This window comes from Pelophylax lessonae, assembly GCF_965119305.1.
Source record: "Pelophylax lessonae genome assembly, chromosome: 1".
Taxonomy (NCBI): domain Eukaryota; kingdom Metazoa; phylum Chordata; class Amphibia; order Anura; family Ranidae; genus Pelophylax; species Pelophylax lessonae.
The window spans coordinates 423,083,994-423,156,082 of NC_138768.1; positions in this window are offsets into that span (position 1 = coordinate 423,083,994).

Sequence of the window (72,089 nt, forward strand, 5' to 3'; positions counted from 1 at the left end):
TTAACATTAGGAGCATATACTGCCACCAACGTTAAAGGAACATTGTCAATTACACATATCAATATGACATATCTACCCTCCGGATCAAGGTGAGACGATTTGAGGGTGAACACCACTGAGTCTCTGATGGCGATCAGAATGCCGTTCTTCTTCACAGGAGCCGAGGCGAAGAAGGTGTGGGGAAAGTTCTTATGTTGACAGTAGGGAGCTGCGTCCACCTGGAAGTGCGTTTCCTGCACTACTAGAATGTCCACCTTTTGCGAGATGGCGTCTTTCCATAGGGTCCTCCGTTTGGCTGGATGGTTAAGGCCATTGGAGTTAATAGACAGTATTTTCAGACCCATGGGGAAGACACCTGAAGAGATGGGCAAGATGCTCTGTATTTCTTGAGCTCGGAGATTGGATCGTTTGGTCCATGGCGCACCACCGTGAATCTTGGCGATCTTTCGGGTCGGCAAATAATAAGGAATATGTGAAAAAGTCCAGAGTTAACAGTAGACATTGGATCATGAGAGCTAGGGCTTCGGGTGTTGCTGACGTATTCATCAAAGCAGTAAGTTGAATGCTGTTGGACGGTATCAACTAACTCCAACGGGAGTAACAGAGAAGCCCGTTGCCAGGCGTAAAAAAGGGAATTCCTCGGAAGGGATTCGGGCAGGCAAGCCTGCAACATTTAGCAGGGTGAAGGTACGGTGGCTTGTACCAGGGCACTGGACCAGGGAAGTCCGTAAAGCAGGATAGAGTCTGAGGAGTGCCTTTAATATTTAGAGCGGTGTTTGTGAGCAGACTTGGACCATCCAAGGGACGAGTTCGTCTTCTGAGGTGGCGTATGGGTTGGGGGTTGGGGGGGAATGATATTCCAGGTGTGGAGAAGTGCTAATCCAGCTTCCAATGAGTGTATTGTTTTGGTGGAACCTTCTTTGGTAATTATCAGACTCGCCGGATATTTCCATTTATAAGGGATATCATGGTTGCGCAGGGCCTTGGTGATAGTTAGCAGATTGTTGCGGCGTTGCATCGTGTATCGGGAGAAGTCGGGAAAAACTTGTAGATTTTTTGCACGCTCAGGCAGTTGATCCTTTTGCTTAAAGGCTAGGAGTATACCTTCTTTAGCCTGGTAGTAGTGCATTTTAAGTAGCACGTCTCTTGGCACTTCCGCAGGGAGATGTGGTGGCTTGGGGATGCGGTGTATACGGTCAATTGTCACATCTGTGGGAGAAAACCCAGGAACCGCAGCCAAAAAAAGATCTCTTGCAAAGTGCGGGAGTTGGTTAGAGGAGACTGTTTCAGGGATGCCGCGTATCTTGAGATTGCTCCTTCTAGATCTGTCCTCCAGATCCGCTAGTTTAGATTTAATCCATGATATGTCATCTGCCTGGGACGCGTGGGCGTCCACCATGGTATTAAATGAGGTTGCAAAGTCTGTCATTTGGTCCTCCATATGATCAACCCTGGATTCCACAACTTGTACACTTCTCTTACAGTCCTTTAGGCCAGAATATAAATCAGCTTGCAAAGAAGAACGCAGCAGCATCACAATATCTTTAAGGGCTGTATCAGATATGGGCTGCCCTGTAGTTGGGAAGGCTGCAATAGGGTCCAGGATAGAGGTTTCCATGTCTGGTGTTTCCCCCGCCATGTTCCCCCCATACATAGGGCTAGCTAGGTCCGATAAAGAAGAGCGCCTCTGCTTGCTTTTAGCAGGGCTGTGAGTGGAGGGAGTCGACTGACCTGAGGCTGGGTCCGGATCATTATCCGCCGAGAGCTGTGCATCTCGCAGGAGAGTTGCTGCTGCCAGGGCGCTGGCTGCGTCCTTGTTCAGTGTGGTCCGGGCGCCATTTTGGCTCGAGCGGCCCGCTGCTGGTGGGAAGTACAGGGTCAGTTTTCGCGGCTGTGGCGGGTCCCGCTGTCTTCTAGACATCTCCGCTACTTGCTCGGGTGCACTACCGTTCAGGGGGTGCGAGTAGAGAGAGGGATTCGGCAACGTAGAGGTAGATTCCCTGGTCCTGTGCCGGAGCTCCTAACTCATGCGGCCATACACGTCCGCGGTCGCTCCGCCCCTCCAGATAAGTTTGATTTTGAAGGGGAGACAATGTGTCAGGGCTCCAGTGGTAGAAGAGGGTCTCTAGGACCCAGCATCAGTCAGGACACCAATGGCAGGAGAAGGGCTCTAGGACCCAGCATCTCAGCCAGCACATCACATGGGCCTTTATAAGGAAGTGTGCCAGTGATTGAAGTTGCTGATTGATCTTCAGCTTGTACCGTGTTCCTGTGATCCTTGTTCCTGAAAGTTCTCTGTTGCCGACCCGGCTTGTCCTTACTATTCTGCTTGTCTCCTGAACCAAACTCGGCTTGCCTTTGCATATTCTCTCCTGTTACCTGTGTCTGATATCGGCTTCCCTATTTGACCTTGCATGCTCTGGTAAACGCATGTATTAATATCTGCAATTTCCAAGCTGTGGGAATTCTGCCCGCAACTGAGCCAGAGGCCTAATAGCAGGGCCGCACAGCTGGGGAAATTTTTAACCCCCGGCTCTGATCCACCCAGGGAAGGTACCCAACCTAGCTACTTCTCCGTATAAATGATTGTTCCACAGAGGGGTGCGAGCAAAGAAGCCGGAGAGACCCAGATTCTGCTTCACCGCCTTCCACAGTCGGACAAGAAGCTGTGAGGTAGGGCAATGGGGTTGCAACCCAGGGAACCCCATTTACAGCAGAGAGAAGGAGGTATATCCCGAGTCAGTCAATGTAAGCAAAGCCCAGGAGGGGTCCACATGTAATGTTCCGGTACCTTTGGTACCCTAAATTACTGTTTTTACAAGTGTATGCGCCCCACCATTCTCTTTTGGAAAGGTGCGCATACACCTTTAAGACTGAAGCTGTCATCACTCAGCGCCGGACTAGATGGCTATTTAAATCGCCGGTTCTCACTCACATGTGTTCGTTCAAACACCCTTACCTGGATGCTAACTTGGCTTGAAGCTTTCGTGCTTGCAAGCATACCTCGCTGACGGAACCTCGCTGCGCTGATCCCTGTATCCCGCTTCCGGATCATCCGCTCCTCCTGAACCAACCTTCGGCTGTATTGCTATTAGTGCTAAGTACCCCGCAGGGGAACCCTCTATAAACTTATACTAAGCTTACACTATCTAGCTCTGCATAGTAAAGACTATTTATCACATCTGCATATCTAGATTGCTAGCTCTTAAGACTACTGCTACTTATTCCTGCACTGGGTTGATCTCTCTTGTATGTCCACCTACTACTCTGTCATCTGCTACCATACATGATTGCTAAACCTACCTGCATCCATCTGCTACTGTCTTACCTTCAAGTGTCTGTCACCTACCACCTCCACTCAACCTGTCTCTTAAATCTTCATCACTGTGTTACTACATACATAAAGCCACTCTAGGAACCAGCTTGTTGAGTGTGTGTATTTACTAGCTGAATTAAGACCTTCCACACATGATGAGTCATTGAGGTTGGGAATGGTATCTCAGCATCTCTCTTACATGACTACTGAAGTGGAATATTTCTGCAGCTGAAAATCCACACCATACATGAAACGCAGGAGCGTTACAGATTGAACAAACCCACAAATGGATTCAGCAGAAATAACCACTCAGGTGACACAATTAAAACAGCAAGTAACTGCGTTAATACACGCACTTGCTGAATTAAAAGAAGACAATCAGGCTCTGTCGCAGCAGGTAATTAGACTGACACAACTTACCTCTGCTCAGTCCCCTGAACCCAAGATAAATCCCCCTTTGGTATTTACAGGCGATCGCAAAAAATTTTGCGAATTTAAAAACGCATGTGAGTTACTTTTTTTGCTAAAACCTCATAGATAGAAGACTACGAGAAAGAAAGACTGAGAAAATGGGAATGCCATTATCCGTTTCCTCTCGGATTCCGGCCGTTAACCCCGTTCCTATGGAGGTAGGAACCATACGCCCACCGCTATCAACTATGGAAAAAACCAAAAGACGATATGAAAATCTCTGCTTGTACTGTGCATCCCCGGATCACAAGATAAACGTCTGTCCCCTAGTCAACAAAAAGAAGGGTGAGTGTTCACATGTCCTCCTAGGGGGATTGACAACTTCATTCACTAACCCTTACATTTTTGTTTGTTTGACATTACAGTGGGACCAGAACAGGATTACTACTAAGGCCATGATTGACACAGGATCTTGTGGAAATTATATTGATATATGTTTTGCTGCTTCAAATAAAATTCCTATTATTTCTAAACTTAAACCTGTCTCAGTAAGTCTTATTACCGGTGTTCCGTTATCCTCTGGTCCGATCACCGATCAGACACAAGCACTTCTAGTCACTATTAACGAGTCTCATAGGGAGACTACTACCTTCGATTTAATACCTTCACCCCACTTTCCCATTGTGTTGGGACTTCCCTGGTTACACACACACCAACCAACCATAGATTGGAAGGAACGGTCCTTGGCCTTCCTCTCTTGCTATTGCGAGGATACGTGTAACCTCCCGTCTTCCGGGAAGATTCTGTCTATGGTGACAGATGAGATTGCACCACTATGTTATCAGGATCTTTCTGAGGTTTTTCTTGAGAAAAATGCTCAAGCATTACCTCCTCATCGAGACTATGATTGTAGCATTGATCTACTCCCAAATAGCAAATTGCCGTTCGGTCATGTTTATCCTCTTTCACAGGATGAACTTTCCCATTTCAAAACCTATTTGGATGAGAATTTGGAAAAAGGTTTTATTAGACCTTCCACTTCTTCCACAGCAGCAGGACTCTTTTTTGTTCGCAATAAGGACTCAAGTCTCAGACCTATCATCGACTACAGGAAATTGAATGCTATCACAATAAAAGATCGCTATCCTCTACCGCTTATCCCTGAGCTCATTGAGCAGGTGCGTGGAGCTACCTATTTTTCAAAATTGGACCTGAAAGGAGCATACAATCTCATTCGAATCCGTGATGGACACGAGTGGAAGACTGCATTCAGAACCAGATACGGATTGTTCGAATATCTTGTGACGCCCCTGCAGTTTTCCAACGATTTATAAACGATATTTTTAAAGACTTACTAGATGTCTGTGTTGTGGTATATCTGGACGATGTACTTATATATTCACGATCCCTGTCTGAACACATAAGACATGTAAGACTTGTATTATCGAGATTGCTTGCACATAACCTTTATGTGAAACTGAAGAAATGCTTGTTTCATAAAGACAAGGTACTCTTTCTAGGCTACATCATATCCAAAACAGGAATCGAGATGGACATGAGTAAAATATCCTGCATTCAGGATTGGCCTACACCAACCACACGCAAGGCGCTACAGCGATTCCTGGGATTTTCAAATTTCTACAGGAAGTTCATTAAAAACTTTTCTGCTATTGTGAGACCCCTCACACAGCTCACTAGCATAAAAAAACCATTCAAATGGTCAGAAGAAGCAAATAAAGCTTTTCACTTGTTAAAGACAAGGTTTACTTCCGCTCCCATATTACGCCATCCAGACCCATCCCTCCAATACATTCTGGAGGTAGATGCGTCAAACATGGCAGTAGGAGCAATACTCTCCCAACGACCAACCCACACTTCACCACTTCATCCAGTCGCCTTTTTTTCTAAATCCCTAAGCAGTCCAGAGATAAATTACCCCGTGGGTGAAAAGGAACTGCTTGCTATAAAATTGGCTCTGGAGAATTGGCGACATTTACTCGAAGGCACCCAATTACCAATAATTATATACACGGACCATAAAAACCTCCAATATCTTCAGACTAGCAAAACTCTCTCGCACCGACAGGTACGATGGTCACTATTCTTTCTAAGGTTTAACTTCCTAGTGACTTACACACCTGCAGATAAGAACAAAAAGGCGGATGCACTATCACGACTAACTGAAGAAAACTACTTTGAAATCCCTTCCGTTCCTATAATACCTCACAAACGCATTATTGGAGTTGTCCGTTCCTTGAAGGAAGAGGTTTTGCATGGTATAAGTTTGGATTCACCCCCACCACAACTAAATACTGATGCAGAAGGCTTCCTCTACTACAACGACAAACTTTACATACCACCTACCCTACGCACCAAGATCTTGGATTTATCTCATGATGTGCCTATGGCAGGACATATGGGTATGACAAAGACTCTTAATTTGATTTCCCGGCAATTCTGGTGGCCTGACATGAAAACATCTATACAAAAATTCGTCTCTTCATGCAATGTCTGTGCCAGGTCCAAAATTGACACTACGAGACCATCCGGTCTACTATGCAGTCTACCAATACCCCAAACTCCATGGGAAGTTTTGTCCTTGGACTTCATAGTAGAATTGCCTCTTTCCAAAGGATTTAATACCATCTTGGTGTCAGTGGACCATCTGACAAAGATGGCACATTTCATTGCTATTCGCAGACTACCTTCGTCCAAACAAACGGCAGAACTCCTGATGAAACATGTCTTTAGATTACATGGTATCCCAAAAACTCTTCTGTCTGACCGTGGATCCCAATTTATTTCTAAGTTCTGGCAAGAACTATGTCACATACTACGGATCGAGCGGAAGCTCACTTCTCCTTACCATCCGCAGACCAACGGACAGACTGAAAGAGTCAACCAATGCATCGAGCAGTATTTACGTTGTTACACTTCTTACCAACAGGATGATTGGGTGGATCTTCTCCCCCTGGCAGAATTTGCCTACAACAACGCAACCCACAGTACAACCAAGCAGAGTCCGTTCTACTTAAACTATGGGTTTCATCCCTCTATTCTTCCACCACGCATCCTTCCTTCAAACAACCCAGTAGCCTCAGACTATCTTACCCAAATAAAGGATTCTCTGGGTTTATTAAATACTACCATCGCACACGCTCACAGTCAACAAAAGAAGTACTATGATCTTCGCAGAAGACCTTCTCCACAGTACACTATCGGGGACCTCGTTTGGCTCTCAACAAAAAATTTAAGACTGAAGATCCCTAGCAAAAAGCTTGGACCTCTGTTCTTGGGACCTTTCCCAATCAAAAAACTTATTGGAAAAGCTGCAGTACAGCTTACATTGCCAATAGACCTAAAAATCCATCCCATTTTCCATGTGTCGCTACTGAAGCCCCATGTTCCGGACCAAGGAATAAGGCCTAATATTCCACCTCCGCCTCCTGTACAAGTTGAAGGTGGAGAAGAATACGAGATAAAAGAGATTCTGGATTCTCGTATCTACAGAAGAAGACTTCAGTACTTGGTTAGATTGAAGAACTATGGGCCCCAAGACGACACCTGGCTAAACACCTCTGAAATACATGCCCCTAGATTAATCCGCAATTTTCATGCGAGATACCCAGACAAACCAGCTCCAGAGGCCTTCAGGAGCCGGCCTTAAGGGGGGTGTATTGTAATGTTCCGGTACCTTTGGTACCCTAAATTACTCTTTTTTCAAGTGTATGCGCCCCACCATTCTCTTTTGACAAGGTGCGCATACATCTTTAAGACTGAAGCTGTCATCACTCAGCGCCGGACTAGATGGCTATTTAAATCGCCGGTTCTCACTCACATGTGTTCGTTCAAACACCCTTACCTGGATGCTAACTTGGCTTGAAGCTTTCGTGCTTGCAAGCATACCTCGCTGACGGAACCTCGCTGCGCTGATCCCTGTATCCCGCTTCCGGATCATCCGCTCCTCCTGAACCAACCTTCGGCTGTATTGCTATTAGTGCTAAGTACCCCGCAGGGGAACCCTCTATAAACTTATACTAAGCTTACACTATCTAGCTCTGCATAGTAAAGACTATTTATCACATCTGCATATCTAGATTGCTAGCTCTTAAGACTACTGCTACGTATTCCTGCACTGGGTTGATCTCTCTTGTATGTCCACCTGCTACTCTGTCATCTGCTACCATACATGATTGCTAAACCTACCTGCATCCATCTGCTACTGTCTTACCTTCAAGTGTCTGTCACCTACCACCTCCACTCAACCTGTCTCTTAAATCTTCATCACTGTGTTACTACATACATAAAGCCACTCTAGGAACCAGCTTGTTGAGTGTGTGTATTTACTAGCTGAATTAAGACCTTCCACACATGATGAGTCATTGAGGTTGGGAATGGTATCTCAGCATCTCTCTTACATGACTACTGAAGTGGAATATTTCTGCAGCTGAAAATCCACACCATACATGAAACGCAGGAGCGTTACACCACACAAGTAGGGAGGTCCCATCCCGTGAAGTGCTGGAGCTGCGATGCAAAAAAATACATCTGGGTATGTGGGAGGACCAGCCCACCCCTATCCTTAGGATATTGCAGGGTTTCAAGTTTTAACTGAACTGCACCACCCTGCCAAATGAGTGCCCGAAACTGGAAGTCTATCCTATCGAACCAGTATCTAGGTATCCATACCGGGGAGTTATGTAGAATATAAAGTAGTTGAGGTGCCCAGATCATTTTAATTAAATTCACCCGTCCTGTAACAGTAAGCGAAAGCTTATTCCAACTAGCACATTTAGCACGAGGGCGAAGAAGGAGGGGTTTGAGATTTAAGCTAATAATCTTTAGGGTTGGCAGAGACCATGACACCCAAATACCTAAAGGTGGAGACCACCTGCAGCTGGGAGGCAGCAGACGGCAGCGCCACTGGAAGGTGATCCAGAGGAAGCAGAACCGATGTGTCCCAATTAATGGCAAAGCCAGAAAATGTGCCAAATCTTGTAATGAGGGACATAACCTCCCGTAGGGACCTCTCAAGGTCCCCCAGATACAGTAGGGCATCATCCGCATAGAGGGAGATCTTATCCCCCCTAACCCACTATAGAGGGGGAGTCTCTAATCCTTATAGCAAGAGGCTCAATTGCTAGAACAAACAGCAAAGGGGAAAGGGGACACCCCGTTCTGGTACCTCGATACAGGAAAAAAGGGTCAGAAAGAGACCCATTAATTCGGATATGTGCCCTAGGTCCAGTATAGAGCAGTTGAACCCATGAGATAAATTCAGTACCCAGTCCGAACCTACGCAGCACAGCCCACAAATAACTCCCCTTAACGCTGTCAAAGGCTTTGGCAGCATCAAGTGAAAAAACGGCTCTACCCCCCAGATTATCAACTGGGAGTTGAAGGTTTAAAAACAACCTGCGAAGGTTTAAGGAAGTTGATCTGGCAGGGATAAAACCCGACTGGTCAACATGCACCAACCCGAAACAACCTTTGCCAATCTGTTAGCCAATACTCTAGCCAACAGCTTGACATCCGTATTAAGTAAGGAGATAGGCCTGTAGGAGTCCGGGTGTATTGGGTCCTTACCACGCTTAGGGATAACCACCACTATTGCTTCAAGCATAGAATTCGGTAATTCATCCACCTTGTTAGCCTCATTCAGGGTAGTCAGTGTGGCTGGGAGGAGAGTGTCTCCGTATGTTTTGTAGAGTTCAACAGGAAAACCATCAGCTCTGGGCGACTTATTATTCGCCATCTGGGGGCAGCCAGAGTCAACTCCTCAAAAGTCAGGGGCCTACCCAGCTACCGCCTCTGAGACCGCGAAATTTGAGGGATCTCACAGTCGATCAGAAAGTCCTCTAGGTCCGCCTCCAAGGGGCAGACCCTAGAGGAGTATAGGTCTCTAAAGTAATCAGCAAATACCAAAGCAACCTGGGCAGGCTCTCGAACCAGTGTCCCATCAAAAGCCTGAACCGCTGCTATATGTGAGATACCCTGTTGCTCCATGGCAATAACAGCTAGCAAATGTCCAGTATTTCCCCCTTCGTTAAAATAACTGTAGCACCACCCCCGCAGGAGCTGCTGATTATATTATTGGGTCTACACCCTGCCTAACAACCCAATCAAATTGGCTCGATCCCTCCTCAGGCACAACTGACCCAGAATAGGACTGGACTATCAAATAGATACACAGGTTGGAATACAATACTTCACTATGCAACAATACCTTGTTACCTTCTTGAATAGTAGTCCTTCTGGGTGACACAATGGAACAACGCACAAGATTGTAATTAACCAAACTTAGTTTACTATGTATCAAATTGAATAGGGGAGATACAATACAATACAATACAAGTCCATAAAAGGTTATTTAAAACAGCTTTAAAAAGGTAAAAGAATACCCCCACACTCCTCCTGCATTAAGGCTAGACACAGTACCAGGTAGGTGGGCCTATCTGAGTCCCTCCCCCAGAGTTCTCTTCTTTCTTGTTGATCTTCGCTAGCAAGGTTATTGAATAGAGCTCATTTGTAATCCAGATTAGGAATAAAGATCAAGAGAGAAAAAACAACGAGCTGTTAGTTGTCACCGCAGGGTGTCTGCGTAACTGAGCAATAACTTCTGCGAGAGAGATAAGCCTCTGGCGACTCCTTTACAGACCTTATTGTTTGTCTATGAGTCTCCTGAGAGAGTATGGTGATAAACCCCGGGGTTTTATCACCTCCTGCTGCGCTACCGCTATCTGTAGATAAAACTGTCTCTTCAGCAGATAAAGTCAGTTATTGGGCATGTGCCCTCTCACCAACAGAAGTTTCTCCTTCGCGCGCTTCCACTGCGGTCTCAGTCCTTTGGCTATATGCCAGCCGCGCGGGGTCCTTCTGGCGGATAACTTCCGGTCTCGGCAAACAGCAGTATGACCTCCAGGAATGTGCCTCGTGCCTGAGATGGGACGGTTCCACGTCGTCCCTCCAGGCTAAAAGGCTCTGGCCCAATATCCAGTGTCAGTCCTTCACTCTCGCTCGCTGGTTCCTCAGAGTCCAGCGCAGAAAGGCCCCCCCCCCCGCGCGCTTCTCTCTTCCTTTAAATAACCTCCCCCATAGTGCCGTGCGGTGCAGCCGTGCACCCTGGATCTTGCAAAGCAGCCTGGGAGATGTAGTTTCTTCATCTTGTGAAAAGGAAGTCACAGCCCGGGAAATTCCATGCAGCTACCACTAGAGGGAGCCTAGTTCCTGGATCTTGCAAAGCAGCCTGGGAGATGTAGTTTCTTCATCTTGTGAAAAGGAAGTCACAGCCCGGGAAATTCCATGCAGCTACCACTAGAGGGAGCCTAGTTCCTGGATCTTGCAAAGCAGCCTGGGAGATGTAGTTTCTTCATCTTGTGAAAAGGAAGTCACAGCCCGGGAAATTCCATGCAGCTACCACTAGAGGGAGCCTAGTTCCTTCCCACATATCAAACAGTGTCTTTAGGCATGTTTAACCCCGCTACACACTCCCCCCACTTGAGAAACTTTGGTCCCCAAAGAGGTCAACAGTATGTACCCTAGTGCATAGGTTGGCATTATACAACAAAAACATTAACATTTTGCTGAAATAAGTCAATCTGAATACATCCAATTTTGTATTCTAATAGCAGTGCAACAGTAAAACAATAAAGTGCAATTAATAAGCAAATAAGTGATTTCTACAGTGTTAATATAGTGCTGATTTCTAGTGCTTTTATATAGTGCTCCTTTAAAAAGCACATGTGCCTTTACAATTTCTTAAACACTTACATCTTAAAGTTTGTGTTGAAAAAAAAAACATCAAAAGGTGAGAAAGAGAAAAAAACATATATTGAGGTCAGAGCAACAAAATGTGCGCAAACATTAACTCACAAAGTAAACCAAATTGTGAACATCAAAAACTGTGCTTATTATAATGGCCAAACCCAATATCCTTATGTACAAACTTAAATGCAAACGTTTTCTACTTCAATACTTTGTTCTCATGATCTCTCACAGACCCCCCAAAACTTGGGTGGCTTGCACAGTTGTGCCTGGGGGTGAGCTAGGGTTGTCCCCCACCAAATCTACAGTGGAGGAACTAGGCTGGTCAGGAGATCTTTTGGAGGTAAAAACAGCTTCTTCCGAACATTCACCCAATTGATCATAGGTCAGTCTCTTAGGTGGGTGAATGACTCTCCTTTCCCTCTGTTCCCGTGGAGGCATGCTCTCAGAGGTGCTAGGATCAGGCACTTCTGAGGATTCTTCAATGTCCCCCTCCTCATGTTCCAACACAGAGGAACCTGATGGTTCAAGAGAGGTCAGTTCTTCTTCAGAGAAGGGTGCAACCTCCTCCTCAGGATCTTCATCCTCAGCTGCTTCTTCTGGAAGCATATGAAAGGGTATGAATTCAGGGGCTCCTGCCCGAAGGGCTCCTCTATCAGCCAAGTCAGATGAAGACAGGGAGGCAGGTGTGGGTTCTGGCAACTGAGATGACCACAACCAGTCGGGTACCTCCTCTTCATCTTCCAAATCTTCAGATGGAGAACTTCCCTCTCCCTCATCTGGGAGCGTCGTCTGAGATCTGGTAACTGGTCTGGACCGGCGAGAAGTCGAAGGGGCCTCTGACAAGTCTTCCACAGGGGGCATACGAACCGCTTCAGAGAGAGGCAGCAAATGGTTCCGATGCCAAGCCTTCAATGGACCCACACTTCCTTCAGGCCGAATTTGGTACACAGGAAGGTTTGGCAGTTGCTTGCAGATAACATAAGGTTGGGACTTCCAGCGGTCTGCCAACTTGTGTTTTCCCGGGACACCCAAGTTTCTCAACAAAACCCTGTCCCCTGGTTGCAGGTCATGGATCCGAACTTTTAGGTCGAAATTTTTTTTATTCCGCAGTCCACGTTGATCAGATGTGGCCTGAGCCTTGTCATAGGCCGCTTTCAGACTCTTCCGCAGTCGGTCCACATATCCTCTATGCGATGCTGAAGAGGTATGATCAGGCGAAATGCCAAAGGCCAAATCCACTGGCAACCGAGCCTCCCTTCCAAACATCAGCCGATAAGGGGAATATCCAGTAGCATCACTGACAGTGCTGTTGTAGGCATGCACAATGGCAGCTACGTGCTTGCCCCAATGCTGTTTCTTCTCTGAGCTCAAAGTCCCCAACATATCCAAAAGAGTCCTGTTAAATCGTTCAGGCTGGGCATCCCCCTGTGGATGGTAGGGAGTGGTTCTAGTCTTTTGAATGCCTAACATATCTAACAGTCTCTTGATCAGTCTGCTTTCAAAGTCCCTTCCCTGATCAGAATGGAGGCGTTGTGGTAACCCATAATGTACAAAGAACTTCTCTACAAGAACTTTGGCTACCGTTGAGGCCTTCTGATCCCTTGTTGGGAATGCTTGAGCATATCTGGTAAAATGGTCTGTTACCACAAGGACATTCCCCTGGCCACTCAGATCAGGCTCTAAGCAAAGGAAATCAATGCACACCAGCTCCATGGGTCCCTGACTTTGTAGATGGCCCATTGGGGCTGCTTGACGTGGCAGAGTCTTCCTCTGTATACACCGGACACAAGAATGACAGTATCCTTCAACTTCGGCCCTCATACAAGGCCAGTAGAACCTGTCCCTGACAAGCTGAAAGGTTCTTTCGGGCCCCAGATGGCCATGATTATCATGAAGAGCGGCCAGAACTCCCTCTCTGTATTTAGCTGGTAAGAACAGTTGCCACTTCTCCTCCAGATCTTCAGATGGACCTCTCCGGTAGGCCACTCCTTCTCTGATCTGTAACCGGGTCCACTCTCTATGCAACAGACGGGCCCCCTGAGGGGAGTCAGTTAGAAGCAACTCAGGGCTCTGGATCTCCAGAGCTTCCAAGAGAAGTTTTCCCAAAGGGTCTTCCAACTGCTCCTTCCGCAAGTCCCTTTTGGACAGCCGGGGCAAACCCTCCCCTTCAACTTGGGTCACCTGGCAGTAGCATTTGGGTACTCCGATAGCCGAAACCCCAATCTCTTCTGCTCTTGACCCTCCTCGGGATCGAAATTCAGTTCCCTGATATAGGGCACGCACCCCTTCTGGAGCCAAATGAGTCCATTCTTCCGCAGGTTCCTGTGGAACATGCAACCTTCTGGATAGGGCATCTGCATCCCTATTTCCGATTCCTGGCCGATACTTCAGGCTAAAATTGAAGCTAGAGAGGGCAGCCAACCATCGATGTCCTGTTGCATCCAGCTTGGCCGTAGTCAACAGATAGGTGAGGGGATTATTATCTGTCTTGACAATGAATTCAGCTCCGTACAGGTAGTCTTTCAATTTGTCAACCACTGCCCACTTCAAGGCCAAGAATTCAAGTTTGTGAGTAGGATAATTCCTTTCAGCAGGCAATAGGCTTCTGCTCACATAGGCAACAGGTCGCAGATGACCCTCATGCTCCTGATAAAGTACCCCCCCCAGCCCATCTCGGCTGGCATCAACATGCAGTTCATATGGTTTTGTGGGGTCCGCATAGGCCAACACAGGGGCAGTGGTTAGGGTTTCCTTCAGCTGGACAAAGGCCCCTTCGCATTCCGGGGTCCACTGATCCTGGATGGATTCCTTAGCCTTCCGGGGGCCTATGGTGGACTTCGCCGGCTTTACCAACTCAGGGACATCATCTTCTTCATTCTTCAGGAGCTCATTTAGGGGTCGGGCAATCTGGGCGAACCCCTCCACAAACCTCCTGTAATAGGAGCAAAAGCCCAAGAATGACCGGAGTTCGGTCACATTTGTGGGTCTCGGCCAGGAAGCAACAGCATCCAGCTTGTCCGGGTCAGTGGCCACCCCTTCTTCAGACACGATATGGCCCAGGTAATGGACCGAGGACTGATAGAATTGGCACTTCTCAGGAGAAAGTTTCAGACCTTCTTCATGTAGCCTCTTCAAGACCTTTTCCAACCTCTCCTCATGTTCTTCTAAAGTTCTGCCAAACACGATAACATCATCCAAGTATACCAGTACCTCTATCAAATTCATATCTCCAACGGTCCTCTCCATCAGCCTTTGGAAGGTAGCAGGGGCCCCGGACAACCCCTGAGGCATGCGATTGAACTCAAAGAACCCCACAGGGGTGATGAAGGCTGTTTTCTCCCGATCTTCAGGGTGCATGGGGATCTGATAATACCCACTCTTTAAGTCCATCACACTGAACCACTTCGCCCCTGACAGACTCTGTAGGGCATCTTCGATTCGAGGAGTGGTATACTGGTCTGGGATGGTTCTTCTGTTCAGCGTTCGGTAGTCGATACAAAGCCTCAAAGATCCATTTTTCTTCCGGACTACCACTATCGGGGAAGCATACGGGCTCCTGGATTCTCGGATAATCCCGATCTTTTTGAGCTCTGCCAGCTGTTGACGTAGATCTTCTAAGTCACCTAAGGGGACTCGCCGGACTCTCTCCCTGAAAGGCTTGTCCTCACTCAGGCGGATCTTATGAGTGGCGCTCCTGGCACATCCCACGTCAAACTCGTCCTTAGAGAATATTTCCCTACATCGAGCAAGTTGTGCCTTGGCCCTCTTCACCCATTCCGGCGGGAGGGCAGCGTTTCCAGAGCAAAGCTCCTCTATAACCGCTTCACCCTGTTCCTTTTCTTTGAAATCAATGGGGGCAACTGGGGTAGCCGGGTTGACTTGGCCCAGGAGCACTCTGGCCGGTACCTTCACTGGTGTAATAGAGGTGTTTCTGACACTCACTAAAACCCTTCCACGGTTTTCCTGTAACACCTTCAAAGGGATCACCTCAGGGATCACTTCTATCCCTCTCTGTCTCTCCTTTTGACCTGATTCAAAGATAATGAAGGGACCCGGCTGTTGCCATGTGAGTTTAACAGAAGCCTTAAAACAGGCCACCTCTCCTGGCTGTAAGACCTTTTCTGCTCTATCCAGCTTCCAGAGTCGTCCAACTCCTTCTGCGGGGGTCTCTTGCTCCAACACTAATCGTTGGTAGGCCTGCCGTAGCATGGGATGGATCCTTGGCGCCTGAGCATCTTGTCCCTGGACCAGTTGTATCAGAAGGCGCCTTACCAGGTCAGTGTTTGTTCCTACGATGAGAGAGCTTTTGTTGGCCCCGGGTGGACGAGGACAGACCACCGCTAAGGTGTCGAAGGTTTCCGCTTCACCAGCCACTGATGGATCAAAGGTCAACTTGATTGGCAGATACCCGTCATAGGGAAAACTTTGGGTCCCAATACCCCATATCTCCAGATCTTCCAACTTCTGCAAAGGTAGATGGGTAAGATATTTATCATAGAAGTCTCTATACAAAAGAGTCACCTGGGCCCCTGTGTCAAGGAGGGCTCTTGTGTAAATTCCTTCCACCTGAACCGAGACCACTGGGGAGGGCCCGACCAAGTTAGTTGGGAATTCTCTTGATGTAGCCTTGTTATCTGATTCAGTTCTCTGTACCCTGGCCCTCTTCTCCTTTTTCTTCCTTGATCTAGGCCCCCGCCGAATCCGGTGTGCATTGACTTTCCTTCCCTCAGTAACCCGGAGTCTAGAACTGGGGGTGTTATATTTGGGTCTGACCCCCTGACTCAGTTTCCCTGATCCTGCACCACTTCTGGAGTCCCTTAAGACTGGCGGACACCCGGTTGACTCCTTCACCGGTGTCCTCTGAAGTTTCCCGCTGGCTCGCGAGGTTTCGCGGCAGCATTTCCTGAGCTGGGACATACCCTTCTAACATGCCCAACTCCCCCGCAGTTGAAACAAGTTAACAATCTTACAGGCCGTGGCTCTGGATCTGTGCTGAGACTAACAGGTTCATCTGGCCTCTCCGATATACTCCCCTTGGGTAGAGTGGATACCTGACCAGTGAGGATGGACACCATTTCTATCAACTGAGACACTTGGGTCTTTAGGAGTTCAACTTGAGAGTCACCCTCTTCCACACTTATCACTCCAACCCGGGCAGTTGAGTCAAACTGCCGACTTTTCTTCTTGTTGTCCAACATGACCTCTTCCTCTCTGACCATTCGAATCAGATCGGGGTATTCTAGAATGCCGCCATCTCGACGAGTTCGTAACAGTATGGCAATGGGATCTAAAGGTTGAGCCCCTTTCAGAACCTGTCGTGCACGAGTCTCATCTATTTTCCGGGGGTCTATTCCTTTCTTTAACAGAATCTGGTGGATAATCCTATCCAGACGTTTAATGAATTCGGACAACTTCTCCCCCTCTTCTTGATAACAGTGGTCCAACTGGTAGAGAAGTTCAGCCGCGTTCTCCGTCCGACCAAACACATCTTGCAGAATGTCCAAATAATCCTGTGCAGTGCAGTTCTTCTTGCTAAGCTTTAGATTACGTACAGCCTCTAATGCAGGTCCCCTTAAACTCTCTGTGATCCTCTGCTTCTTGTGCTGTTCTGGTACCTCCCATTCCTCCAAAGCCTGAGTGGCGGTATCTAGCCACTCCTCGAACCCATCTTCTGCTGAAGGCACAGGCTGTTTCCCAGAGAATGTCCGGAGCTTCCTATATCCAGTCATCAGATAGCTCGAGGAGTCCCTGCTACATTTTGCCACAATCTCCCCAAGAACAGCACACAGTTCTGAGCTAAAAGTCGACAAAGGTGATGACTCAGGATGCCCTTCTTGGACACCTTTTTCTTGGCTGGATACCCCATGGGTGGTGGATGAGGGACCCGCAGTAGGAACTCCTGGATGTATCAGGAAAAGTTCTGTTTGGTCAATAGTTTTTACACTGTTTCCATTGAAATAATCAGGGACCCCTTTCCTCCACTCACACAGTGCATACGTGTGTGGGGCAGTGGTGTCAGTTTTTATGTCAATCACCCAGAATTTCCTGTCTGTGGATAGTGCCCTTAAAACAGGGAGGAGCTTTTCTTCAGTCCAGGCTTCTCCCTTGATTTCAACCACCAGGCCATTTTCCACTATGACATTCTCTTCCTTGCACCACTCAGCAGCAGCGACAGGATCCATTTCTGCGTGGGAGGGGATTCTGGGGCTGAGAGGGTTGTGTTGCAGGACTGTAGAAATCCCGGACGAGCCCCCACGTGTAGCACCACCCCCGCAGGAGCTGCTGATTATATTATTGGGTCTACACCCTGCCTAACAACCCAATCAAATTGGCTCGATCCCTCCTCAGGCACAACTGACCCAGAATAGGACTGGACTATCAAATAGATACACAGGTTGGAATACAATACTTCACTATGCAACAATACCTTGTTACCTTCTTGAATAGTAGTCCTTCTGGGTGACACAATGGAACAACGCACAAGATTGTAATTAACCAAACTTAGTTTACTATGTATCAAATTGAATAGGGGAGATACAATACAATACAATACAAGTCCATAAAAGGTTATTTAAAACAGCTTTAAAAAGGTAAAAGAATACCCCCACACTCCTCCTGCATTAAGGCTAGACACAGTACCAGGTAGGTGGGCCTATCTGAGTCCCTCCCCCAGAGTTCTCTTCTTTCTTGTTGATCTTCGCTAGCAAGGTTATTGAATAGAGCTCATTTGTAATCCAGATTAGGAATAAAGATCAAGAGAGAAAAAACAACGAGCTGTTAGTTGTCACCGCAGGGTGTCTGCGTAACTGAGCAATAACTTCTGCGAGAGAGATAAGCCTCTGGCGACTCCTTTACAGACCTTATTGTTTGTCTATGAGTCTCCTGAGAGAGTATGGTGATAAACCCCGGGGTTTTATCACCTCCTGCTGCGCTACCGCTATCTGTAGATAAAACTGTCTCTTCAGCAGATAAAGTCAGTTATTGGGCATGTGCCCTCTCACCAACAGAAGTTTCTCCTTCGCGCGCTTCCACTGCGGTCTCAGTCCTTTGGCTATATGCCAGCCGCGCGGGGTCCTTCTGGCGGATAACTTCCGGTCTCGGCAAACAGCAGTATGACCTCCAGGAATGTGCCTCGTGCCTGAGATGGGACGGTTCCACGTCGTCCCTCCAGGCTAAAAGGCTCTGGCCCAATATCCAGTGTCAGTCCTTCACTCTCGCTCGCTGGTTCCTCAGAGTCCAGCGCAGAAAGGCCCCCCCCCCGCGCGCTTCTCTCTTCCTTTAAATAACCTCCCCCATAGTGCCGTGCGGTGCAGCCGTGCACCCTGGATCTTGCAAAGCAGCCTGGGAGATGTAGTTTCTTCATCTTGTGAAAAGGAAGTCACAGCCCGGGAAATTCCATGCAGCTACCACTAGAGGGAGCCTAGTTCCTGGATCTTGCAAAGCAGCCTGGGAGATGTAGTTTCTTCATCTTGTGAAAAGGAAGTCACAGCCCGGGAAATTCCATGCAGCTACCACTAGAGGGAGCCTAGTTCCTGGATCTTGCAAAGCAGCCTGGGAGATGTAGTTTCTTCATCTTGTGAAAAGGAAGTCACAGCCCGGGAAATTCCATGCAGCTACCACTAGAGGGAGCCTAGTTCCTTCCCACATATCAAACAGTGTCTTTAGGCATGTTTAACCCCGCTACATAACGTTGTTGCATAAAAAATCTTTTATTTTCTGCCGCAGTAATGGTGATCTGTTTACTTAGCCTTAGCGAGTACCTGATTTTCCCAGTCCTTAGATTTAATAGCCGAAATATGAGTAATAAGAATCCCCCTAAGATGAGCCTTCAAGGTATCCCACACCACCAGAGGCGTTGCTGAGTCCACATTGCGCAACAGGAAATCTCGCAAGGCTGGAAAAACGGGATCACTAGTAGGCAGGAGAGTAAGCCAAAAAGGATTAACCTTCCACACTCGGGCATCGGTGGGCAGCATGCCCCCCAATTTGACTATTACAGGGGAATGATCGAAGATATTTCTAGGGGCATAATACACAGATTGAACCAGAGAACAGGCAAGAGCATTACCGAGGCAAAAGTCAATGTGAGATAGGCCTTTGTAGGAGGCTGAGTAGCAGGAGTAACAACGTACATTGGGGTTCTTGCTCCTCCACACATCCTGCAAGCCCAATTCCGCCAAAAGGCAGGAAAAGGGGGGTGGGACCCGAGGCGCTCAGAGGACTGGCACCTGGGTGAAACCTATCCAGACCCTTGTCCAGCACATTATTGAAATCCCCTAAGACTAAAACGGGTAAAGTGGAGTAGGGACTCATAATTTGAGCCAAGGCCTGGAGCACCACCGGGGAAAAAGGTGGGGGTATGTATATGCAAACCAACAAATATTGGAAATAATGCAATTTACATAATAGAAAAATATGTCTACCCTGGTCATCAATTTTAGAGGACAGCAGCTGAAAGGGTACATTATCAGAAATCAAAATACTGACCCCCCTAGAGTAAGCAGAGTGGGTGGAGTGAAACTGGGTACCGTATTTATGGCAACGCAGCAGAGAGAGGGTGGGGGCCTGCAGGTGAGTCTCCTGCAGGCACACCACAGCTGGAGCATACCTCTTCAAAGTAGAGAACAGCGCCACCCGTTTCACACTGTCACCCAGTCCGCGAACGTTCCAGGAGACCACAGTACAGTGATTAGCCATATTTCCTGTAGACATTAGAGACAAAGGATAAATTCAACACGTCATAATGGAAATCAGAGCAGTAAATAACATCAGAAGGAGCCAGGGCAAAGGGATCAGTGGAAGACAGAATCTCCCCTATATCCCAAGAGCAGGACTGCAGGAACTAAAAAAATAGCAGAGTCAGCATACAGGTATCATTATGAGAGACAATGGCAGTCTCAGTGTCAACAGAAAGGTGAGAGGTGGTTGGCAGCAGCAATAAAAATCTGAAGAAACTGACAGCCAGGTGCTCACAACAGGTGAGACAGCCAGCAAAAAAAACACAGTGCGTAACGGACATGAACATAGTGCAGTCCGTGGGCACAAAAAAACAGCGAGGAAGGGGTCAAACCCCGCAGCAAATGTCCACATAGGACAGAGAAACAAGGGGGGCCCCAACGTCTCAGCAGAAAACTTGATCCGAAGGAACTCACAGAGAACACAGTTCCGAGCAAGGAGATGGATCCACCGTAATCGTCACATACTTCTCTCCGCCAAAAAACAAAACAGTGGTATGTGCAGAGGGTTTACGAACATCAAGGTACAAATGAACTTCCCCCCTCAATGTAGGGAACAGACTAGCTCCCCATTAGGCCGGCAAAGCACAAGCTCGCTCCAGGGTGGGTTCTACTCTGTTTAGCCAGTTAGATGCAGCAATCGGATTGTCAAAGAAATGTGTTTCATGATTCGCAACTACCTGCAGGCGGACTGGTAATAACATGGCATAAATAACCGTGAATCTCCTCAAGCGCTTCTTAACATCAGTGAATTTGGCCCTGCGACGTTGCACTTCAGCAGAGAAATCCAGATAAAAAGAAATGTGAGTGTTATCCAGCTTCATAAGGTCACCTTTAGTGCGGGCAAGGAACAGACAGGCATCTCTATCCTTATAATTAAGAAGTTTAAACAAAAATGGGTGTGGAGGTTCACCAGGGCGCAGTGGTTTAGCAGGGACTCTGTGGGCCCGTTCAATAGCAACATGTGAGAAAATGCATCTCTGCCAAAAGAGTTAAGCAGCCAGGTCTCCATAAAAGTGACAGGGTCTTTCCCTTCTGCCTTCTCAGGGATGCCCACCGCCCTGATATTATTACGGCGGAGTCTGTTTTCCATATCCTCCAGGCGGAAGGAATATCCTGATGTGAGAAGTTGCATATGATGCACATCCCGTTGTAATGGCGCCAGTTCATCCTCCACAGTTCCCAGCCTATCCTCAATGGCAGCAGTGCAGTCCCACAGCTTTTGCATGTCCTGTCTCACTAAATTCACCTCCATTTTCACCCCCTTAAGCTCAGAAGTAAGGACATGTATGCCCTTTTTGCAGGAGGTAATGGCCGCAAAGATATCCCTCAAAGTGGGTTCAGGGGAGTCTTCAGTAATGATACCCCGATCCGGAGCAGGCCCAGGGAGGGGAGTAGTACTCACGGCATCCCAGGAGGTAGTAAAGGCCGCATCCGCGGGCCAGGGGTTCTCCGTCTCTGCAGGCAGGGTGCCGGGATCCTCAGCTACAGGAGGAGGCTTGTGTGGGGTCTCCTTGGCAGAAGATTTACCAAAAAGTTTAATCGCGGCCTCCCTGGCGGAGCGGGACAGTCGGACAGCATCTTGGGTTGCAGGATCCGTAGGCCCCGGTGTCTCTATGCCCCTCCGAGACATCTCTCCAGCACAGGATATGCAGCCGGCAGGTAGGTATGATCGTCAGGATTTCAGTGAGGTAAGTATAATCGACGGATGGCAGCAGATTCTGCAGTTATCAGGATGAATGTCAGGATCAGTGGCGGAGAGAGTGCTCAGCACGTCCGTCTACATCGGCTGCAAGCCATGCCCCCCCAAAAGATATGTTTGATGCAAAAACAACACTGCACATCACCAAAAGAACCCCATACCCACACTGAAGCATGGTGGTTGTAGCATCATGTTTTGGGGCTGTTTTTATTCAGCTGGAACAGGGGCCTTAGTCAAGGTAGAGGGATTTATAAACAGTTCCAAATACTAGTCAAAATTGGCACAAAACCTTCAGGCTTCTGCTATAAAGCTGAACATGAAGATGAACTTCAACTTTCAGCATGACAACGACCCAAAGCATACATCCAAATCAAAAAAGGAATGGCTTTACCAGAAAAAGATTGAAGTTTTGGAATGGCCCAGCCAAAGCCCAGACCTGAATCTGATTAAAAATATGTGGGGTGATATGAAGAGGGCTGTGCACAGGAGATGCTCTCACAATCTGACAGATTTGGAGTGTTTTTGCAAAGAAGAGTGGGCAAATATTGTCAAGTCAAGATGTGCCATGCTGATAGATTCATACCCAAAAAAGACTGAGTGCTGTAAATAAAAAGGTGCTTCAACAAAGTATTAGTTTAAGGCTGTGCACATGTATGCAACTCTATTATTTATTTTTTTATTTTTACTTCCTTCCACCTAAAAGATTTTAGTTTGTTGTTCAACTAAGTTGTACAGTTTATAGTTTACATTAAAACGTTCTGAAATTATTTATCTTTGTCTCATTTTTTTACATTACATAAACCTGACATTTTAACAGGGGTGTGTAGCCACTGTGTTTGAGAGAGGAGCTGTCATGCCTTGGACATGAGTAAAAATAAAATGTTAAATGCTTTCCAATTGAGTTTGTGGATCTTGCAGGAGCAAGTCATTCATCTGTCAAAAAGAGAAGGATTTGGAGGTATAGGAAAGAGTGACCATGAAATAAATAAGAAAATGATCAGACCACAATTGAGACCTTATGTAGGCACAGGGGGTAAATCAATCGTGGTGAGAAGTCAGGAAATAAGCAAGTCTGTTGTAGAGTAAATCCATGAACGACATATGATATTCTAATAAGTAAAATGCAAAATATGCCACAAACCAATCAATTGTAGGTTGTGTTGTTTCCACCTATTAAGTTGGGTCAGGGACATATGGAAAGTGTTGGTTGTAGTGACAAGGGAGGGGTCAAGGACTAAGTTAAAATCATCTCCTAGAATGGTCATTCCTTCGATTAAATCACTAAGCTCCTGATGAAACTTGGTGAATGCAGATGTCTGCCCCTAATTTGGTAGATACACATTTGCTAAACTAAACTGCATATTATATAGTTTACATTCCAGGGCAATGATCCTACTCTCCTCATCCTTACAATCATGAAAATCCAACACGGAAGAGAATGAGTGAAAGCCAAAAACAAAATAACACTAAAAAAAAATAGTGTGAACTCTGCAACATAGCAGGGAGAGGTGGAGAGAATTATCACACACTTCCCACAAAAGGGAGGGGGGCAGTAGGCCTTTTTAGTGTCACACAGCACACTATTAAACAATTTTGGCAATTATAGGATCAGCACCCAAAGCGGGAGCTCGAACAAGGCAGATCAGAGATTGAGAACTCCTAACAGAGCACAGTGGGGGACCATCTCCAAAGGAAGTAGGATAAGCTAGCATTTGGTCAGGGAGCCATCAAAAAGCCACACAATGAAAGAGAAAACTTCTTCCCATTGTGTTAAAATCATCTTGGATACACGTAAACTGTAGATGTCCTCCTCCATGCACACACCCTTTTGCATTTTTGTAGAAATCTTCAATCATTAACCTTCATTTCCATACATTCATTCCCTTTGGCTTTTTTGGGCGAACATCTAGAATAATGAACAGATCCTGTTTTTAAGATTTCACAGCAACAACCGTTGTATTTAGTAGAATAGATGGATTATAGATCCAAAAATAAATCTAGGGTTCCCAAAGGACATTTGTATGCCTCCCACCTGGTCAAAAGATCCCCCCCAAAACTTCCCTCTCAAACTAGGGAGAGATCATTTGAAGAGCCATATGGGGGAATACAATAGGGAACCTGTAGCTTATCATTACTTTCTTTGGCCATCTGCCAGTCCTCTACCCTTGCAGCTGGCTCTTTCTACAGTGAATAAAACCATCTGCAAGGCCTTACTATGAACAATCAGATTTTTACAAATGCACTTTATATATTTAGGAGTTAACCTTCAATGATATAAGAATAAGTTAACATCTTGACTGATTTGAATATAGACTAATACCAAATATATTCTTATTGTACTTACAGTTCACAATGCTGTTTGTATAAAATATGAATTGATATACATAGCATGGAAACTAGTCCTATGGGATATTCATGTTAGGATTGGTATAGCAAAAGAATAAATCCATCTGAAGTTTATGGAAATTCTCAATCTGAACAGACACAATTACAGCTTCTGTTATGCAAGTCTGATTCCGTCATGTTCTTTGGTTTGCTATTTTAGCTTCTGATTTTTCCCGCTATAAATGGGAGACCTCTGAATCTTGACAGTATAGTTTTTTTTCTCTTACACAACCTTCCGCCATGCACCAGTAGCTGCACAAAAAAAGGCCATGACATGTCTGTTATAAATTACTTTAGTCTGCTCTTCCTGCAGATTTTTTGTAGTTATACTTTCTGCAAGCATTCAAAAATGTAATGGTTATTTTGTACATAGCCTGCACAAAATACAGAAAACTCCACTTTGGATAAGATGATTTTGAGTAGTAAATAATGTAATCAAACTAATTAGACTGTTAGAGTTATGCAGACTACAGAATTACAATGGGAAAACAGCTATTCAGATGATATATTTTAGCACTATGATATTTTACAAATGTTGCATAACTACTGTATAAGGAATAAATATTTCTTATAGTAACATTTTCCTGAATACATGACATGGACTTTGACAGCATTGTTCATTTAAGCACACAAGACTCCATTTTGTTTGCAATGTTGAAATGTGTTCTGTAACCTTCACTTAACACACAGACACAACTTCTGCTAGAAGCTCTCTATGTCTCGCTTTCCCCCTTCCTTCTCAAGGTTTTAGTTTTACAACTGTTATGACATTATTTATATTAGCTAGTTTTTATTAACACATTTCTATTTGTTAGTTTTAAATAACATCTCACACCACCCCTTTCCTATCTTCTGTATAAAATAAAAATGTAATAATACATTTTGTCAGAAAGCAAACTTTAAACACAGTGATTGTGCCCTTTGAAAATGTTCCTGCAATTGTAGAGTTAACTTTTACTTTCAGAGTCTCACCCAGATACCAGGAGGGGCAGAGTACCCAGAAGGAACTGCTCTCTGCTCGGGATCTTCAGAAACACAGACCTCTTAATGCCTCTAGGTAAGCTGTCCTTAAGTTTGCTTATATTTTATGCTTTTCCTTTGTGTCCTGTCGGTTCTCAAGGCTACTCTTGGACCTTTATGGTTGGGTAACGTTTGTGAATATGTTTGTATTCCCCTTCATGGGTTGGACTGTGTATGGATAGGGAGAATCCTCTGCATTTCCCTGTGTTGACTTCTTGTGGGTGACCAGGGTCAGAGGCGCATGGTAGGGTCAGATAAAACCCACAAAGAGACGAGGAGGGTCTCTTAGTGAGTGTTTTGTCTATTGTCATAAATCCCAGGTAGCAGGAGAAAGATTCCCTTCATAAAGAGCAGTGGGATATAGAAACTTTAATTAAATTGCAGAACCAGGCGAGAAAGATAAGTTGATCAAATGTAATGCTACCCAAAATGAGCAGGACCTGTGGAGCGCTGAGAACAGGTGGTGTCTACTCAGGAGTTTGTACCCAGTTTTAGCACAACTGGCATCTTGCTAAGGGCGCGATGATGGCACTTACTGACTGCTATTGGATAGCACCCGGATTTAGTGAATTTGCATCCAGATTTTTTGCTTCATGTCTCACTACAATGCAGGTAGGCCTGTCCATGTTCCCAAAAAGCATTCTCCTAAGGCAGATTTCCATTTACAAAGAACTCAAATAGACTACATTCAGATGCCCAGAATATGCACCTATAAGTATGCTCTAGTGTGGGTTGACACTTTCTCTGGTTAGCCTGAGGCTTGGCCAGTAGCTAAAGCAAATGCAAAAACAACATCAAAGAACATTTTGAATTAAATAGATTGCAGATATGGAGTTCTTGAAACTATTGAAAATAACAGAGGAAGCCGAAAAGTAATGAAAGAGGTAATGAAAGCCCTTAACATACAGCAAGCTTTCCATATAACTTGTCGTCCACAGAGTAGTGGTAAAGTTGAGAGACTCACTGGAATGAAAAACAGATTTGCAAAAATTAAAGCAGACACAGGAAAATGATGGGTGGATGCTTTATCAATAGACCTATATTCTGTAGGAACTACCCCTAAACAACCACTTGGGCTGTCCCCCTAGGATTCAGAACAGGACTATATTTTCCCCAACAGTTGCAGGCTTCCCACTCTAGCCTGTTAGAATATGTTCAGATTTTGAAAAGAACATTAAATAAAGTACATGAAGCCCCCATCCCAAATCAACCACCCATGTTGATGGCATGTGGCCTGGTATGGTTCAGGAGGGAGGGGGGCACTAGCTTATCCCCTCCTTTCCTGACCTGCCAGGCTGCATGCTTAAATAAGGGTCTGGTATGGATTTTGGGGGGGGGGGGGGGCACACCAATTTTTTTTTATTTTAACTTGGGGACTTTTGATTTCTAAAATTCAGGTCCCATAGACTTCAATGGGGTTTCTGGTCTGAACCTTTGCGATGTTCGAGAGTTTTGGAGTGAACCAACTGGGGGCATTCAGCCCAACTCTTAATTGGAGGTTTTGGTGCCTTTTTATGGCATTGCAACATGATTAGTGAAGTTAGATGCTTACGTTGTAATGTTTCTGTTTCTCATACTTGTTATTAACTTCCTCATCAGACTATACCTCTGGGTGACTACCCACTGTACCACTGTACCAGCAGATGCTCCTCCAGCCCTGATAAACCCATCACTCTGAGAAAACTAAGAGAGAGCTGAACAGGATACCATCTCTCTACATCAATGTAGCAGAAGCTGCCAGCAACCAGCTAAATGTAACATGTAGACAAATGGTGTTAAATAAACAAATGGCGGGGGGGCGTGACCGGAAGTTGCCTGAGGAGGACGCCAGAAAGAGAGCTCCGGGCCGAGCCTTTTAATCTATAGCCATCCGACCGTTTTGAGCGCTGGAAGACAGCTCAAAACGGTCCATCCCGACTCTCTCTGGTGCCCCCTCCATATATTGGTGCTTTTTGTGTGTGGCAGCGGCCTGATTCCCATCCAGGGACATTGCGGCCTAGTAGCCCCCGGAACCTGCGGCCTCGCCTCCATTGGACACATATCCTCCTGGCAGCAGTAGACGCCTGGGTGCCCCAGTATTGGATTCGGGGCCTACCCAGCAGCCTCAGCCACGGCCTCTCCTCTCCAACAGCGAGACCTGGTAGCCGGATACCCGGTAAAACGACTGTGACCCCCCTTCAGGAACTTTATGCTCCCATCCTTTGCTCCTCGGCCATAACACCCTGCTGCACACCCCACACAAGGACTTATAACTCCCTCCTGCAGCATAATGAGTTATTACCACAGCCCTTCATTCCCACATTAACTACCTGATCTCTACGCAGCTGCTTCCACACTCAGAGACCCATATCCTGCTCAGCTACCAGCTCAATCTTTCCTTTGGTGGCGAATGCGGTATCTTCTAGGCAAAACATGACAGCCTAGAGCTCCGCACCCCTGGGGATAGGACAGCCTTGCCGCATCGAGTCACCATCACCTGCTTTGCACCTAATAACCCCAACTACCCGTCCGATCAGAGATGGTATACGGGGGCGCCAAGTCAAAAATCAAAACTAAATCCATCAGGGACGTGCTAATCAAGTCATCTTCCAAAATGGCGGGCCCGCCATGTTCCAGATCACCCCACACTCCCTCTCGTGTGCATTCCTCGGCCTATCCACAGGAGGGGGAATTTGACCCTGACCTTGGACTGACCACACTTATGCTCCGTGGCGACACCTCACAAACTGACCTCCTCCAGCAATTTGAGCGGATGCTCACCCGGGCCCTGAAAGCGACCTCAGATGCTATCACGGACAGGCTCACACACAAAATCAGGGAAGTGGGCCTCGGCACTACGGTACTGGAACAGCGTACTGAAGAACTAGAGGTAACGACAGGTAACCATGCTGAGGAGCTCGAGACCCTCAGAGAGGAGAACCTGACTCTGCAATCCCGTGTGGAGGACTTCGAGAACAGAGCCAGGAGATCAAATATCCGGATCAGGGGTATCCCAGAATCGGTAGAGGACCTTCAATCCACCATAACAGCACTTTTTCAAGAGTTAGCCCCTTCTATACGAATTGAGCGACTGGAAATGGACAGGATCCATAGATCCCTGGCCCCTCGCTCTGATGATGGACCGCCAAGAGATATCATAGTGAAACTTCATTATTTCCGCTCCAAAAAGCAACTCATGGCAGCTGCCCGCAACCAGGAGGCTTTACACTTTCAGGGTCATCGCTATCAATTCTTTCAAGACCTATCACAAGCCACCCTTGCTAAGCGCAAAGCTATGAAACCTCACTTACTCACCCTGCAACACCATAAGATCATCTACCATTGGATCTTTCCCTTCGCTGTTCGTTTCTCCTACAAAGGTACCTCCTACCAATGTACGTCTTCCGAAGACTTGCAACATGCTCTCCGGGAACTTCACTTAACACCCCCAGAACAATCGTCTGAAGGCTCTAGACGTCGAGCTGCATCCTCCTCACCACAGAAAGCACAAGCCCACGCTGGCCAAGAAGCCCAACCAGGAATCCACAAGAGAGGCCGCTACTCTTCACCGACTCCACGTCCCGTCCACGCTCCAGAAGATTCCATGGACTGATGGCACACCACGCCATACACCAGCTTTCCAATACCTCGGCGAGCTCCTTGTTGCTCTGCCGACCCCTTTGAGTACCACGGTACTGGTGCCTCCTTGATACAGTAACTATGAACCCCCTTTTTTTTTTTATTTACCTTTTTTGCCAGCAGCCTTTTTTGCAGGCACTTGTGGTTGTTTATTAGTCTCCACATTGACCCCCCTAAGCCAATTACAAACTACCCATGGATGGGTTGTAATAGTCCTCACTACACCTTCTGAGCCAGCTTACTAATTGTTAGCCTTGCCGCTTTATCTTCCCCCAACACCATCGCTTCCTGTTCTGAGTGCATTGATATGCGGTAGGCACTCGGGGCTTAATACCCTGATTGCCTACTTCTGTTTATATAGTTAGGTATGACAGTCCACCCTAATAAGTTTTATTGTTCAGAGTTTACAGTATGACTGACTCGTATTGCTTACTTCATTACATTATACTTTTCTAGGCTGTCCTAGACCCGGGGACTGCTCACTGCACCCCATTTTTTGTCCACTAGAGCCAGCCCTGATTGGATTGGCATCTATTGGACCCTTTGATTCCTTCCGGCGGGATGCGCAATTCCTTCCGGAGGACACCTTTAGGTTTTATTAACCTTTAAAGACATTCCCTCAGCTTCCCTTCCCCAGCTTCCCTATCTCCCCTCTCCCTCCGACCTTCCTTCCCATCCCGTCCTCCCTCCCTCCCCCCTCCCGGGGAGAGCCTCCAACCCCTTGCGCCCGACTCCTACCTCCCTCCCCCGACTTCCAATCTTCACCATGTCCACCTTGAATGTGCTTACCTTAAATGTACAAGGCTTCAACTCCCCTTCTAAAAGAGTGAAAGCTTTCCGGTCGTTTTCTTCACTATCCATTCACGTGGCTTGCCTTCAGGAGATGCACTTTTCATCGCAATCGATGCCCAAACACTTTGGCCACCAGTATCCACAGGTCTATACGGCCTCTGCCCCCACGAAGCAATGCGGGGTGCTGATTGCGTTTCATAGAACTACTCCATTTACGCTTCAGAAAGAGATCAAAGACCCTGAGGGTCGGTACCTCCTCCTGATTGGTCGACTTCTTGACTCTGAGGTCACAATCGTGTCCTACTATGCCCCTAACAAAAATCCCCAGGCCTTCCTTTCCCACCTCCTGTCTGTCTCTAACACGCTCCTGCTCTGCGGCGACTCAAACCAAACGCTCTACCCCCTGCTTGACAAATCCCCTGCCCCTACGACTCGACAACGACTCTCTTTTCAACAGCTCCTTAACCAACATTCTCTCTTGGACACGTGGCGTGAGCACAACCCCGCGCGGCGGCAATACACCCACATAAAGTACTTTCCCAGATTGACCACATACTTACCCATGTGGGCACGTCCCCACTTATCTCCGCTTCCACCATTATACCGTGCTCTTGGTCTGACCACGATGCAGTGATCACCTCCTTCTCCTCCATGGTGCCTAAACCTAACCTTCGCTCTTGGCAAATCAATGACAGCATGTTGGCTAACCCTACTCACCAACTTGAACTAGAACGAGCCATCACCGACTACCTGACTACAAACTCTCATCCAGACACGTCCCCCTTGACTTTGTGGGAAGCCCACAAACCCATTATTAGAGGGGTCTGCATTAGCAGGGCCTCTTACATATGCAAAGAAAAGCGTCTACTGTGGGGCGTGGCCGGATGAGGAACATGGCAAACGTCTAGGAGAAGAGCTCCGCCGGCTCCTTGCAATAATCCACCGCAATCCTCTCTCTATCCCCTCTCTAGAGGAGAATCCGCCACTCACATCAACTACCCTAACCCCTGGGGACCAGATAAACCTAAAATTTACAGCGAAAAAGCCGCCGAACACAGCCATCCAGCCGCGGCCTACTCGCAGGAAAAGCCTCGGCCTTTCCTAAAGCAGTATCCGGCCGCATCCACTCTCCATCCCCTCTGCAGAGGACAATCTACCCTCAATACCGCCCACCCTATCACCCAGGGGATCTGATCAGTAAAAATTTGCAGAGTAGGCTGGAAGCGGACTGGAGAGGAGCCTAGCCGATCGCATAGCTAATCCGCGGCAATCCTCTCTAAATACGGACCTGAGCAGTGCATCTTTGCCCCATCCAGCCTCTCAGGACACTGGGGGACACGATCATCCTATTATTTTCAAAATCGAGCCACCGGGAGCGGATTTACAATCGCGGCCTAGTTAGGCCTAAGGCAATCCACCATAATCTTGCTGCCGGACATCATCCTGAGCCCCATCACTCGCCCCAGCTGCCCTATAGGAGCATAGGTATCGGCCGATGCCTGTATTTTGCGGGGTTAATTGGAAAAAAGGGGTTTGAGCAGGATCGGCAAGAGAGGAGCATCGCCTACCTTACTCCCCAATCTGCAGCCATCCGGCTCCCAGGATCACCTGGGTGGAGAGTCGGTGTACCCACAGCTAATCTGATCCTCCCTGGAACCTTCGTCCTGCTTTTTGGTCCGAAATACACGCTGCAGGGAGGCAGACAGGTTTGAGGCCTAGCAGACACTGCATCCAGGACTTTTCCTAAAGGGACGATCCATATATCACGGTGGACTGGGTAGGCACTGAATTCTTCACTTTTTGCCATCCTTCACTTGCTCAAGCCCAGCCTATCCTGCTTTCTGCCTCAGCTACAATCTATCCTAAACAGTGGATCCCTCTCTCCTCAATCCACTTTTACAATTTGCCTTCCTGATCTCATTCAATATCATTTCTGAGCAAGCAGAAATTCTGACAAGCTTCACCCTGAGAGATCATAACGTCCTCACAGACTTACCTATGCCTCTAAATTGCATTCCAAATTAATGAATTACAGTCGATGAAACATATAAGTGATATCTTCTCAGTGCGCATGCGCGGAGCAACGGAGATGGACGCTTAGCTCTGAGGCTCCGTCTCGCCCCAGACCATCTGGCCCCATACAGCCACATTGAGCAGCGCAGCCGACACAGGACCCCACCATCCAACTCGGGCACACCAAGGATCAGTTCTATGGCCTCGGGGACGGTCCGCAGGGATCTCTCCCGCAACCCGGGCTTCGGAGCGGAGGCTCCAGGCCTACACAAGATGGCGCCGCCCGCGCCGGAGGATAGAGATCCCGGGACGGAGGGGATGGAGGACAGCGACGGAGGGGGTCTCCCAACCCCCCATGCACTCCCGAAAGGCGCAGTGAGTACCAGCATCATCGCGGTCCCATCCCCTGCCTCCACAGAGTCGCTCATCAGGCACACCCTAGGGGATTTACTCCACACCCCAGTCCGAGGCCTACAGTGCAGCCCCTCAGTATCCAACCTCTCTGAGCTTACTCCCCCTGCTCACTCTTTGGACTTTCATGCTATGATGTCGGCCTTCTCTAAGATGCTGTCTGATGGCTTAGCGCAGACAGCAAGCCAAATCACACACACCATTCAAGCAGACCTACAAAACCTGGGTTCCAGAATTGAAATCATGGAGTCCAAGATGGACCAAACAGTCTCCAGGACGAACCAAAACACTGACCGCATTCAGGATCTAACAGATCGCCTGGAAACCGCCATTTCCAAAATTGATGACCTTGAAAATCGCTCACGGCGTTACAACTTTCGCATTAGAGGATTGCCTGAAGCAGTTCAGGATGTCCATGACGCTGTCCAAGGAATTATTGCCTCCCTGATTCCCAACATCCCAGCACATAGGCTGGAGTTAGACAGGGCACACAGGGCCCTTCAAGCACCCCGGACGGATAATCTCCCCAGGGACATTGTGGTAAAGCCACACTTTTATAAAGTGAAGGAAGAAGTCATGCGACTGGCCAGGTCCTCTGATCGTCTGGAAATTCAAGGACACCCGGTCCAAATATTCGCGGACTTATCGCCCCTAACGATCCAGAAAAGGCGTTCTCTTAAACCGCTTCTACATGCTTTAACCCAAAAGGCAATCAAGTACCGGTGGTCGTTCCCATTTCGTCTTTCTTTCGCCTACAAGAGTAAGACACTTGGTTTCTCTAGCTTTCAGGAAGGCGAAAAACTCCTTCTACAATTGGGCATCATCTCCCTGGAACTTTCACGTTCTACATCCCCGGCTCCAGCTGGCCCATCCAAAAGGCCTTCTCCAGCCAGCCCCATTGCCCAGGCGTGGGTGAAGAAGCAATCTAAGCGATCCAAGGACTCGCATGTCACCTGAACTGCTTTCCAGCCCCTTTTTTTTGTGTTCCAAATTTTTCTTCCACCTCCTCTCTCTGAGAAATGTTTTCATTTTTTTTTTTTTTCTCAGATAGGGGACTCCTTGGACTCTTTTTTGAACTCTGTTCCCGGTTAATTTCAGGCCTGGGATCAGGCCGGGTGTGTTAAGTTGGTTAAATTCTTGCTATCTGTTGCTATTTTTTTTTTTTTTACAGGTTGGCCGTACATTGAAATCTTGCTGTACGGCTCTTTTCTTGCTCGATATCCCCCATACCTCATCCTTGCGGTGGGAGTCAAATTTTTGCTTTGGGGGGTTGGTGACCGACCTAGGGGTCGCATGGTTTTGTTGGCTGACGCCCGTTGGGTTGGTATAGCCTCTGCCCGGGTCCTTCCACCACCTCCCAGAGGAAGTAGAGGGATTCATCACTCCTTGATTCATCATCCGGAATGACATACATGTTTGGAGGGTGGGGGGTTTGGGTCGGATGGTTGGCCCTGGTTCTCACCACAATGTTGTATTTAAGTTTATGTTCGTTATCATAGCATTTGGGTTGGGGCCGGGTAGGTCTGGGGCGCGAGCTTTGCGCCTCCCTCTGACCCCGTCCAGTGTAATATGCCCTGGGCGGCGTCAGACGTCTGTCTGCAACTTTCGCGGACAGGTAACTTTTGCTTGTCTCATGGTCTGGGCCTAGGCGGGCCTGGCCCGGACCTGGGGGGGGAGGGGGCTCCCCTGGCTTACATGCCTCAGGGGCCTCTGGGTTGGTCTTCCTCTTCCCCGTCTCTTTCTCTTCTTCTTTGCCTTTCTCTCTCTTATCTGTCTGCTTTCTCTTCAGATGCTGGAGTGGACTCTGTCTCCTCTTCAGACGGTGGGTGGACTGCTGTGATGGTGCTCCGGTTCCTCCGACTTCCCGAACTCCTCGGAACTTCAGGTGGGTCCTTCATTGGCGTTATAGCTCCTCTCTGGATTTATGGCGGTTAGTAAACCATCTCTGGCTCCTCTAAAAATTGCATCGCACAATGTTCAGGGGATGAATTCCCCAGTTAAGAGACGGAAATATTTTCAACATGCACACTCCCAAAAATTTGAAGTGCTCCTGCTCCAGGAAACCCACTTCCCTGATACTTATTTGCCTAAATTCATACACTCCAAATTTCCACAGTTCTTCCTGGCTAACGCAGCTAATAAGACAAAAGGGGTTGGCATTTTCTTTTCTAAACACTTGGGCTTCTCCCCCACATCAGAAGTTAGAGACCCGGAAGGGAGATACATTCTGGTGTCAGGGACAATGGAGGGGATTTCCTACACGTTTGTGTCCTACTATGCCCCCAATCAGGGACAGGCTAGGTTTTTCACCAGAATGTGGGCAAAGCTTGAACCGTATTTAACGGGTACCTTGATAGTTGGGGGTGACTCCAATACGTCTTTTGATAAGATGTTGGACAAGTCCAGCCCTAGGCGCCCTAGGGTCTTGGGGCCACCCAAACGTGGTCTCACCATCGCTAAGCAACTTAACTCACTGGGTCTGATAGACATATGGCGGGAACTCAACCCTTCCTCCAGGGAATACACACATTTCTCTGCCCCTCATGGCACATTTGCCAGGATTGACCACATTTTCTTGTCATCCGCTGAGGTCCCTCTGGCCGTTAAAGCGAATATTAGGGAATCGCCTCTTTCGGATCACTCCGTGGTCATCTTGGACCTCCTGTCCCCTAGATCACAGGATGGGGTGTGCAGGTGGCGTCTGAACGAATCTTTGCTCAGTAATCCCTCTCTCTGCAATATGCTGGAAAAAGACATTACTGAATACTTTCATTTGAACGCTCAAAGCGGGGTCTCACCAGAAACCGTGTGGGCTGCTCATAAGGCTGTCATGCGGGGTAAGCTTATCCAGCTGGCGGCGAAACTTAAGCGGGAAAATCAAATTGATATAGCTAAACTGGAGAAGGAATTCCGGGAAGTGTCTAGGGCACATGAGAAAAAACCAACTCTAGCGTCGCGACAGTGTTTGGAAGCGGGTCGTCTGGCCCTGAACATGGCTCTTACCACCCGGGCAGAGAAAAGTTTACGTTGGTCCTCTGCACAGTTCTATTACCAAACCGACAAAATAGGACCCCGGCTAACTGCTAAACTTTCCCCCAGGCCCAGATCCTATGCTTTTCCCAAAATTAAGACTTCGGATGGATCCATGACTCAGAACCCACAAAAAATTATGACCGCTTTTCACAAATTCTACTCTCAGTTGTACACTCCTAGTGAGGGAGCGACCATCCAGGGCAGGACGGCCTTCCTGGATGGCCTGGCATTACCTAGTATTTCCGAGGCTCATATGAAATCCATGGAATCCCCCATCTCGGAGCTAGAAATCTTAGAGGTAATTAAGCATTTGAAAAAAGGTTCAGCCCCCGGGCCTGATGGGTTTTCCTCGGGTTATTATAAAGCCTTTGGTCCAGTGCTTGCCCCGCATTTGGCGCGTTTTTTTAATTCCCTTAGGCAGGGACAGCAATTAGAGGCTTCGGCCAATACCGCATACATTTCGGTTATCCCGAAGCCGGGCAAGGATACTTCTGACGTTAAAAATTATAGACCAATCTCACTGATTAATAACGATTTAAAAATTATGACGAAAATATTGGCCAATAGGTTGGCGGATTTTATAGGCCGCTATATTCACAAAGATCAGGTGAGGTTCATGCCGGGGAGGCAGGGACCTGACCAGATCCGAAGGGCTGTGGACATCATTTCTCTTCTGGGGGCCCCCTGGGATGGAGGGAGACCCCAACAGGGTTTCCTCCTTTCCTTGGACCTCCAGAAGGCCTTTGACACGGTTGAATGGCCGTATGTGTTTGATGTCTTGAGCAGGTGGGGTTTTGGCTCCTCTTTCCTAAACACCTTAAGAGCCCTCTACTCTTCTCCTATTGCGCACGTGAAACTGCAGGGCCACTATTCGGACGCGTTTCCGATACACAGGGGGACCAGACAGGGCTGTCCACTGTCCCCCCTCATTTTTGCGGTGGCCATCGAAACGCTGGCTATAGCAATCAGAAGCCATCCTGATATTAAAGGGATTTCGTGCGGGGGTAGAGAACACAAGTGAGCATTGTTCGCTGATGACCTTCTTCTTTTCCTCTCGAGACCGCTCATTACTAGTCCCAATCTTCTCCGACTGTTGGATGAGTTTGGGAAAATCTCAGGCCTCCAGGTAAATCTCTCTAAGTCAATAGCCTTGAACGTCAGTCTCCCGCAATCAATGTTGCAGACCCTCCGGGAAAATTTTCCATTCTCCTGGGCCACCACCTCTATCCCGTACCTGGGGGTCAATTTGACCGCCTCCATCTCCTCTTTGTACCAAGCCAACTACCCGCCTCTGTTCGCTAAATTGTCTACCGATATGGAACTTTGGGCCAGAGGGAACATTTCCTGGTTGGGAAGAGTTCATTCTGTTAAAATGAACCTTCTCCCCAGGATATTGTACCTTTTTAGATCACTCCCGATACAGATAACTAAAGGGAAATTGCAGAGTCTTCAATCCAAGATGGTTCAGTTTATTTGGGGCACCAGAGGTCAACGACTCCCGCGGAGGGTCCTCTTCAGAAGCCGCTTACAGGGGGGCCTAGGGGTCCCCCTGCTTTGGAGATACTACCAGGCAGCCCAACTGGCACAATTCTCGGTGGTATATGCTATGGGGGGCAGACCGGATTGGGTTGATATGGAACGACAATCGGTCCCTAATCACACCATAGATTACTTGGTTTGGGCTCCTCCAAGTAGGAGACCTCCTGTATTGGCACCTTCCCTCTCTCACTCATTAGCGCTGTGCGATAGACTATATACACATCCTACACTTATCTCGGCTCACAAACCCCTGACACATATTTTTAACAATCCGGACTTTGTTCCGGGACTAAACATAAGGGCTTTTCGATGGTGGACCAACAAGGGACTATTCAGGATAGGACACTTCCTCTCACCTCAGGGCCCCTTGTCAGTCGCACACTGTACGAGTAAGCTTGATATGCCTTCCTCAGAAAAATTTAGGTTGCACCAGATTAGACATTTCCTATCATCTATGGTCGCAGGTTCAGATGTTGAACCCCGGGCCACTTTATATGAATGCTGGTGTGCACAAGCTCAAGTCCAGAGGGGAGGTATTTCGTTGATTTACAGGGCTTTGATCGACTCACCTGACAAGCCCGGTTACGCCCTTTCCTGGGAAAGGGATCTGGAGCTATCGTGGGAACCGGACACCTGGAACTCCATTTTCCGGAGGGCTTTTAAAGGTATCTTGAATATGTCTCTAGTTGAAGCTAATGTTAAGATTATTACGCGTTGGTACCTTGTTCCCACCCGTCTAGCCAGAATGTACTCGGGGACTGATCCTCTTTGCTTTCGCGAGTGCGGACATCAGGGTTCCTTGCTCCATATTTGGTGGGAATGCCCGCGTATCCGTAGTTTTTGGAATAAATTGTTTAGTCTGATCCGCAAAGTTACTGGGCTTCCGGCTCCCAGGACCCCGGAAGTAGCGCTGCTTCTTGGCTCTGGTGTAAAAGGGCCCAGAACCAGTTTGAAGCTCATGCATTTCATGTTGTTGGGGGGGAAGCTTACCTTGGCTCGGGCTTGGAAGTCCCCCTCCGTCTCAATGGGGGCGACCAAACGCAAAATCTCTTGGATCATGACCCAGGAGAAGATGGTCAGCATCTTCCGTGATAAGCAAGCGGAATTTGAAGCAGTATGGGAACCCTGGCGTCTGTACATCTCACCTCCCTCATCCTAATTGTCTGTGTTTTGTATTTTCTCCACCCGATCCCTTCTTGCATCCACTCCAGCATCTCCATCCTTTCTCCTATCCCCTTTCTCTTCTTGTGTTCTTTCCTTCTTTTCCTTTCCTTTTCTTCCTTTCGGATATTCCATACTTCCTCCTTTCTTGTGGCTTATAGGGTATCTACCTCTCTCAGGACCTATATCTTCAGAGGGTGATTATATGCAACCCCAGTTCATAAGATTCAGGGGGGGGGTTCCCCTTCCTGGTTTACAGAGGGCGTTTGTAACTTACATGGAGGTCCACGGTTATATTTTTCTGTGCTTTGCTTGCGGGCTGGGATTCTGTTCTGATCCTCAGACGTTTTAGTAATACTGTTTTAGTAACCATGCCTATCTCGTATTGCATTGTTGCCATTGTTTTCATTACAAAGTCCCTTCCCGAGTGGGCTCTGTATATGACACATTGTATACCTTTGCAATATTTCCTGAGATTGTATGTTATTAATCTACATATGTCTTACAAAATAAAAAACTTTTGCAAGTAAAAAATGACAAATCTTAGAAAAGCGTCTACTGCTCCACAAGCTAGAAGCAGCCTTTTACAAGGCCTCAGCAGACTTTCAGGCGACCCCCATGCCTACCACGAGACAGGCTCTTGACAAAGCACGTCTGGAATTAGACCTCCTCCTGTCGGAATCGGCGGAACAAACGCTCCGAAAATCTAAACACACTCTCTATATGAAAGCAAATAAACCTGATACATTCCTAGCTCTGACACTGCGTAAGGCCGACTACACTCCGAAACCTATACGTCTTAAACTATCCAAAGACACCTACTCCAGCAATCCCCTTAAAATCCTCCGCAAATTTCATGACAAACTCTCTGCACTCTATAAGGACCCCTCTGGATTCGATCAAACACAGCTAGACGCCCTACTATCTTCCGTCCAACTCCCTTCCATGTCATCCACCCATAGGGAAATGCTGGAACAGCACCTCACAGCTGAGGAACTTCAGCAAGCCATAAAGTCTTTGAAACCACGTAAGCGCCCAGGCCCAGACGGCTTTTCCGCTACTTATTATAAACGCTTCGCTCCCATTCTGATCCCCCCTCTGGTTGGGGCGCTCAATTCCCTGCTAGATGGGCACCTCTTCCGGGAGGAGTCACTAACGGCTGCTATTGCTATGATTCCTAAACCCAACTCCGACCACACCTCTTGGTCTAACTTTAGACCCATCTCCATACTGAATATAGACATTAAACTACTAGCCAAAGTCCTCTCCACCCGTCTCAATACCGTCATTGGGTCATTAGTTCACGCAGACCAAACGGGCTTCATCCCGTCTCGCCAAGCAGACGACAATGTCAGACGGGCTACTCTCCTAACCCACATCGCTAGACAACGCCGCATTCCCTCCTGCTTCCTCTCCCTAGACATTTGCAAAGCCTTTGACTCCTTATCTTGGCCTTACCTCACCTCGGTCCTCGGTCGTTGGGGATTCGGCTCGCATTTTATGCAGTGGGTGAAAGCCCTTTATCGGAACCCAAGAGCATATGTACACTACTCCGGCTTCCGGTCGGACTCCTTCCCCATTGAAAGAGGCACACAACAAGGCTGCCCCTTCTCCCCCCTCCTATTTGCCCTAGCTATTGAACCCCTCGCTATTCTTATACATGCTGATCCTAACATTAAGGGAATTGAACTAGGGGGACATCACCATAAACTCTGCCTCTTTGCGGACAATGTCCTAGTTTTTCTTACTGCCCCCCTGGTGTCGGTTTCTAATCTCTTACGTACCCTAGCAATCTTTGGCTCCGTCTCGGGCCTCGTAGTTAATCCTCGAAAATCGCTAGCTCTAAATGTATCTCTCCCAACTGTCCATACCCACCTTAGGTCCTCACTCCCGTTCCCTTGGGCAACCTCGTATATCCCCTATCTGGGGGTGAACCTCACAGCTGACCCTGCTGGGCTCTACTCCACTAATTACCCCCACATGCTGTCTACACTTACGAACCTCATGTCTAAATGGTCCTCCCTGCCCCTATCTTGGATGGGGAAAATCACAGTGATTAAGATGTCCATTTTACCCAAAATCCTGTACCTCTTTCGGGTTCTCCCTATTCAGGTGCCGGCCTACTTCTTACGCATCTTACAAAAACAAGCTTTGGACTTTATTTGGAGCAAATCTAAACCTCGCTTACCGAGACCGACGCTATACCGCACACGAATTTGCGGCGGGCTGAGCGTACCGCATTTCGCTAAATATTATTACGCAGCACAACTAGCTCAGCTCCCTAAATACCACGCCACGAAGGAAATTCTAATGTGGGTTTCCCTAGAAGCAGTGGAATGTGATCAATTATCTGTAGCCAATCTGCTCTGGCTACCACCCGCACAACGGCAGAGCGTCACCAACCCAATCACGAAACATAGCTTGACCATCTGGGATAGACTTAGCCGACGCTTCCACCTGCAATCTCCCCATAACCCCCTACTCTCTTTTCTCCGCAATCCGTCCTTCTACCCGGCTTGGTCCTCGCGGACTTCCTTCTCTGCCTGGACTAGTGCCGGCCTGATACGGGCCCATCAATTCTTCACCCCGCGCACCTTCTGCCCATTCCCTACCCTGCGGGAAACTTATAATCTCCCCTCTGGGGAAATATTCCGCTACCTACAACTCAAGCATTTCTTTACACAAGCTACTCCGATTAGGGAGAACTCCGCCACCTTCTCGACCTTTGAACGCGCATGCAAAACTGACCCTCACAGACGAGGACTCCTCTCTGACCTCTATGCCCACCTCCTGTCGGCTCAGGAGACCACACCGCCCACATACATAGTCAAGTGGGAACGTGACCGCACATCTCACTTGATCATGAGGACTGGATACAAATCTGGCAGGCTACCAAATCGGCATCCCCAAATATTGTTGCACTCGAAAAAAATTACAAGGTCCTCACCAGATGGTATTTGGTTCCTGCTAGGATCTCTAAATATGTGCCTCAGTACTCCCCACATTGCTTCCGGGGATGCGAATCCCCAGGTACCCACGCACATATCTGGTGGGAGTGCCCTGTGGTTCAAGCCTTCTGGTCCAAAGTGCACGAAACTCTGTCTACCATGTTTGGAGTCCCTCTTGTCCCTGACCCGACATCTGCTCTCCTGAATCGCAAGCCACCTAACCTTACACACCGTCAATTCAAACTTTACCTATATGTCACGACGGCTGCAAAGCAAACCATCGCGAAAGCTTGGAAAACCCCCACACTCTGTCATCTGGCTATGCTACACAGGGTTACCCAAGCCATGCTCCATGCTAAAACGGAAGCAATTTTGTTAGACAAACTGGCCCCCTATGGGCGGCTATGGCAACCCTGGATTGACCACTGCCTACCTCCTGGCCTTGACGACAGCCTTGTACTCACCTGATTGGGCATCCTCACTTCCGGCTCATTGCTCCCTCCTGGGCCCCTAGTAGGGTTCGAGGCTCCCTCCGGACACCCGCTGCTACCTCCCCCCCACGACCCTCCCCTACTTACCCTACTTTCTTCCAGACCTGTCAAGCCAGCCCCCCCCCCCCCACTCGGCCCCTGGCGTACCCACTTAAGAGCTATACCTTCGTTTTGGTTGAGACCCCTTCTGTGTGGGGGTCCATCCACGCAGCGTGGCCTCAGCCACACCTACAGTTTGAGCATCCCAGACGGTACGTCGGGTCAATCCCATATATGTATTGCATTTGTTACATGTTGTTTGTATGTTATATACAGCAGTTTTGTATACAGCAGTTTTGTATCTCAATGTGCCTTGTTTTATCTAGGCATGTACCTACTATTTTCACTGCATATTGCTGTACCATGTTTCTTTTGCCTTCAATAAAAAACATTTAAAAAGAAAATAAACAAATGGCAGGAAATTACATGGACTTTCACTGTATTGTATGACATGGACTTTCAGTGTATTGTTCATTTAATCACAAGAGACTTCATCTTGTTTGCAATGTGCTCTGTAACCTTCACTTAACACACAGACACAACTTCTGCTAAAAGCTCTCTCTATCTCAACCCCCCCTTCTTAAGGTTTTAGTTTTGTAGATGTTATGACATTATTTATTTTTGCTAGTTTTTAATAACATATTTCTATTTGTTAGTTTGTAATACCATCTCACACCACCCATTTCCTATCTTCTGTATAAAATAAAATGTAATCATAGATTTTGTCAGAACAGATACTTTAAACACAATGATTGTGTCCTGCAAATCTGTTCCTGCACTTGTAGAGTTCACTTTTATTTTCAGTCTCAGCCAGAAATGTCTGTAACAATACACAAAGATGTATATGTACATACCAGAAAGGATAATGCTAACTGTTTAGATGGTAAATTAAGCAGATACATTTTCTACAATTTCTAAATGTTGGAACATACATAGACAGATTTTCAACATTGTGGAAAACATCATGCATCTGATTTTGACATATTAATAAAATTATCTTCTGATTCATACAGTGCACATTGTGCACTGCAATAAGAAGTTATTAATTGTGACAGTGCTATGTAATAATCTGCCTACGGTCGCCTCCAAGATGTGACCATCAATGGCCAACCTAATTAATTGATGATTTTTACACAAGATACACATTGTACCCACGTTGAATCTGTTTTCTCTGTTCACATAGCTGCAGCAATACTTTGAATTATGTCAGTGTTTCGTGTAGGCTTGTACACTGAAATTTGTATTTTATTATGAATGGGGAAAAAGGAATGGCCTTACAATGGCTTACAACAGGCTGCAATAAATTCCTGGATACCCATTCGTGTTAACATATCTCTGTAATTCTTACTAATATTCCAAAAAATTAAAACATTTCTGCCCAAGAAAGAACATTTTTTAGCTGTAAAAAACAAACAGATTTATTAAACATTTTAATGAAGGACAAAAATACTTTGCAAATGTTGCATATAACTTTTTTAAAGTATACTGTATGTATAAATTTGAACTGAAAAACATTAAAGAGTGGATTTTAAAGGATATAGCACCCAACAAAGGAACTTGTATCTATGTATAGGTACAAAATAATTGATAGAGCTGTAAATGATGAGCAGAAAGGTAACAGTTAACACCTGTAAAAAGGCATGCAGTCTATTCAGACCATTATTTGGTAAAATGTGAGAAGAAAGAAATGTTTCATGTTTTAAAATCAAAATCTTCCAAAAAAAAAAATACATTACTTATATTATTACAAATTGATGCTCTTTACTGCTATAAGAATAGCAATATTTTAATATTGATTATTATGTCATGTATCAAATGTTTTTGCAGAATCTAAATTAAAAAAAAGATTTAAAAATGCAGGGAACTAAGCTTAAAAAATATAATTTTGACAACAAGTTATAAGTCAGAGAGATTTGATTCAGGCAATCATTCTAAAATTCCCCATGTGCATAGAGCTTCCACTGAATTTTTTATTGAGAATATTTATAACAATGTGGATTGCTAATTGAAGTATTAAGCCACATACTTTTTTTAAGTTTTCCCTATCAATATTTTTCTTACTTTCCAGTTTGAGAGATTTCCCTATATTTGTGTGTATTTTAACACTAATTAAAATAAAATCTCTCTAACGTAGAGGAAATTCACTACAATGAATGTCTCCATTGGAAATGTCAGGAACATGCAGCACAGCCAAAGCTGTACACTCCTTAACCGAAATATTAATTTTTACTGTACATTGTTATTTACATCTGTAAATAGAATTTTTTTATAAATATCAAATTGCAATAGGCCTCAATTAAACAGTGGTATCTGGTCTCACCAGATCACAGGTAACTCTATCTTTTCTGGTTTTCTGATGGGAAGATTTGTACTTCCCCCACTATCGCTGTAATGATGAATTCTTAAAATGTTAAATTTCCCCTCACTTTCAGTCCCTCTGAAAAATAGAAATGGCAAAGTTCCCCAGCGAGAAAACAGACAGCAATGAAGGGTTCTAAAGGTTCCTTACTCTGTCCTAAATGAAAAAGGGCTTTAGCTACACTTTAATACCGAATTCCTGCTTAGGAAAAAAAAGTATCCCCACCCACTGCGGACTCACCCACTCAGTAGTCCATTGCAAAGCCTTTTCTAAGTATAATTTAGCCCTAAAACCTGTGAGGCAAGTGTATCACCTTGGACCTACTGAAGAATTTCCAAGTGGTGCCATGTCTTTACATAGTACCATTCCTTGCAGCTTTTAGAATCCACTCACTACTTGAGGAATAAGAAGGTAAAGTGGTCCAATGATTTAATTAAACTGAAATGAAGACACCTGTAAAAAAAGGTATGTATAAATATTGTTAAGTGGTTGGAGTTAATCCAAGAGGGAGGACAAAATGGGATCCAGAACCCAGTGTAGAGCTTTGAGTAAAACAAAAATAAAATGCAGTTTCTAACAAAACAGAAATCACATAGCCAAGCTAAGATGCACTATTAAAACTGAATGTTGATGGCTGTTGATTAATTTTAGTTTTGCCCTCATTTGGCTTCATTTTTGTTATCTGTGTTCTCAGCACCATGATAATCTTTTTAAGAATATTAAGACAACCCTTCAAAAATTTGGTAAACAGCATTGTGTTTGAGGGAAACAAAATACTGCATGCAAACACCAAAACTCATTCTAACTTTAAAACATTGTAGATTATGGTGTAGGGATTATACAGGCACGGTGATGCCTTGCTGAGATCTTGAGAACTGCAATCATTAATGGGAAATTAGTGTATAAATGTATCAGCACTGGGGATAACGGGGGAAGGGTTCCAAAGTTTGCAAAACTTCTCCAACTCCGCACAGCGCTGAAAGCTGGACACCGGAGCTTACTGATCCTGGGAGCCGCCAGAGAGGATAAACCCAAGAATCCAGAGCCACGTTACTGCTACCTATATCTGAGTGTGTGTTCCCTAGCATCAGCCGGCATCCATCTTCCAGACCCAGAGGGGGAGTGATTCTGACGGGCTGTTGTATTCTGGTTGTCCGGTGAGTGGGGGACCAAGAGGGGAGCACACAAGGAAGGCACCAAGCACAGATAAACCTAAGTGTGGAACTGTCAGCAATATATGTCACGATAGCACTGAGCACTTTGGTTTTCTGAGGAGGAGATCCTTGTGGGACTATTGATTTATTTATTGATTTATTTATTTTGTTCAAATTCTGTTGAACTGTCAGTAAAATGTCACATTAGCACTGAGCACTGAGCACTGAGCACTGAGCACTTTGGATTTCTGTGTAGAAGATCCTGGTGGGACTATTGATTTATTTAATTTATTCATTGATTGTCACCATTTATAAGTTTATTCACATTGCACTTTATGGTGATATTTAGCACAAATAATGTTTGCAATAAGTATATGGTTATACCAGCACAATCAGCATATTAGCACAGTATCTTTATACTAGTATATGATTGCATATATATTTATTTATTGTACATTGCACTTTTGTTTTTTGCACTTTGGACACAATTTATTGAGTGGCACTGATACATTTATACACTAATCACTGAAAAGGAATCCCCTTTTTATTCAGCAGCAGCTTATTTTGATACACAGTGTGCAATATTTTTCCTGAGCGCAGGTACCTTCACCCAAATTAATGGAAAATTATTTTCAGTTATGTGGAAAATTTATAATATCAGGCCCTTGACTTGCAATCTAAAAAAAAGGGTGGGTCATGAAACACGACAGTGAGCCAAAACAAAAGGATGCAGTGATAATATAGTTGGTCAAATAAAAGGTATTACTATTAGTGTTGAGCGAACACGGACTGTATTATTCGTGTTCGTACCGAATAATTGGATTTTTTGTACCCGAACACGGACACGGACACTTTACTGTATGTTCGGGTAAAAATCCGTGTTCGGTCGTTTTATTTCCGGGTTTTGCATGCTTTGGCGCTCTTTTCATGGCGGGCTTTCAACAGCCAATCAACAATCGTTTAACTGGTGTGCCTTAAGCCATCCCAGCCATGCCTGCAAATGTCTCAGTAGCTGTGATTGGCCGTCTGAAGCATGTGACCAAGTCTTTATAAGTTCGAGGCAGCCGCAGCGGCGTCATTATGCTGCTTAGATTCAGGGACAGAGCACACATCAACGTGCTGGCTGCTGATTAGGGAAAGATAGGCAGGAAAAAACCATTTGTGTCCGGATAGAATTGAGGGACAGGTCGGAGTGTTTAGGCAGGGCGAGTTGTAGGCATTTTAGGGATAGAGTCTGCTGAATTATAGGGTCAGTGTCTTCTACAAACTACAATCGATATTGCTGTGTGGGGGGTGGGGTCTGCACTCAATCCTGATCTACGATCTCTTCTCAATCCTGTTAGGGACAGAGTCTGCTGAATTTTAGGGAAACTGTGTTCTACAAACTACAATCGATATTGCTGTGTGGGGGGTGGGGTGAATCTGCACTCAATCCTGATCTACGATCTCTTCTCAATCCTGTTAGGGACAGAGTCTGCTGAATTTTAGGGAAACTGTGTTCTACAAACTACAATCGATATTGCTGTGTGGGGGGTGGGGTGAATCTGCACTCAATCCTGATCTACGATCTCTTCTCAATCCTGTTAGGGACAGAGTCTGCTGAATTTTAGGGAAACTGTGTTCTACAAACTACAATCGATATTGCTGTGTGGTGTGGGATTGGAGATAGGCAGGTGTCAGTGATCCACATCCATTTTTCTGTGTGTGAGCTGCAGTGAACACAATCTTTTTGGGCTGCAGTGAACACAATCTTTTTGGGCTGCAGTGAACACAATCTTTTTGGGCTGCAGTGAACACAATCTTTTTGGGCTGCAGTGAACACAATCTTTTTGGGGTGCAGTGAACAAAATCTTTTTGGGGTGCAGTGAACACAATCCTTTTTGGTGTGCAGTGAACACAATCTTTGTGGGGTGCAGTGAACAAAATCCTTTGTGGGGTGCAGTGAACACAATCTTTTTGGGGTGCAGTGAACAAAATCCTTTTTGGGGTGCAGTGAACAACATCCTTTTTGGGGTGCAGTGAACACAATCTTTTTGGGGTGCAGTGAACAAAATCCTTTGTGGGGTGCAGTGAACACAATCTTTTTGGGGTGCAGTGAACACAATCTTTTTGGGGTGGAGTGAACAACATCCTTTTTGGGGTGCAGTGAACAAAATCCTTTTTGGGGTGCAGTGAACAAAATCATTTTTGGGGTGCAGTGAACACAATCTTTTTGGGGTGCAGTGAACACAATCTTTGTGGGGTGCAGTGAACACAATCTTTTTGGGGTGGAGTGAACAACATCCTTTTTGGGGTGCAGTGAACAAAATCCTTTTTGGGGTGCAGTGAACACAATCTTTTTGGGGTGCAGTGAACACAATCTTTGTGGGGTACAGTGAACAGAATCTTTGTGGGGTGCAGTGAACACAATCTTTGGGGGGTACAGTGAACACAATCTTTGTGAGGTGCAGTGAACACAATCTTTGTGGGGTGCAGTGAACACAATCATTGTGGGGTGCAGTGAACTCAATCTTTGTGGGGTACAGTGAACACAATCTCATACTGAAGGTTTGAGGGTGCTGCCTGTTCCATACTCCCCCTACTCCTCATCTAGCCTTTTAGGGGTACAAACAATAGTAATTGGGGCCTAGTGTGGTTGTGTACGTGTGATATACATACACTTTTTTGGGATCATATTTTCTATTCCGCTATTTAATCAAAAACCTTTGGGGATCAGTTAAATTGGGGGATAGTCTGTGTTGGTACGTGTGAGAGAGATCCACCTTTCCAAGTTGTTGGGGTTCATCTCATACTTCTGAAGGTTTGAGGGTGCTGCCTGTTCCATACTCCCCCCTACTCCTAGCCTTTTAGGGGTACAAACAATAGTAATTGGGGCCTAGTGTGGTTGTGTACGTGTGATATACATACACTTTTTTGGGATCATATTTTCTATTCCGCTATTTAATCAAAAACCTCTGGGGATCAGTTAAATTGGGGGATAGTCTGTGTTGGTACGTGTGAGAGAGATCCACCTTTCCAAGTTGTTGGGGTTCATCTCATACTTCTGAAGGTTTGAGGGTGCTGCCTGTTCCATACTCCCCCTACTCCTAGCCTTTTAGGGGTACAAACAATAGTAATTGGGGCCTAGTGTGGTTGTGTACGTGTGATATACATACACTTTTTTGGGATCATATTTTCTATTCCGCTATTTAATCAAAAACCTCTGGGGATCAGTTAAATTGGGGGATAGTCTGTGTTGGTACGTGTGAGAGAGATCCACCTTTCCAAGTTGTTGGGGTTCATCTCATACTTCTGAAGGTTTGAGGGTGCTGCCTGTTCCATACTCCCCCTACTCCTAGCCTTTTAGGGGTACAAACAATAGTAATTGGGGCCTAGTGTGGTTGTGTACGTGTGATATACATACACTTTTTTGGGATCATATTTTCTATTCCGCTATTTAATCAAAAACCTCTGGGGATCAGTTAAATTGGGGGATAGTCTGTGTTGGTACGTGTGAGAGAGATCCACCTTTCCAAGTTGTTGGGGTTCATCTCATACTTCTGAAGGTTTGAGGGTGCTGCCTGTTCCATACTCCCCCTACTCCTAGCCTTTTAGGGGTACAAACAATAGTAATTGGGGCCTAGTGTGGTTGTGTACGTGTGATATACATACACTTTTTTGGGATCATATTTTCTATTCCGCTATTTAATCAAAAACCTTTGGGGATCAGTTAAATTGGGGGATAGTCTGTGTTGGTACGTGTGAGAGAGATCCACCTTTCCAAGTTGTTGGGGTTCATCTCATACTTCTGAAGGTTTGAGGGTGCTGCCTGTTCCATACTCCCCCTACTCCTAGCCTTTTAGGGGTACAAACAATAGTAATTGGGGCCTAGTGTGGTTGTGTACGTGTGATATACATACACTTTTTTGGGATCATATTTTCTATTCCGCTATTTAATCAAAAACCTTTGGGGATCAGTTAAATTGGGGGATAGTCTGTGTTGGTACGTGTGAGAGAGATCCACCTTTCCAAGTTGTTGGGGTTCATCTCATACTTCTGAAGGTTTGAGGGTGCTGCCTGTTCCATACTCCCCCTACTCCTAGCCTTTTAGGGGTACAAACAATAGTAATTGGGGCCTAGTGTGGTTGTGTACGTGTGATATACATACACTTTTTTGGGATCATATTTTCTATTCCGCTATTTAATCAAAAACCTCTGGGGATCAGTTAAATTGGGGGATAGTCTGTGTTGGTACGTGTGAGAGAGATCCACCTTTCCAAGTTGTTGGGGTTCATCTCATACTTCTGAAGGTTTGAGGGTGCTGCCTGTTCCATACTCCCCCTACTCCTAGCCTTTTAGGGGTACAAACAATAGTAATTGGGGCCTAGTGTGGTTGTGTACGTGTGATATACATACACTTTTTTGGGATCATATTTTCTATTCCGCTATTTAATCAAAAACCTTTGGGGATCAGTTAAATTGGGGGATAGTCTGTGTTGGTACGTGTGAGAGAGATCCACCTTTCCAAGTTGTTGGGGTTCATCTCATACTTCTGAAGGTTTGAGGGTGCTGCCTGTTCCATACTCCCCCCTACTCCTAGCCTTTTAGGGGTACAAACAATAGTAATTGGGGCCTAGTGTGGTTGTGTACGTGTGATATACATACACTTTTTTGGGATCATATTTTCTATTCCGCTATTTAATCAAAAACCTCTGGGGATCAGTTAAATTGGGGGATAGTCTGTGTTGGTACGTGTGAGAGAGATCCACCTTTCCAAGTTGTTGGGGTTCATCTCATACTTCTGAAGGTTTGAGGGTGCTGCCTGTTCCATACTCCCCCCTACTCCTAGCCTTTTAGGGGTACAAACAATAGTAATTGGGGCCTAGTGTGGTTGTGTACGTGTGATATACATACACTTTTTTGGGATCATATTTTCTATTCCGCTATTTAATCAAAAACCTTTGGGGATCAGTTAAATTGGGGGATAGTCTGTGTTGGTACGTGTGAGAGAGATCCACCTTTCCAAGTTGTTGGGGTTCATCTCATACTTCTGAAGGTTTGAGGGTGCTGCCTGTTCCATACTCCCCCTACTCCTAGCCTTTTAGGGGTACAAACAATAGTAATTGGGGCCTAGTGTGGTTGTGTACGTGTGATATACATACACTTTTTTGGGATCATATTTTCTATTCCGCTATTTAATCAAAAACCTCTGGGGATCAGTTAAATTGGGGGATAGTCTGTGTTGGTACGTGTGAGAGAGATCCAACTTTCCAAGTTGTTGGGGTTCATCTCATACTTCTGAAGGTTTGAGGGTGCTGCCTGTTCCATACTCCCCCTACTCCTAGCCTTTTAGGGGTACAAACAATAGTAATTGGGGCCTAGTGTGGTTGTGTACGTGTGATATACATACACTTTTTTGGGATCATATTTTCTATTCCGCTATTTAATCAAAAACCTCTGGGGATCAGTTAAATTGGGGGATAGTCTGTGTTGGTACGTGTGAGAGAGATCCACCTTTCCAAGTTGTTGGGGTTCATCTCATACTTCTGAAGGTTTGAGGGTGCTGCCTGTTCCATACTCCCCCTACTCCTAGCCTTTTAGGGGTACAAACAATAGTAATTGGGGCCTAGTGTGGTTGTGTACGTGTGATATACATACACTTTTTTGGGATCATATTTTCTATTCCGCTATTTAATCAAAAACCTTTGGGGATCAGTTAAATTGGGGGATAGTCTGTGTTGGTACGTGTGAGAGAGATCCACCTTTCCAAGTTGTTGGGGTTCATCTCATACTTCTGAAGGTTTGAGGGTGCTGCCTGTTCCATACCCCCCCTACTCCTCATCTAGCCTTTTAGGGGTACAAACAATAGTAATTGGGGCCTAGTGTGGTTGTGTACGTGTGATATACATACACTTTTTTTGGATCATATTTTCTATTCCGCTATTTAATCAAAAACCTTTGGGGATCAGTTAAATTGGGGGATAGTCTGTGTCGGTACGTGTGAGAGAGATCCACCTTTCCAAGTTGTTGGGGTTCATCTCATACTTCTGAAGGTTTGAGGGTGCTGCCTGTTCCATACTCCCCCTACTCCTCATCTAGCCTTTTAGGGGTACAAACAATAGTAATTGGGGCCTAGTGTGGTTGTGTACGTGTGATATACATACACTTTTTTTGGATCATATTTTCTATTCCGCTATTTAATCAAAAACCTTTGGGGATCAGTTAAATTGGGGGATAGTCTGTGTTGGTACGTGTGAGAGAGATCCACCTTTCCAAGTTGTTGGGGTTCATCTCATACTTCTGAAGGTTTGAGGGTGCTGCCTGTTCCATACTCCCCCTACTCCTCATCTAGCCTTTTAGGGGTACAAACAATAGTAATTGGGGCCCAGTGTGGTTGTGTACGTGTGATATACATACACTTTTTTGGGATCATATTTTCTATTCCGCTATTTAATCAAAAACCTTTGGGGATCAGTTAAATTGGGGGATAGTCTGTGTCGGTACGTGTGAGAGAGATCCACCTTTCCAAGTTGTTGGGGTTCATCTCATACTTCTGAAGGTTTGAGGGTGCTGCCTGTTCCATACCCCCCCTACTCCTCATCTAGCCTTTTAGGGGTACAAACAATAGTAATTGGGGCCTAGTGTGGTTGTGTACGTGCGAGATACATACACTTTTTTTGATCATATTTCCTACTCCGCTATTCAATAAAAACCTTTGAGGATCAATTGAATTGCGGGATAGTCTGTGTCGGTACGTGTGAGAGAGATCCACCTTTCCAAGTTGTTGGGGTTCATCTCATACTTCTGAAGGTTTGAGGGTGCTGCCTGTTCCATACTCCCCCTACTCCTCATCTAGCCTTTTAGGGGTACAAACAATAGTAATTGGGGCCCAGTGTGGTTGTGTACGTGTGATATACATACACTTTTTTGGGATCATATTTTCTATTCCGCTATTTAATCAAAAACCTCTGGGGATCAGTTAAATTGGGGGATAGTCTGTGTTGGTACGTGTGAGAGAGATCCACCTTTCCAAGTTGTTGGGGTTCATCTCATACTTCTGAAGGTTTGAGGGTGCTGCCTGTTCCATACTCCCCCTACTCCTAGCCTTTTAGGGGTACAAACAATAGTAATTGGGGCCTAGTGTGGTTGTGTACGTGTGATATACATACACTTTTTTGGGATCATATTTTCTATTCCGCTATTTAATCAAAAACCTTTGGGGATCAGTTAAATTGGGGGATAGTCTGTGTTGGTACGTGTGAGAGAGATCCACCTTTCCAAGTTGTTGGGGTTCATCTCATACTTCTGAAGGTTTGAGGGTGCTGCCTGTTCCATACCCCCCCTACTCCTCATCTAGCCTTTTAGGGGTACAAACAATAGTAATTGGGGCCTAGTGTGGTTGTGTACGTGTGATATACATACACTTTTTTTGGATCATATTTTCTATTCCGCTATTTAATCAAAAACCTTTGGGGATCAGTTAAATTGGGGGATAGTCTGTGTCGGTACGTGTGAGAGAGATCCACCTTTCCAAGTTGTTGGGGTTCATCTCATACTTCTGAAGGTTTGAGGGTGCTGCCTGTTCCATACTCCCCCTACTCCTCATCTAGCCTTTTAGGGGTACAAACAATAGTAATTGGGGCCTAGTGTGGTTGTGTACGTGTGATATACATACACTTTTTTTGGATCATATTTTCTATTCCGCTATTTAATCAAAAACCTTTGGGGATCAGTTAAATTGGGGGATAGTCTGTGTTGGTACGTGTGAGAGAGATCCACCTTTCCAAGTTGTTGGGGTTCATCTCATACTTCTGAAGGTTTGAGGGTGCTGCCTGTTCCATACTCCCCCTACTCCTCATCTAGCCTTTTAGGGGTACAAACAATAGTAATTGGGGCCCAGTGTGGTTGTGTACGTGTGATATACATACACTTTTTTGGGATCATATTTTCTATTCCGCTATTTAATCAAAAACCTTTGGGGATCAGTTAAATTGGGGGATAGTCTGTGTCGGTACGTGTGAGAGAGATCCACCTTTCCAAGTTGTTGGGGTTCATCTCATACTTCTGAAGGTTTGAGGGTGCTGCCTGTTCCATACCCCCCCTACTCCTCATCTAGCCTTTTAGGGGTACAAACAATAGTAATTGGGGCCTAGTGTGGTTGTGTACGTGCGAGATACATACACTTTTTTTGATCATATTTCCTACTCCGCTATTCAATAAAAACCTTTGAGGATCAATTGAATTGCGGGATAGTCTGTGTCGGTACGTGTGAGAGAGATCCACCTTTCCAAGTTGTTGGGGTTCATCTCATACTTCTGAAGGTTTGAGGGTGCTGCCTGTTCCATACTCCCCCTACTCCTCATCTAGCCTTTTAGGGGTACAAACAATAGTAATTGGGGCCCAGTGTGGTTGTGTACGTGTGATATACATACACTTTTTTGGGATCATATTTTCTATTCCGCTATTTAATCAAAAACCTTTGGGGATCAGTTAAATTGGGGGATAGTCTGTGTCGGTACGTGTGAGAGAGATCCACCTTTCCAAGTTGTTGGGGTTCATCTCATACTTCTGAAGGTTTGAGGGTGCTGCCTGTTCCATACCCCCCCTACTCCTCATCTAGCCTTTTAGGGGTACAAACAATAGTAATTGGGGCCTAGTGTGGTTGTGTACGTGCGAGATACATACACTTTTTTTGATCATATTTCCTATTCCGCTATTCAATAAAAACCTTTGAGGATCAATTGAATTGCGGGATAGTCTGTGTCGGTACGTGTGAGAGAGATCCACCTTTCCAAGTTGTTGGGGTTCATCTCATACTTCTGAAGGTTTGAGGGTGCTGCCTGTTCCATACCCCCCCTACTCCTCATCTAGCCTTTTAGGGGTACAAACAATAGTAATTGGGGCCTAGTGTGGTTGTGTACGTGCGAGATACATACACTTTTTTTGATCATATTTCCTATTCCGCTATTCAATAAAAACCTTTGAGGATCAATTGAATTGCGGGATAGTCTGTGTCGGTACGTGTGAGAGAGATCCACCTTTCCAAGTTGTTGGGGTTCATCTCATACTTCTGAAGGTTTGAGGGTGCTGCCTGTTCCATACTCCCCCTACTCCTCATCTAGCCTTTTAGGGGTACAAACAATAGTAATTGGGGCCCAGTGTGGTTGTGTACGTGTGATATACATACACTTTTTTTGGATCATATTTTCTATTCCGCTATTTAATTTAACTGGGCCTCCATGCGAGACCTGTGTGCCTTGTTGCGCTGTTTTGAGTACTCCACCAACATGGCCAGTGGCAATGACGCCGTTCTCAGCTTAACTATCCCACTTCCATGCCTCCTTGAAAAAACAATTCGGGCGATGATGGAAGAGGATGTGGCACAGGATGAGGAGGAGGAGGAGGATGAAGAGGTAACATTTCCAAGGCTTTCAGGGCAGTCATTCGCAAGGGGCTCCGAGGGTGGGTTCCTGCACACGCAAACGCCAGGGACGCAATTGTCCAGCAGGGGCACAGTTCTGGAGGATGAGGAGGATGAGGAGGAGGAGGAGCTGGAGGAGGAGATGGAACCATGTTCACAGCAGGGTGGCACCCAGGCCAGCTCATGGCCATCACTGGTGCGTGGCTGGGGGGATACAGAGGACACGGACGATACACCTCCCACAGAGGACAGCCTTTCGTTGCCTCTGGGCAGCCTGGCACACATGAGCGATTACATGCTGCAGTGTCTCCACAACGACCGCCGAGTTGCCCACATTCTAACTTGTGCTGATTACTGGGTGGCCACGCTGCTGGATCCCCGTTACAAGGACAACGTACCGTCCTTAATTCACTCACTGGAGCGCGATCGCAAGATGCGCGAGTACAAGCGCACGCTGGTAGACGCCATGCTGCTGGCATTCCCATCTGACAGCGGGGCCACAGTGGAAGCACAAGGCAGAGGAGGAGGAGGAGGAGGTCGCCAACGCAACCAGGGCACCGCCAGCACCTCAGAAGGCAGGGTTAGCATGGCCGAAATGTGGAAAAGCTTTGTCAGCACGCCACAACAAACAGCAGCACCAGCAGCTCAGATGGAACGTCTTAGCAGGAGGCAGCATTTTACCAACATGGTGGAGCAGTATGTGTGCACACGCCTACATGTAGTGAATGACGGGTCTGCCCCCTTCAACTTCTGGGTCTCCAAATTGGGCACATGGCTTGAGCTTGCCCTTTACGCCTTGGAGGTGCTGGCGTGCCCTGCAGCCAGTGTATTATCTGAACGGGTATTTAGCACGGCTGGGGGCGTTATAACAGACAAGCGCAGCCGCCTGTCCAGAGACAATGTGGACAAGCTCACGTTCATTAAAATGAACCAGGCATGGATCCCACGGGACTTTTCCGTACCTTATGCAGAATAGCAATGGATACCGACCTTACCCACCCATTGTTCCATTTTTGCTCTTTCTCACTCTTTTGGGGTGTACCCTCATTTAAAATTTTTGAAAAGAAGCAGTGTTGGCTACCTCGTCCTCCTCCTCAGGGCCAGATTAATGTAGGGGCTATTGGAGCTGCAGCTCCAGGCCCCTACCTTTTATATAGGCCCCGGGTTGGCCATATTCACTGTTACCGCTCTTCTGTCACTTGTAAACACAGAAGTCTGGCTTCTATGCTCGCTTCCCCAGGCAGCACCCTCAGAACCTCCCCACACAGCGTGAAGGCCGGACAAGGAGGGACAGTTGGCGATGCATGGATGTGTTTATGGGCTTCAGAGACAGCATCCCATGTTGAATTAGGCATGCATGGCTGCACCCTTCCTCCTCTGGGTGCATGGCAAGGCACGGCCCTTAAGGCCCTTCAAAATCCTCAGCACCAAGCCCATGATGCTGTTAATCCGGCCCTGGTCCTCCTCCACCGCCGCTTCCACCTACACCGCCCATAGGTGTGCGCAGCCTATTGCATTAAGGTGTGCACCCCAAAGTTGAAATACACATGCATGTGTTTGCCAGCAGGGAGAGTAATGTATCGGGGCCATGTACCTGTAGGCAAGGAGAAATAGAGCAGAGCAGGTCCCAGGGAGATCTTTCCCATCTCCTCACTGGCAATGCTATGTGCCCTAGGTGATTAGGGTGTGCCCAGGCACACCCAGCACACCCTGTGCGCACGCCTATGTCACCGCTAGGCTTGTGACGGTATCAGATTTTCATGCTGCGATTAATTGATTAAGGTTTTGCCACGGTATACGGTATCATCACGGTATTCTATTATTAAATTTAAATTATTAAATTTCCACCTCACTTCAATTTCATTGCTGAATTTAGGGGCTTTGGTTCACTTATGCACATTATTATATAGTCAGTCAGTACAGACTCTGTGAACCAGGCCTAAAATAGGTCATCAAGCAGTGTCTGGCCTAACTGGTGATAACTGGTTCTGGCGCTCGGCTCCGATCCGATGGCCTGGTCATTAAGAGGGCAAATCCTTGTGGTCAAGAAGTGGTTAAACCTGAAGGAGGTGTTGTTTATAAATTACTTTACTATTGCTTTAGGCCTGGTTCACATGTATGCGGGTTGGTGGTTCACATTTGCACAGGCATAGCAGCCCATTGATTTGAATGGGCTGCTATGCCCTCATTTTCCGCAGAAAAAAGGTGCATGCAGCATTTTTTTAAAATTCAGTGGCCTTGAAATCCATCCTGCTTTTGCACCATGCGACTAACCTGCAGTTCCTGCTCTGGCAAGCTTTCTGCATTTTTTGTATACGTGGGCACGGCATTTAAAAATAAACAGTTTGCGTGTGCAGCAACGGCAGGTAAGTCGCATGGTGCAAAAGAAGGATGGATTTCATGGCCACTGCATTTTTTTAAATTCTGCATGCACCTTTTTTCAGCTGAAAACGCAGGCATAGCAGCTCAAGCCCATTCACATCAATGGGCTGCTATGCCTGTGCAAATGTGGGCCCCCAACCCGCATACATGTGAACCAGGCCTAAAGCAATAGTAAAGTCATTAATTGGTTAAACCTGCAGGAGGACCGGTGTTTTTATCTATTAATGACTTTACTATTGCTTTAGGCCTGGTTCACATGTATGCGGGTTGGGGGCCCACATTTGCACAGGCATAGCAGCCCATTGATGTGAATGGGCTTGAGCTGCTATGCCTGCGTTTTCAGCTGAAAAAAGGTGCATGCAGAATTTAAAAAAATGCAGTGGCCATGAAATCCATCCTTCTTTTGCACCATGCGACTTACCTGCCGTTGCTGCACACGCAAACTGTTTATTTTTAAATGCCGTGCCCACGTATACAAAAAATGCAGAAAGCTTGCCAGAGCAGGAACTGCAGGTTAGTCGCATGGTGCAAAAGCAGGATGGATTTCAAGGCCACTGAATTTAAAAAAAATGCTGCATGCACCTTTTTTCTGCGGAAAATGAGGGCATAGCAGCCCGTTCAAATCAATGGGCTGCTATGCCTGTGCAAATGTGGGCCGCCAACCCGCATACATGTGAACCGCCAACCCGCATACATGTGAACCACCAACCCGCATACATGTGAACCAGGCCTAAAGCAATAGTAAAGTCATTAATAGATAAAAACACCGGTCCTCCTGCAGGTTTAACCACTTCTGGATCGCAAGGATTTGCCCCTTTAAAGACCAGGCCATCGGATCAGAGCGCCAGGACCAGTCATCACCAGGTAGGCCAGACACTGCTTGATGGCTATATAATAATGTAATGTGGGCTGCTAGGCGTGTGTGTGTGTATATATATATTTATTAGAGCTGCACGATTCTGGCCAAAATGAGAATCACGATTTTTTAGCTTGGAATAAAGATCACGATTCTCTCACGATTCTCTGTGTAACAAAAAAAAAAAAAATTGGGATAACTTTACTGTTACGTTTTTTTTTTTTTTTTTATTCATTAAAGTCTAATCATTGCGTTTGAAAGACTGCTGCGCAAATACAGTGTGACATAAAATATTACAACAATTGCCATTTTATTCTGTAGGGTCTCTGCTAAAAAAATATATAAAATGTTTGGGGGTTCTAAGTACTTTTCTAGCAAAAAAAAAACTGATTTTAACTTGCAAACAGCAAGTGTCAGAAAAAGATCCAGTCTTTAAGAGGTTAAACTTCCTTTCTCCCTGGCAGAGGGAAGGAAAAGATACAAATGTAATCATTTTTGTTTATAGTTAGGAGACTTAATGCTGAAAGGTGTTAGCTGAGTGAGTGAATGAGTCATCCAGCTCACTGAAATGTATCAATTCACAAGTCAGGCAGACTTGACAGAGAAACTCGGTATTTTAAAAATGCCACAATAACAATACCGTGGCTATGCAATACCGCGATATATCGAATTACCGAAAACCGGCATATGTCTAGTCACCGCCACATCCACCACCACCTCAACCTCCCTCCTACTCCATATGGGCCTCGTCCTTCAGAGATGAAGAAGAACATTGTTTTATTTTTCTGTTTTTTTTTGTTGTTTTAAGTTATTTCCCTATCCACATTTGTTTGCAGAGCACTTGCCATGCTCTTAATTACGTTTTGCTGCCATTTGCAGCACTCTAGCCCTTTCCTTTGGTGTTTTAGAGCCATTTTAGTGCCTTAAAGTTCGGGTCCCCATTGACTTCAATGGGGTTCGGTGTCCGGGAAAAGTTCGGTAAAAGTCCGGGACACGGACCCGGACTTTTTTTTAAAGTTCGGCCGAACCCGTCGAACACGGACATCTAGGTGTTCGCTCAACCCTAATTACTATTTTATACTGTCATTCAGGAGACCTGAGTCATTAAAATTCTGTGTAGGCTTTTCAAACAAACCAACCTAAACAACTAAACAAACTAACACTCTTCTGTGGAAGTAGAATGGACAAATGAATACCTTACCCTTTTCAATGAATACCCTTAATTAGGGTAAAACAGTGGCTACAGAAAGTTTTGGTTTGAGTGAATACCACTAGTTAACTACTTGCCGACCGACTATTTACTGCGGCGGTCAGCCCCTCACAGGCAGAGGGACGTAGTACTACGTCGCTAGCCTGTGAGGGTCTAGGGAGCGAGCGCGCGCCCCCGGAGGCGCGCTCCCGATCCCGAGTGGTCACGGACCCCCCCCATGCGTGTGACCAGCGGACCCAATGTCCGCCGGTCACTCGGCCATCGTCGGTGCAGAGGGAGAAAGGCAGGCGGCTAATCTAAACAAGCCGCCTGTCATTCTCCCCTGTGTATGAATGGTGATCATACGGTTCTACTATGTAGGACCGTTGATCACTGTTCATACAGCTAAAGGCACAGCCAATCACAGTTAGAATCAAGCCCCTAGGGACACACACCACCCCTCCCTCTCAAAAAAGTTAACCCCTTCACTGCCAGTGTAATTTTACAGTAACAGTGCATATGTATACCACTGATTACTGTAGAAATGTCACTGGTAACCCCAAAAGTGTCAAAAATGTCAGTCAAAGGTCCGATCTGTCTGCCGCAATGTCACAGTACCGCAAAAAAAATCACAGATCGCTGCCATTACGCGTTAAAAAAAAACAACAAAAATGACAAAAATCTTTCCCTTTGTTAGTAAACGCGATAACTTTTGCGCAAACCAATCAAAATATGCTTTTGGCGATTTTCTTTTACCAAACATATGTAGCATAAAACAAATTGGCCGAAAATGTTAAAAAATTTAGATTTTTACATTTTTTTGGGGGGAATTTCATATAAAAAAATTTGAAAAATATTGTTATTTTTGCAAAATTGACGCTCTTTTTTTGTTTATAGCGCATGATCAAAAAATCGCACAGGTGATCAAATACCACCAAAAGAAAGCTCTGTTTGTGGGAAAAAAAGACGTCAAATTTGTTTGGATAAAGCATCGCACGACCGCGCAATTGTCCGTTAAAGTCACGCAGTGCCGAATCGCAAAATAGGCCCTGGTCAGGAAGGGGGTAAAATCTTCCGGGGCTTAAGTGGTTAAAAAATATATGGAATGTCATTGTTAAAATCTTTTATCTAAAAATATAGCACAGCATAAACTGCTTTAAAATGGACATTGTCAAAGTTTAGCTTGCAGTTTCCTGCCTGTGTAATTCTTACCTCTGGCTGCAGTGGATCTGCTAGACCTATGGTTCTATTCACATATGTTCTTTGGCTCCTGTGTTCACCTATGGGTGTTGCCTGCTATACTGTGGGTTTATATTCCTTTCGCTTCTATCACTTCCTGGCCTGCTTTCCAGTTTGCTTCACTATATAAAACATGCTCAATGCAGCCTGCATTACCTGAGCATAATTCTAGTTCTCTGAGCTCCTGTTTGTCTACAGTAGTATTACTTGCGTTCAGTGTCTGACTTCCCGTGTATCAACCTCAGATTTGTCTACCTTTTTTTGCTTACTTGCTGCACTCCCTGGCCTCGGTTCATTTCCTGGATCTTCATCTGTCTCCTGCCACCTGTGCATAAAAGAGTGGTCTCCTCATTTTCAGCTGGGGGCTCCAACCTGGTTCCAGCTCGCAACGAGGCCATTCCTATCATCAGGGTCCCTGGTGAAGAAGAAGGCTGGAGCTTAAACTCCATGCCCTGGGGAAACACAAGTTGGCATTCTACAAGAGGTCACTGCCACAGAAATCCGACAGACATGTTTAAAGCCATCATCTATGTTTAAAAGGAATCATAAAAGTTGTCTAAGTAAATGCTGTATAAAAACAAAATCAGTTTTCCCCGATGTGCTCAACAAATAACCCTAATAATCTTTAACTAAATTATTCCATTAGTATAGATGTGTATCTTGCTCAGTATGTGCAAACCACTGTTTCTAAATCAGTTATTTCTCCTCCAGGAGTAATTACTTGTATGATTTGTAAAAATGTTTTACATATACTTTGCCTTGTTTGCATCAGCAAGAGGTAACAAAAAAACAATGATGGTTTGTCATGATAAAATTATACAAACTGAATTACACTTCAGGGTCACCAAATACAATTACACTGTCTTCTTTTTTTTTTTTTTTTTTGTATTTTAAGAGGACGTTAAACAAGCTGATTAATGATGAGATCAAAGTCAGGAGATGACTTACAGTAATGAACAACATAAAAATGAAGGCTTCTATCTAAGCTCTATTTAACTTAATGTTTTTATTACCAAAATATAGCATCAAAAGTGCTGATGTTACCCTTTCACCATACCATAAATGATACCAGTAATGTTTCCCTTTAGATGAACTCTTACTTCTAGGTGTTATTGTAAGCTGTTATCGTGTTATTTTTAAGAACACCATAAATAGCTGATATTAAAAATAAACCCATTTAAAATGATTTAAGTGAATTTTTCTTGCACATAAGTACACACAGAAATAAAATTTTGGGGTCACTTGGCAAGTTTGAGCACACATTCATCTAGTGATATAAACATTGAAATTATTTTTTTTAAATACTAGGAATTCTAAAAATAGAAGCTTGCTTAACTAAAATGCATTTTTTTATCTGAAATGCCTGGAACTCAGAGGGTTCCTGAATAATATGTTTAATAGAACTATAGCTAGACATCATTAAATTAAATACATACATTTACTTCTTCTTTTATTACTCCAATTATCAGTTTGTATCAGATTGCAGTCTTCATCTGAACAGATGTCCCTACTGGAAGATTTTTCCTCTCCTCTAATTCCAGTGGCAATTGTAAAGTTTTAGGTTTCTCATCATGACGTTGTCACCAAATGAATTGGAAGGTAAAAATCTTCCCAGTGGGGCACACAGCAGTAAAAAACCCTACCCCTTTCTTAAACCAAAACAAATGTTGTGGCTTTGGATACACTGTAAGAAATTCCTAAGAAGTATGAAGAGTGGTATAATGTATATTTCTCACTTTGGTATTAAAATCATATTACACAGGTGTAAAGTAGAATACCTCTCACATAAAACATACATGATTCTTTTTTCCATAATACAAGGTTCATGGTCATACAGCCTTCCAGCAGAAGCACTAATGGGGTTCTGAAAAAAAATTTCCACTCTCCGATTCTCATGGTTGTTGTTATGTTCCTACTAAATAAATAGTGATAATAATGATTGTTTTGGTGAAGAAACAGGCCCTGACAGTAGTGAGCAATGTAGTTTGCCAGATGCGCTGTAAAGATAATAATGAGGGAGAGGACCTGCTAATGCACATTGTGACTATGATGTGCGGGTAACTGATGAAAATTCTGATTAACTTTGAGAGACAGTATTCAACTGTGTTCCTGCAATGATTTACAGTATATGGTAGTTTAATCTCTGGTTTAATCTCTGGTTTAATCTCTGGATTAATCTCTGGATAAATCTCTTCCCCCTTCTATGAGTAGGAAGAGATTGGAACTCACAAAGGCATTATGGCTACCAAATTCAGTAGAATCTATAAAATATGTAAACATGGTGCAGCCATCAAAAACGCATGGAGGTCCACATTGGGGAAACCTATTCACCGTCTTCTAATACTAATCAGATTCTTGCTGCTATTTTTTTTTTTAAATCACAAATTAGACTCTTTCTCCTCTTAAACAGGATTTTTAGTATTTAAAACTGGTTAAATTTACATGTAAAATGCAGAGGAGACCTTTACCTGCATTAAATTCATTATTTAAAAACAGTATGTCATCACAAGTTTCCTCTATGTACAGTTTTCGGTGTATAGAAATGATTGAGGTTTAAAGCAACCATATACCAACCAAACATCTGATCAGATCATATAAATCCTTTCTTGATGAATTTGACAATTGGTGGTAAAAGTGACTTTCCTAACTACTTGTCCCATTTTACACGTGTCTACTAACTAGGGTTGTTCTGCATATAAAATGTTAACTATTTAAAACTGCTCACTACATTAAAAATTATTGCATGAACTCAGGTACCTGTATATTTTACAAATCGTTTTAATCTTTTAGATAGATCAATTCTCCTTCCTGATAAAATGGAAAATATTCTTGTTATATTTTCACTTATACATCAGCAGGAGTCAATGATATAAACAGTATATAAGTGGTAGGATGTTTAAAATAATTTTCTTGGTTCTACCCCTTACCCATTTCAGCTTTTCAAATAATGGGATGGATGAGTACATTTTTGGTAATTTGGGACAAAAATTGAATTGTCAATTGTTAAGTTTGGATTTAAAGACGGTATGCCAAAACAAATTTACTCTTACCAAGGACCAATTTGTCCAACACACATTTGGAAATAATAAGGCTTAATAAATAATTAAAAAATATCTACATGTGCAAGAGGGAGGGGTCTCAACTTTGTAATGTATACAAAATTCTGACTAGAGGTATAATAAATAGCTAATTATATTGATGATTATAGATGAGCTCAGTGAGCTTACGTTCAGACCGAACATTGGCTATTTGGACTTTCATCTAACGTTTAGGGCATTTGACGTGGATGAAAATCATAGTTTCTGGAATGGCTGTAGTGCTCCCCACTTCTCAAGTGCATTAATGGTACCCCAACTCATTGACAGCAGCGGACCCCCTTCAATTTGGCACCAGGGGAAGCCTTCCCCTTTTCGATCTCAAGGACACTATGGAATTTAATTAGTAAAGCTGGAGAGTGTAAAATCAGTCACACTTCTTCAAAAAATCAGCTTCTAACATTAGCTTGTTCAATTAAGCTTTCGCAATAAAACACGGAAGCTGATTGGTTTCTATGCAGTAGAGAGACTGATTTTGCATTTTCCATCTTTTGCAAATAAACCCCTAGAGGTCTGTCGGAAAAAAGTAAATACAGGACAGCCCAAACCCAAAATCACAACATTGTCATGACCCAGGAATGCGCCAAGCCCACAAAAAGGAGAACCCACACGTCTCCGTGGCTTCAGAGGGTTCCTCTGACAGTCTTCATCAGTTCCCCACTGCTTTCCAGTCCCAGGAGGAAAACACTGAGGTGTTCTGGCTGGATAAAATCAGGGAAATAGTGCAATAGGAGCTCACTACAGCTTCCAAATGGCTCATTGCAGACATCAGGAAGGAGCTGAAGGAACTGGGACAGCGCTCATCCCTCTCTGAAGCAAGATTGGATGCAGCAACCATGGTCCTGGGTGACCATAAGACAGATCTTGAGGAGATGCAGGGTGAAATTACCTCTCTGCGAGCTCAGCTCAAGGATGCCAGGAACAGGGCTCACCAGAGTAATATTAAAATTTGGGGGCTCCCAAAAGCTATCACAGATTTACAAGGTTCAGTGCTGGCTCTATTGTAGGAACTGGTTCCCTCTATCCCAGCAGACAGATTAGAAATCGATAGAGTGCATAAAGCTATGACTCTGACCGCTGGATGTTATATTGAAGTTCCATTACCATCACCCAAAGGAAGCGGTGATGCAGGCCTCCAGAGATTCCTGTTCCCTTACTTTCCAAGGTCATCCCTACCAAATATTTTCTGATCTGCCCCTATTGACTATACTAAAATGTCCAGCACTAAAACCCCTCCTACAACTCCTGCAAGCTCACGATATATGGTACAGGTGGGGTTTCCCCTTTAACCACTTCCCACCCGCACAATGTCATATGACGTCACAGACTTTTAGTGGGGATACCTGAATTATGTCTGCAGTTACAGGCATCATTCAGATATCTTCTTTTACAGCAGGGGATTCCCTGCACAGTAAAAACAATCATTGCAGCTGCTTTTACAGGCGGCAGAAAGGGACAAGCCGCCCTTCAGGAGCTTCTGATGGCTCGTCCGTACAATCAGCGAGCCAGAGAAGGAATCCACCAGCGCTGGAAGTTTACCATAGAGAATACTGCAGACCAGATGGTCCCTGGCAGTCTCTATGACTTTTCAGAGGCCGAGCACGATGTTAGAAACACTGCCTGGGAAGCCAAGATAGTTTTTTTTTTTTTTAATTTTAGGCTTTCCAGCCTAGAGGTGAGATCTGGGGACTTATAGACCCAAAATCTTGCTGTAAAGAGGACCTGTCATGCCCTATTCCTATTACAATGGAAATGTACATTCCTTGTAATAGCAATAAAAGTGATCAAAAAAAAAATTGTTAAAGGAAAGTGTCAAAATAAATAAATGTAAAATAAACAATAAAATAAATAAATAAATAAAAAAATATAAAGAGCCCCCCCGACCCTGCGTGCTCCCTTGCAGAAGTAAATGCATACATAGGTCGCACCCACATATTTAACAGTGTTCAAACCACACATGTGAGGTATCGCCACAAACGTTAGAGCAAAAGCAATAATTCCATCACTAGACATCCTCTGTAACTCTAAAAAGGTAACCTGTAAAAAGTTTTAAGGCGTCACCTATGGGGATTGTTAAGTAACGTAGTATGGCGCCATTACACGCGTGTGGACAATTTTAAAGCGCGTCATGTAAGGTATCTATTTACTCAGCTTAACATCATCTTTCACATTATGCAAATCTGGCTAACTTTAGTGTACTTTTTTTAATGAACATTTCCCCCCAAAAAAAGCATTTGAAAAACTGCTGCACAAATACCATGTGAGATAAAAAGTTGTAAAAAAAACACCATTTTATTCCCTGGGGTCTCTGCTAAAAAAAAAATATATATATATATATATATATAGATATAGATATATACAGTATATCTATATATATATATATATATATATATATATATAGATATATATAATAGGTTGGAATTTCGAATTTTCTAGCAAAAAAAAAAAAAAAACGATTTTTACATGTAGGATAGAAGTGTCAGAATTGGCCTGGTTGGCAAGTGGTTAAAGTCTTCTTTGACTATCGGGACTCTCACTATGATAACACAATGTTTGCATAACTTTGTACTCACCTTCAGGCAATTGGACTGGAAGTGCCGGCTAACCTTCATTCTCAACAAGCTGTATCTTTGCAGAATCAACGTACCACATGATCTACTCTAGCAGGATCTATGCATCAAAATCATAAGCCTAGCTCTCAAAAGTCACAGGCTCTACACTCCTAGGCTTTCCAAATCATGGGCAATGGCTGATCTTTCCTGATACTTACTTTGGCTTCTGATCCCCTTTCACTGACAGGAGTGGTCTCCGGTTGAGTGATATACTGTTTTGATTTTCGGAGTGAATTGGGTTTCCGGAGCTGGTTTGCCTTAACACCATCTCTAGGGTTGTCTGCTCCTGAGATGGGTGTTCCCACTACCTTTTCTTTTTATTATTAGTGAATCTCATTTTGTCTGTTATATGCAAATTATGGACCAATGTGTTTCTCTGTTTTTTTTTTTTTTTTTTTTACTGGTATGGACTGGGTAATGTGTTAGAAAGAAAGAATGCCACATCCATTGATGGAAATGAAAATTATCAACCTACAGGGGGCTGAATTTGAAGATATGCAGCAGGCAAGTCAATTTTGCTAAAGTTTCATTGCAGCAACTCAAAATGGTACTTAGTAAATTGTTCGGCCCCCACGTGCTTGTATGTGTGACTGACAATGTCAGGGCATGCTCCTAATGAGATGACGGATCGTGTCCTGGGGTATTTCCTTCCAGATCTGGACAGAGCAGACTGAGGGACAACCTGGCAACGTCCGATGAACCGAAACATAATGTCCCAGAGGTCTTCTATTGGATTTACGTAAGGCGAGCATGGGGGCTATTCCATGGTATCAATTTCTTCATCCTCCAGGAATTGGCTGCATACTCTCGCCACATGAAGCCGGGCATTGTCATGCAACAGGAGGAACCCAGGACCCACTACACCAGCATAGGGTCTGACAATGGGTCCAATGATTTCATCCTGATACCTAATGGCAGTCAGGGTGCCATTGTCTAGCCTATAGAGATCTGTGTGTCCCTCCATGGATATGCCTCCCTAGACCATAACTGACCTACCACAAAACCGGTCATGTGGAGTGATGTTACAGGCAGCATAACATTATCCACGGCTTCTCCAGACCCTTTCAAGTCTTTCACATGTGGTCAGGGTGAATCTGCTCTCATCTGTGAAAAGCACAGGGCGCCAGTTGCGGACCTGCCAGTTCTGGTGTTCAATGGCAAATGCCAATCAAGCTCCATGGTGCCAGCCAGTGAGCACAGAGTCCACTATAGGATGTTGGGCCCTCAGGCCACCCTCATAAAGTCTGTTCCTGATTGTTTGGTCAGAGACATTCACACCAGTGGCCTGCTGGAGGTCACCCTGTTCCTCCTTGCACAAAGGAGCAGATACTGGTCCTACTAATGTATTAAGGACCTTCTATGGCCCCGTCAAGCTCTCCTAGAGTAACTGCCTGTCTCCTTGAATGTCCTCCATGTTCTTGGGACTGTGCTAGGAGACACAGCAAACCTTCTGGCAATGGCATGTTTTGATGTGCCTTCCTGGAGGAGTTTGAAAGCCTGTGCAACCTCTATAGGGTCCAGGTATCGCCTCGTGCTACCAGTAGTGACACTGTTCTTAGCCAAATACAAAACTAGTAAAAAAACAGTCAGAAAAGATAAGAGTGTCAGTGTCAAAATGTCAGTGGCTCCCACCTGTAAAAGCATTTCTGTTTTGGTGGTCATCTCATTGTTGCCCATCTAGTGCACCTGTTGTTAATTGAATTAACACCAAAGCAGCTGAAACTGATTAACAACCCCTCTGCTACTTAACTGACCAGATCAATATCCCAGGAGTTTAATTGACTTGATGCTATACTCTGATTCAATAGTGTTCCTTTAATTTTTTTGAGCAGTGTACTTTTTATTAGCGATTTGCACTATGGTAATTTCTTCTTGCCTCCTATATGACTGACACCATGCTGAGAGCTGCTGAGAGCCACAGATTTGGAGTGTACAGCCAGTGGGAGCAGTGCCACTTATAACACTGCAAAGCACTTATAGACCTCCTCTAATTAGTGAGGTCCATTCAGCAGAGGGGAAGACACCCATAGGTAGGATGAAGGGCACTGTGGTGATCAGAGGGAATTATTGAAGAGTTTCTGGTGTATAAGACTGCACTTTTTTTAATGGACATTGAATCATTTATTGATGGACTCACGTAAATTTATTATATAGCGATGATTTTTACACTGTTTTCAGACATTTGTTTATGCACTCTAATTTGTATGCACTTTATTGCAATTTTTTATGACTATACAGGGACTAAACTCACCTCATAAATGTTCTAAGGTTTTTCATTACCTTCGTTCTCATAGAATTGATATTGCTTCATTATAGGAAACACGTTTTGCATCGTCCTTAGCTTCACGATATTTCGACACTCGTTATTGCCAAGTTTACCATTGTACCTACTAAACAGAGGGAAATCCTTATCGCATTTCATAATAGAGTTTCTTTTACGTGAGAGAAGTCTATTGCAGACCTTCAGAACCATTACCTATTACTTCAGGGTACCCTAGTGGATTTGGAGGTGATGATCTGTTTATTTTTTCGCCCCAATGAGCATTAGCTTCCTTTCTTATCTCATTTATTTAACCTTTTACGCACTCACTCCAAAGGCACTTTGTTGCTCTGTGGAGATTCTAACATGGTGCTCAACCCCAGTCTGGATCGCTCAGTTCCTGATCCAGGGGATATTTCCAACTTAAAGCTCCTTCCATCTCCTCTCCAGTTACCCTTTGGGAGGCATATAAAGTGGCTGGCCAAAGACAGTCACCTGGAGATTTAATTGGCTTCTGCTATGGCTGAGTTAAAATGCCACCCCTCGACCCCCAATAGATGTCTGGTTGATAAATTGCGCTCGTGGCCTGGACCTTTGTTTGACGGATAGGGCAGAGGGCCATCTGTGCTTAACCTGTTAATTTTCATCCGATCCTATACGATCCTTCAGACGGATTGAAAATAGGGTTTCCATCCTCTGGATTTCACAGACAGGATCGGATCGGATAGCAGCGGGTGTCAGCAGACATGTCACCACTGCTCCATAGGGGTGCATGAGCCTCCGATCAGGTCCGCCCAAAAAACTAACAGGTGGACCGGATCGGAAAGCTCATGTGAAAGGCCCTTTAGTGTCTTTTTCGCTATATTTCCTGTGGCACAGGCAGGTGTCTAATCAATTACAATTCTGATTATATAGCTTTATAAATTTCAAGATTTATGATTGTTAGCAGTGCTTCACTAAGAATGAGCTCAAGGTTCAGACTGAACTTTGACTGCACTACTACTATACTATACTACTGTACATGTTTGGAGGAAGCAGACTGTCATGTATAATATATCAGTTTTATTTCCTCTCCCTCTTCTCTTCCTCCACACCATCCCCACTATCTCCTCTTTTCACTTTACCTTGTCAGGCTTATTTGGGGAGGTTTAATTTTAAAAAAGAAATGAAATGTTATATTTTGTTCTACATAGAAATATGAAGCAATGACATCCATTTTTGTTAGGTTACTGAACGGTTAAATCTCTTTAACAAAAAGTGCCTATTCAGGAAATTCTTGAACAGGTTTACCCAAGACATGCTGTGTTGACCTAAGGTAATAAATAAATAGTCTGTTGACCTTCCTTAGATATAAGTCTAAGACGCTATAGCAAGGTATCTTATCTGTGTGTGGGACCATAAACCTTAGTCAGGATTTTCTGTGCTTAAACCCATTTAAAAATAAGATTTACAGATATGTTATAATCTTATATGTAACAGAATATTAACAATGAAATATATATATATAACTAACATACATAGATATGTAGAAAACCGTTATATATTATAATTGTTTCATCCTTGCTAAAAGAAAGTTAAACTGATTTTGATGACTCATCACTGCATGTTTAGAAAGACTTCATGTTAAACCTTTGTAAGTCGTAAAAATTAATCATAAACTTTTCTAACCTTGCCAGACTCTAGGAAGTCTGAGATGGTAAGCTCTTTGTCAATATAAGGAGCAAAGTTTATTTGAAGATAAATAATGCTGTAATATTCTGTGTACTGAAGCTAAGAGCAATACAATACTGCCATCTCTGGTGACTGACTACTATTAATTGAAGTCTTAGGTTAAAAAGTAATTTCCAATATATATAGATATATATAAAAGATATATTAAATATTAAAATGGTGTTACCAGATTTAATCTTTACCTAGATATATGGTGGATATTAAATGGACATGTAATGGATGAGAGTATGGATACATTTTATGTTGTTTTATGATGATTACTCTTAAATATGGAGAAATCATCATTTAGTTTTAATATTCAATATACTGGTCAACCAAGAGGTGTCACCCAATGACATCACCAGTTAATGAATAAGATGTCCCAACCAATGGGGATCATGTTACTCCCTCTGGGTTTAACTTATGGTAATTTTAATAGTCCTTTGTTCTATACCATATAAAAAGGAAAACCCAGATGAGAGGGAGACAGGACATTGGACAACATACCTTACACATACAACAAACACGCTACTACAGCCATGCATAGACTCATCTATACAGACTCCATTTTGCTCCATCATGTATCTGAAACTCTGAGGGACACCAAACGAAACTCCTCCCTACCTGGCCACCATCTTGGAAAGGCAGCCATCTTAAGGACTCTGGTAACGACCATTCTAAGATAGCAGCCATTTTAAATATGGTAAATATGCCTTGCTAATTATTTGATTATTATTCAATATTGTTTATGTACTTCCTTAAATGTTTTACATTTCATATTCAAGGGTAACGAGAGTACAATCCCAGCCGTATAAACCATATGTAGATTTTTCTCTAAGAGATGATTTTTGCTTTTTATAACATTTTTATTAATATCAGATTTAGCGCATATTGGCGTATTAGTCTCTCGTTTTGCATAGCCTATTCTCGCTTCATCTGCAGTGGAGTGACTATCAGGCTGTGCATTGCGCAGACAATTGTGGTCTGATTATATAGTACATTAATTTATGGTTTATACTATACCTGGAGAAAACGTAATCTTGTTTTATTTTCACTTTCATTATTGAGCTACAAATCACATTGCATTTATTGTTTGAAGTTCATATTTTATGTAAAGTTATTTTTTTGTGTCATCTCAAGTTTGATCACCTATCGTGAATACATGTCTCGTGAATAAATATTCTTATATATTCCATACTATAGACTGTTTTCACTAAGATTGGTATATGCTTTTAAAAAGAAATGAATCAATAAAAAGAATTCGCTACATATTGATTTGTGGAAATAAGTTGAGATTCTCCTATCGCACAGATCTTTGCTTATTGACATAAATAGACACGGTTATATTCAGAGCAATATAAACATTCTGACAACCTATTCTTTTTTCTGTACACCTTACAATTTAAAAATTGAGTTTCTAACTTAATATGACTTAAAGGCAAGTTAGAGGCTTTCCTTGCAGAAATGTATGGCATTGGCAATCGAGAAATGCTAAACCTCTGTTTTTTGCGACATGTATGCTATTATTATTGTTACATTTTTGATTACATCAAAAGAAAGTTCAACATTTTCTTTTTCTGTAAACTGCAATTTGTTCTTTCAATAAAACAACATTTATGAAAAATAAATAATTCCAGTATTATGTCCACTATTACACATGACATCTTCCTTCTGTCAATGGTTGTTAACCACTTTAGGACCGGAGGATTTTCCTGCTTTATGTCCAGGCCACTTTTTGCAACTTGGCACTGTGCGACTTTAACTGACAATTGCGCGGTCATAAAACGCCATACCCAAACAAAATTTATGTCCTTTTTTTCCCGCAAACAGAGCTTTCTTTTGGTGGTATTTGATCACCTCCGCGCTTTTAATTTTTTGCGATATTAATAAAAAAAAAAGCGACAATTTTGAAAAAATAACAATACTTTTCTACTTTGACAGTTAAAAAATATCCAATTTATTCAATTTTTGTCATATATTTAGGCCAAAATGTATTTAGCTACATGTCTTTGACAAAAAAATTCTCAATGAGCGTATTTTTAATCGCTTTAAGATGGGAAGATTTACGCCATTCCTGACCAGGCCCTATTTTGCGATTCGGCACTGCGTTACTTTAACGGACAATTGCGCAGTCGTGCGACACTGTACCCAAATTGATGTCCTTTTTTTCCCCACAAATAGAGCTTTCTTTTGGTGGTATTTGATCACCTATGCGATTTTTACTTTTTGCGCTATAAACAAATGGATTTGTTGGATTGGTTTGCGCAAAAGTTATTGCAGCTACTAACTACGGGAAATGTAATAATTTTTATTGTTTTTTTTTAACTAGTAATGCCGGCAATCTGCGATTTTTTTGCGGGACTGCGACATTGCGGCGAACAGATCGGACCCCTAACTGACATTTTTGACACTTTTGGGGGTACCAGTGACATTACTACAGTAATCAGTGCTA